Consider the following 68,255-nt stretch of genomic DNA (forward strand, 5'->3'; position numbering starts at 1 on the left):
TGATCTGTTTACTATGAATCGATTTAATTTGTGATTAATTAATTTTCTCTGCTGCTGCAGCCCTTCGAACATGTAGAAAAGAAGCTTTTGGAGACCAAACTGGATTAATTAGGGCTGCTGTCTGCAGAATGAATGTAAGAACTTCTGCTGCAATTGGGATCTAAAAAGGAGGTAATATCAAGATTTGTTATTTCCCAGCAAATTCTCAGAAGTCGAACTTTTCCATGACTGTTATTGTCTAATTTTATGTTTTTTAATAACATCTGGTAAAAAATTAATTACTTATGGGCACACCCTAAACACTTCAGACAATGTCCTCATCAATGGATAAATTTGAAGGGATTATTAAATTGTGACTGTAATTCTGAAATGAACAAAAGAGTAACATCAAATATATGCTTTAGTACTGAAAAGGTAGTTAACATTCAAAGAACTTCAGATCTGAGGAGATTGTGAGTTCTAACAGACGATAGGAAAATTGAAAAGAAAAATTGAAAATAAATAAAGGGTTTAATTAGATTTGCCTGTCTACTATCTGCCTACTTCAAGAGGAACACAATCTAATGTGCAAGTCATTTCATGTTTATTACAAAATTTATTTATTTAAATTTGTTTCAAATCAGCAGGTCATGAGATTTAATTTGGACATCTCCAGGGAAGTCTTTCAATTGGTTGTCTAGGTTAAGTTACTTATTGAAATTTAACTTTGTGCAGTTTTCTCTTAAAGCTTTAGACAGTACATTTATACATACATACATACATATACATACATATATACGCATATATAAATGTATGTATGTATGTATGTCTTTGTGTACACTTTTGGAAGATGCCTAGTTCATAAATAGATTGGCTAAGCCTTCGTTCGATCGAATGGGATGAATTTGAATATGAAAGTATATTTCAAATAAATATAGTTCGAAATAGTTTTAAAATCCATATTTGCATTTAGAATTTAGAATGATATAAAATAGAATTTGAAATATTAAAGAAATGCATGTGAAATATGTTGGGAATCTATACAATATATCATTGGTTTTAATTAATGACATATTTTTCTATGGACTTATATTTTAGATGAGATGATCGTTTAATATGATATCAAATTAAGCTTGAGGTCCGGTTGTTCAAAGAAATAAAACATTGTCCACATGCAAAGTTTGTATGAGATGAATTTCGCCTGCACATGAATGAAAGGTAGGTTGAAAAAATTGGATAAGATATAACTAATTATTATTATTATTATTATTATTATTTTTTCCTTAAATTTTTAAGTAAGATCCATTGTTAATTTTAAAGATTTGAAATTCATTGTATTATCAAATAAGATTAATGAATTTGATAAAATAGTTTGAAATATTTATTACTCCTATAATTTTATTTAAAAGAAAATATTAAGATCCCCCCCCCCCCCCCCCCCCCCCCCCAATTGTTTATATGATCATCTCATGTTATTACATACTTAGGATAAAATAATCCCTTGGAATAATCCTATCAATTTAAAGAATAGGGTTTCCTACATTACTATCAGTTATGATGATGATATACAATTTTATACTTACCTGGCTGACCTGTGGCTGAAGATCTAGAAATTAAAACTCCATGGATGGATCATCTGTCAAACAATGATAACAGATCAATTAAAAATATACAGATCAAATTAAATAAATCAAATCAATAACCAAATAGTTACGTACAGTAAATTTTCCATTGGCAAGAATCATGATGAGGAGACGATGCATATATCCACCTGCAGAACTTAAAATCTTCGACCCTTTTTATTACATCATGATGGCCTATTGAAGGGGAATTGAAATACACTAACACACTGAGTACTTACACACACACATATATATATATATATATATATATGATGAGTTGACGAATTCTTGATGAATGATGACTAAGGTACGATGATAATGTAATATAAAATGCTTGGAGCCTTGTGCCAAATTTTGACTGGATTATATATCTTGTGTAGATCTATGATCAGGCAATGGCTGGTGATATATATATATATATATATATAAGAAAATCCTGAGTTGGTGAACTTTGTCAGTATTTTTTTATTTATTTGAGTGTGGATCATACAGTTATTATTTAAATTATGTGTTTTGAAGTTATTAATAATTTATGGGAATTGCAAGTTGAATAATATAAGAAAATTATTAATTTTGTGTTTGTGTAAGTATGAATTAATTCGGACTGTGAAACTTTCGAACCACTAGTATTATATATAATTTATTTGATATATAGTTCTTGCCACTTGTATAGCTATAATAATTTAAGTGCTAATGAAATGAATTGTCTTTAAATATTTTTTAAATTTTCGACATTATTTATCTATTTTATTTTATTTTTATAAATAAACATCAAATATAATTTTTTTGTTAAAATATCACATTATATATCATAAATTATTATTATTAAAAAAAATGTATGTCTAAATACAATTTTTGAGCATTTCTTTTTAGTTTTTCTTTTTAATTTTTTATTATCATTTTTAATAAAAGATTTACATATAATTTCTCCTTTAAGGTTTAGACAGTAATTGAACCGTTATCTTTTATTTCTTTTAACTTTAAACCCTCAAATTCTATTATTTGGGTTCTTCAATTTTTAATATATATATTTTTTCATAAAACATCTCATCCTACATTATTTTAATACCAAACTTAAATAAAAAAATTTCAAATAAAAAAAGAAAAAAAAGAAGACCAATCTAGAGAATATTGAAACATTGGTTGAAGTACTACTCTTGCAACAAAATTGTGCTTCTCTGCTCCATTTTGAAATGACTCGTTTTATTTGGAATATGGTATTTAATGTAAAATATTTAATTAGTTAATAATAATGAATTATGATATTATTTTTTATATGCTTATATGAATAGTATTGTTGATAGTTTCAATATATATTATTAAAATAAATGCATAATATGTGCTTAAATAATTTAAAAAAAATATTATTTATTTATAATTAAGATAAACTAATTTTATTAAAAAAAATAAAAAATTTTAAATGCAAATAAAAATATTTATCTAATGAGAAGAATGACAATAAATAAAAGAATTTTGAATAGATTTTAGATAATGTATGAGGTTATATATTAAGTTAATTAAATTGACTTATATTTAGTAAGTATATTTTATATTTAGTAAATTTTACTAAATACTCCCTCCGTCCCATAACAAGTATTTTTTTCATTTTAGTCCATCCCACAACAAAGTATCTATTTTTTTTTAGTAACTGTAGTATCTACCTAACATTACAAATACCCTTACAACTTACAATATATTACACAAATATCATTACTTTTGTATCACACATACTAATAATATTATTTTAGTCATTTCTACTTTATTCCTACTATATTCCAATATAATACTAATATTTTTAAAACTACGTGTAAAAAATAAATGAATATTTAGTTCCCACACGAAAAAAGTATAAAATATACCAATTAAAATGTGAAAATTGAAATATGAGCGAGCGAGCACTAATAAGTGATGCATTTTTTAATAAAAAGTAAGGTAGCTCACCAAAATTATTGCAATATGCTTTGTTAACCTGTATTAAATTCAAATTTTTATACTTTTTTGATATATTAAATTTAGATTTTAAATTTTTTATAAATTTTTGATGTATTCAATCATCCATAAAATTTAAAAATTCATGAATTTTATTGGATTTTTTTAATAAAATTATTAATAAATTACATTGTATAGAATCTTTGATTATAAGTTGAGATTTCAATGGATTATCAAAATCTTAAAAAAATACATATTGTTTTTTTATATTATTAATAATTATTTATTATTTTATATATACTTAATATTTTATTATAATAATATCGGTAAAATAAAAAAAAAGTATAGATGTAAATATAAAAATTATAAAATATTTTAAAATTTTATATAATTGAAATAATACTAAAAATTATATATATTTAAAATAATAAAATAGACTTGCTCAAATTGTTCGAATTAAAATTATTAATTTTGATTTTTTGAAATGTCAAATCGAAATTAAACTTTCCGCGACTTTAATTTGTATTTTCTTATTTTGGTTTCAGTTCCGTAGGTTTCGGTTAAAAATCATCGAGTCTAGTTTACATTGTTAGTTTATATTTATTCCTTTTTAATACTTTTATTTTTTAATTTCAATCCAAAAATTGTAATTTTATTTTACTTAAAAATATATTTTTTAATAAAAAATTATATAAATAATAATAATAATAATAATAATAATAATAATAATAATAACAACAATTAGATAGATTATTATAAATTTAAAATTATTATTAGTATTATTGTTAAAATAAAAAATGAGAATAATAATAAATATATTTTTTTAGAACTAATGTATTTTTAATATGTTTGTTAAATATTTGAAGTTTATATATACATATATATATAAGTGTAGTCCATATATTTGAAATTATATAAATTAATAAAAAAATATTTAATTCACAAATTTATAAACTCTAATGAAATCCAGGTAAATAAATAAATAATTCAATTAAATCTTTTAAAATTTATATAAATTAATAAACAAAATCAATTAAACTCTATATAAATTATATATAATTTTTAAATCCAATAAAGTCCACAAATTTTTTAAAGTCCAAACAAATTCATTAAAATTCTAATTAAATACACACACTCAATGTAGAGTTTATTATATTTTATTGACTCTTAAAATCTTAGGTGTATTCAATCCAGATTTTAAAAAGTAAAATATAAAATTCAGATTTTTAAAATTTTTTTTAAAATTTAAATATATTTAATTCATATTTTAAAAATTTCTAAACTTTTGGTTTATTCAACAATCTATTACCTTAGGGCATCCACAACGGGAGACGCTTGTTGAGAAGCGCCTCCCACGTCATCATTTATTAAATAAAAAAAAAATTAAAACACCAATTAACATAAGGAACGGTACATTGCGAGTATACCGTTTCTTCCAATTTTTGTGGGCCATGGTCCACTTTTTTATTCAATAAATATTAAAAATAATATTTATAATATATACTTTTTTATTTATATTTATAATAATTTGTTTTATTAAAATATTAGATTTAAATTTTATTATATGAGTTTTATTTAATATTTATTTTTTTATTAAAATAATATTGTTAATAACTATAATTTTTAATATAATATTTTTATATTTTATGTAACTTTTTAATGCATATTTTTGTAAAATATTTAATTAAATATTATAAGAATAAAATATAATGAAAAAATATAAATTTATTTTATAAATAGATAAAATATTTAATGAGGTGGAAAAAGTAAAGATTTTAAAGGGTTCTTTGATGTGAATGTAAAATATAGTTGGAGTTCTTCGTGACGTGGCGGAGAGAGAAACTGACGTGGCACAGGAGAGAGAATGGGAAGAAACCCTGGATGGGTTTCTGTGCTGTGGATGGGTTTAAAAATAAAAACAAAAATAAAAATAAAAATATAGATGTAAAATTATTATTATTATTAAAATAAAAATAAAAATAAAAATAAAAATGAGAATAATAATAATAATAGAAGTAGTATATTTTTTGAGATCTAATGTATATTTAATATTTTTGTTAAATATATGATATTTTTTTATATGTATACGAGGTACTCCATATATTTGAAATTAGATAAATTACTAAAAAATATTTAGTCGACGAATTTATAAATTTTAATGAAATTCAAGTAAATTAATAAATAATCTAATTAAATCTATCAAAATCTATGTAAATCAATAAGAAAAATCAATTAAAAACGGTATAGATTTTATAAAATTTTTAAATCCATTAAAGTTTCCAAAATTTGAAAATCTAAACAAATTTATTAAAATCATAATCGAATATATGTCGTAAATTTTTTGGAAGAAAATAAAGCCTAATAAAAAATATAGGAAAACCCAATAATTTTATTATATCTAGGGTTTGGGCGTTTATATATAAGGCCCAAACCATTGAAGATATTCCCTCCAGGATTATTTTCTTCCATAGTTGCGTTGCATGTGGAAACGGGAGCTGTATGGAGTCACAGAGGATGGGGGAGGCATACGTGATCGTCTCTGAGATGCAGCCTTGGAGGGAGGAGCAATACTGTCTAATATCTCCTTCATCGTCTATTTCTCGTTTATTTTTTTTGTTTTTTCAAAAAATTTCTATGTTGCTTTAATTTGGAGAAGGGAATTTCTCAGTGGCGGCCATAGATTGGGATGGTTCTTCATATTCTCTGCAAGTTTTTCTAAAAATATATTCCAGTAATTTGGTTTGAACTTTGGATTTTCTACGTAATTTATCAATTCTGTATTTGGCCTATTGAAGGGTAGAGGCAATGGATTCAGGTTGGGAGTTGAGGTTGTGCGTGATTTTTTACCTGCTATATACTATTCAAGTATGCATATGAGACGAAAATGGTGATTGTTAGTTATTTAGATGCTGAAAAACTATTAGTTTTTCATGTTGCCAATTGAGGCGATTATTTTACTCTAGTTTGCTGATTCCAAATATAGGCATGCTAAAATTATCCGTCAAGATCCTAAGTAATATCCTTAGATTGATAATGACTGCTAGATCAAAATATATTTAGAATATATATATAGATATATTATATTTATAGTTGTTGTTTTATTTAAGAGATTGGTAGGATTTTTGCCTTATTTAGCCGACTTGCATATTTTTGCCTTATTGCGAAGGTTGAATAGTTGAAATGAAAAGAAGAAATTAGTTTGCTCTAGATTTTAGTAATTTATTTAAAAGTTTTGTTTGTCTATGCCTTAACGTATGAATCATCATTCTTGTTTCTGATTCATATAATAAAAGTTGTTTTCATTGTTTTGTCATCGTTATCATTTCGGCTTCAGATTCGAAGTTTAGTGGTGTTCTTATTTCGAACAATTATTTTCTCATTTGTAAAATCTTTTGGTCGATGACTTTATCGGCAATTATGGTTGTCATCGAGAGTAGTCCGTTGTCATCCTCGTTAGCATTGCATTTGTCTTTTCCTTTCATCAACTTCTGTTGATCGATTACACTCAATGTTCCTACTTAAACTATCACATAGTGTTTGAGTAGGAACATTGGATGGTGGAATTGATAAATAGTTGAAGTTGACAAGGAAAAAGGCAAATACAGTGGTAGAGGATGACTGGCTACTATCAACGACAATCGTAGCCACTAATGGAGTTATGGACCAAAAGATTTTACAAATGAAAAAAGAGTTGTTTGAAATAAGACCATTAGACTTTAAAACTGAAATGACAATGATGACAAAAAATTGCAAATAATTTTTGTTATATGAATTAAAAACAAGAATGATGATTCATGAGTTAAAATATAGACAGATAGCTCTTAAATAAATTACTAAAGTCCAAAGCAAACTAATTTGTTCTTTTTGTTTGAGCTATTCAACCTTCGCATAATGCGCCTACTCTCGCATACATCTTTCATTGTCATCTTTTATATAGTTCATTACTTATTCATTCTCAGTATATTTTGGACGTAATAATAATATATCGATAATATTGTTTTTTAAAAAATATATATCTTAACAAAGATCACAAGATGAAATTGATAGTGATTTTCTCTTTGGCACTTCCATACTTATTGAATGTAATTTGCATCTTTTGGTGCTTTAGCTTGGATTGAGGACTTTTACTTTTGGTTTACTGATGATCACTTTTAGAATGTCACTCAACTAGTATTACATACAACCTGATTGCTTTATAGCTGCAAATGAAATGTTTTTTTAAGTTAGATTCTGGCTATATTGCATTCTTTTCTCTTAATGAAGATTCTCAGTTGTTCTCTGCAGTCATCAAAGCCAATGCCGTGCTCTGTTTCAGATGCTACTTAAGGGTTCTGTTGTTCACTTATTTCCTTGATCTTACAGCTTGAAATGATGTATATGTGCAAACACTCTCTGCTTGAGATCTTTTGAAGTTGAAGAATCTACTTTGTTATCTTTGTCTTCAGATCGATGTTTCTGATAATTAGCAATTGTGCATATAACGTTGACAAGGAGTTCTTCACATGGATTTGTTGGCTCTTTTCTTTGCAGAAATCGATTTCCTAGTGAGCCCCACGCGTATCTTGAATCGTATATTTAGAGGCATTGGATGAAAATTTTGATTTCAAATCCTTTTCAAGTTGAGGAATCTACTTTGATATCTTTATCTTCAGAACAGTGTTTCTGATAATTAGCAATTGTGCATATGACCTTTTGAAAGGAGTTCTTCACATGGATTTGTTGGCTCTTTTCTTTGTAGAAATCGATTTCCTAGTGAGCCCCATGATCATATATTTAGAGGCGTTGGACGAAAATTTTGGTTTCAAAGCGCTAGTATCAACTGTCTGGTTTAGATGTCATGAAGGTGGATATCAGGGAACATAGGCGAAGTTATTGTGGAGGCTACTCCCACCACTTCCCTCTATTTCCATCTCATGTTTTCTTGAAGGGAAAATATGTAGTTCAATTAATCCATTGTAAAGCATGCCTTAAAGTTGAACTTCTACTTGAAACAAGAAAGCATGAGATGTTAAAAGGTGAGATGTTATATGGAAGGGAATTTTCTGTGCTTGGTTTTGTTGATAAATGTTTGTCCATTTATTCTTTTAATTCATTTACGCAATCCCCCTTCACATGTTGTTTGATTTGAGGTTTGGTTTATATTTTGAATTTCATACTTTCTTCCTCATCTTCTCTGATACCTTTCCCCCTTCTCAATTCGGATGTCTACTGCAGGTTCTGGGAGTTGGAGGGCGCAATATTTCAGAAAGTTGAATGCAACCTTATTCCTGTACAATGCATCTGTAATGAAAGTGTAAAGAAGACGAATATGTGTGCTGACACAGAGGGGGTTATATCTGCTGAAAATTAGTAGGAAAAGGACAAGAAATGAAAAGGTCCCGGAATCCCTTACCCGCAAAAAATTCACTCATGTCCCATTCGGCCCACTATCGCTTATGCAGCAGCAGTGAGCAGACACGCGGTGCTCCTGTCCTCCTCCTGACACCGTACGATGCCCACCATCTGTGGTCTCAACCGTAGATTCTCCTCCTCATCCCCCATCGCCCCCCAAAAGGCAGCCCGAGAATAAAGGGGCCGGCGAAACCCTACAAAACCCCAATCCCTCAATCCTCCTCCCCTCCGGTTATGGACCCTCGCCGCGTTCCCCGCACCGTCAGCGACCCAAAGGTCCGCCAAGTCGGATTCTTTACCCCACCGGATCGCTCTCAATCGGGACCGCCGGCGCCGACGTCCTCGTCGCCTCCTGTGTCGGACGTTTCCCCCTCCGGCAACTCGCTGTCCCCCGTCATGATCCCTCCGCCGCGCCACCTCTCTACGGATCTCTCCCGTCCGTTTACCCAGGCTCCGCCTCTTTCCCCTCTCCGCGTTGTTCGAGCTGCGGATTCTTCTGTCCCTATCGGCAGTTATAATCCATCTGAATTCCAGTCGACCTCTGTTGCTACAACGGAGGTCGCAGAGGAGCAGTTGTCCCCTAATTGGGGCCGTGGAGCTGTTTCTGGAAAGTTTGCTACTTCGCTGCCGGCTGGTGCGCTTGATTCGGCGTTGGTTAAGAAGAATAGTATTGGTAATTTGCCCCCTGGTAGGCTGTTCTCCCTGATTGTTCTTTCTATGCGATTGTAGTTTGTTGGGCCACATTTTAGGTTTGGTATTGACGAAATTGTGGAATAGATGGAAGGCAAAGGGAGGAGATGCAGGAGGAGCAAAGGGCAGTGGATGAAAAGCCATTAAAAGAGAAGACAACGAAAGCAGAGAGACGGGCAATTCAGGAGGCACAGAGAGCTGCAAAAGCTGCTGCTAAAGGTGCTACGTTTTCACTTTTGTTAATTTTTTTGGGATGTTTGTTTGTTTTCTGATCTTCATCTTATTTGAACTTTGTTGGGAACTTTATCTGCTGATTTGTGTTGAGATTGTTGATGAAGAGAATTGGGTAATATGTTGATTAGTGAATATGTTCGTTTTGCCAAAGGTTTCTTATGTTGTGTTAATCTTAGAGGGATGAACCAAGTTAGTTCTTGATTCAAAGAGTTAAAAGCTCCTTGGGATGATCCTCCTGACAGCTGTCATAATCGGAAATTTTAACTCATCCGGGCAATTAGCGAGTGCTTGTGAAAGTTCTTCTAGTTGTAATCTCCAGAAACTATTGCCATTCTTGACCAATCTTCGAAATAAGATAGTAGTTTAGTTTTGAGTGCTTGTTAATAAATGATGGGAGTTAACACACTCTACTTGTCATATCAAAATGGCTTTCTATAGTTGGAATATTTATACGCATGATAACAATGATAAAGCTGCATTTTGATCTATCTTCAGACGACAAAAGTGTAACTATCTCTGGTGTCACGTGTACATGCTTTGAGGTTCTTAGATCTTTCCTGATGAATTTTATTGAAACAAATCCGACGTAGCACCTGTTTCATTAATTGCTTCATTTGGCGTTTCTATAGAACATTTTTGTTGTTTTCTTGTTTTGATCTTATGCTTGCGATGGAATAATGTTCTGTCAGTAAATAGTTTAACACGTCATCTTTATGCGATCATACTGAGACTCGTGGCTTTATAGGTGAAGGAAATAAGACATCTGCTGCTACTGCCAATCGAGCACAGCCTAACACAGGTAAGTCAAAGGCCATTTCGCAAAAGAAAGACAGCTCATCAATCGCAGCCTCTGAAAAGAAAGGTAGTGATCGCCAACAAGATAAAGATAGGAAGAAAGACGTTCCTCATCCACGGATGCAATTTGATGATGCAAACAGAGTTGAGAAGGCAAAGAAGCGATCTGTAGTAAAACAAACTGAAGCTAGGAATCGAGTTGAACTCTTTAGGCACCTACCTCAGTATGAACATGGAACTCGACTTCCTGATTTGGAATCAAAGTTCTTCCAACCACATCCTGTTCACCCTGCTGTGTACAAGGTAAGTTTAAGTTCTCCGACATTTTTTTTGATCTATTTTCCTCTTTTGGTTCTTGAAATTTCTTAAATGAAATTGGCAATAGGGAAGTTGACTAAAAATATTTAATATGCTCACTTCAATTAATTGTCTTGGGAGCTAGAACATTGATGGATTATTTTGGCATATATTTTGCATAATTCTTTGGTTTATTTATTTATTTATTTCTTCTCTAGGCCTATACCCTTATATCATCATATATCTAAACACAACCATAGCATCTTGTCTTCACATTTTTTTGAATTTGTGTTTTGGCATTAAACAAACATAACTACACCCTCATTTGGTGTCCTGAACTCCTGATATAGTAACAATATTAGATTTTGATGCGGCTACAATTTCAGACAAGAAGAGTACATAGAAAAACTATATAGGCTACAGAATTCTGCCAAAAGAAAAAAACTGTACACGTGGATGTGTTTGATTGGTTTTCTTGTTTTTTGGTTTGGTTTTTTGTTTAAATAGGGTTTCAATGTGGTGATTTGTGAAAGGAAATAGTGTGTTTTTATAGAGAATCGTAAAAGTTTAGTAGAAATTTTGAAAATAATTGCAAAAAAGGCACATGCTTCTTTCTTAATATTATTTCCAACTGATGGAAAAGTGTTAAAGCAAACTTTCTTTTACATTACATATGTCAGGTTGGACTGAGATATCTAGCTGGCGATATTTCTGGTGGCAATGCCCGGTGCATTGCCATGCTTCAAGCTTTCCAAGAGTCGATAAAGGATTACTCAACGCCATCAGAGAAGACCTTAATAAGAAGGGACTTGACAACAAAGCTAAATGGTTACGTCTCTTTTCTGATTGAATGCAGGCCCCTTTCAATCAGCATGGGGAATGCAATTAGGTTTCTCAAAACCCGAATTGCCCAATTGCCTGAGAATCTGTCTGAGTCAGAGGCTAAAACCAATCTCATATCTGATATTGATCGTTTTATAAACGAGAGAATTATTCTAGCTGATAAGGTGATTGTGAAGCATGCCGTAACCAAGATTGTGAATGGTGATGTTCTTCTCACATATGGATCGTCCTCTGCTGTCGACATGATATTGTTGCATGCCCATGAGCTCGGTAAACAGTTCCAAGTGGTTGTAGTGGATTCGCGTCCGAAGCTTGAAGGCCAGAAATTACTTCGCAGGCTTTTGGGGAAGGGTATTAAATGCACATACACTCATATAAACGCCGTTTCTTATATCATGCATGAAGTCACTAAGGTACTCTTGGGTGCTTCGTCGGTGCTGTCTAACGGAATGGTATACTCAAGAGTCGGCACTGCGTGTGTTGCCATGGTAGCTCATCAGTTCCGCGTGCCAGTTTTGATATGCTGTGAGGCTTATAAGTTTCATGAAAGGGTTCAGCTCGATTCAATTTGCTCCAATGAACTCGGTATGGATTTTATTTAGTGAAGGAAGTTTATTACCCTAACAGATTGCTGCATTATTGCTACTGCGTATCATTGTAGGTGATCCCGACGTCATTTCAAAGGTTTCGGGTCGGAAGGAGATCGGCTATTTAAATGATTGGGCCAACATCGAAAATCTGCAGCTTTTAAATTTGTTGTAAGCATGATTTTAATTTCGTAATTTCCATCTCGTTAACGTTCTACAATCTTATCACTGCGCTCTTTCCATCTAACAGCTATGACGCAACACCTTCAGACTATATATCAATGATTGTTACCGACTATGGCATGGTAAGTTTTACAGATCTTATTAAACATTTGATACATGAACTGTTCGATTGTTCTACTTCCATTTGTTGCGTTGATATTCTGTGACGTTCTTTAGATCCCACCGACTAGCGTACCTGTTATAGTCCGAGAATATAATAGAGAGCACTTGATGATATAAAGATGAGCGGCGCTCGGGGATGATGTTACAGACAGCACACAAAATCTGATGTTCGACATTCTTCTTATTGTGTCCCTTTAGTCCGAATAATCTTTTTTTTTTGGCCTCAGCATGAGTTGATTTAACTTTCTGGCCTCTCGCCCGCCCTCCCGAGACTCTGTGAAGAGGCGAATGTTCCGCCTCTCCTGGCAATTTTTGACAGTTTTTGGTTGTTCTTCCATATCTGTGTCACTGGTGAGTGAGTGACTACTTTTTTTGTATGCATTTCTTGTGTTGTAGATTTTGAAAGATTCATCGATTTCATGTAATAATTTGACTTCTACAACAATTCATAAAATTGTATGTGCGTAGTTATTGTTTTGGGCTCTGATTGGATTGCGTATATATTTTGGAAGCTTTTGTACTATTTAAATTGGTTAAATTATACAAAATTTACGGGTGATTTTACGAAATTATGTTAAATTTTTCGTACTTGCGTCAAAATTTTTTTGTTTCATAAATTTTGTGTTTAATCCCAGCGGCCCATGATATTGAATTTAAATGCATGCAATTAGATTTTATGCAATTTAGTCATTAAATTTAAAGATTTTCTTTGTGAATGTGTTTAACTTTATTATGATCAACAAGCAGGAAAAGTGCTTCACTTAATTCTGCTGACAAATTTGAATTAATCAAAGTTGCAAGGATTACCAATTTCACTTTTGATTACCAATTTTCAATTATTTAGAAATAAAATACTACATGGGCTCTTTTATATACATATACTTTTTAGAAAATTTCAATGTCATCTATGTAGTGATACTATTTATTCTTTTTTTTTTTTTAAAAAAAAAATTACATTAAACGGACGAATGCAATTTTGTATTTATTGAATAAAAAACCCCAAAGTAAGAAAAGCATCTTTTTACCTGGCCTCAGTTGAAAGACAACGAATACAAGTAGCTTTTTCGACGTTGGATTTTACTATTAATTAGTTAATTATACATCACTAATGAATAAAAAAATTCAAAAGAATTTATCAGTTTCCCTTATCTTCAAATTTATGTCCTGGTGGCCAGCTACTCCATTCCCGATGCCTCTCAGTCGTTATACAACAACAATAATTATTGGGAGCTCCAAAAGTGCTCACACCAGGAAGAATCTCCACCGTCTACAGGAAGGAGCCTACTTCTTTAACGGTGTAGATCTGTTTGGTTTTAGTCCCGGGAGCTTCAACAAACAGACCTACACACGCCACATACAGCGTGGCATTACGATTCAGCGTATAATTTCCATTCCAACCCCTGAAATTACACAAACACCCCCCAAATCTCCGCCTTTTCAAATCCTGGTCTTCACCATCCAAAGAAGGGTAATTTCGTCCCAAGATTAGTCTTCGCTGCCAAGGCTCCCACGTTCGTCCCAGAAAGGCGGCCGAACAAAATACCAAAAATAGCCTCATCCAACGGATATAAACGAATGGCGTCTGTGGGCAGAAAGGTCATTTCAAGTTAGCCGAACTGCTGTCGGGACATAAGATTGGAAAAGAAACAGGAGAACGTGAGTGATCCGCGCACACCACGAAAGGCGACTCTGCGGAAAAGCTAAGCCAGAGAGAGAGAGAGACGATTTGGGGGAGAGAGAGAGCTGATCTCGTGACGTTTGCCGGATTTCGAGTCGTTCTATTCACCGGAGTTTGGGAACTCTGTTGGCGTCCGCAATCAGGGTTCCCTGAAAATTAGGGTTTCGATTTGGTACCTCCTTAGTCGAAATTAACTCCTCCATTCGCTGAATTCGTTTCATCCTTTATCTTCTTTGGTCGTTTCGATTGAGCTGGTGCTCCGATCTGCGAAGCGGCTGTAAGATGTTTACGCCGCAGAAGAAGTTTTGGCCGCTGACGCCGAGGACGGAGCCGAGCTCGAAGAAGTTAACTCTTTCGGGACTTGGTTCTGGCGCAAATCCTAATTCAGTAACTCCGAGCAATGGAGAAGCGTCGGCCCGAGGGAAAGCGGTTGGTTTTGTTGAAGGCGATGGGAATATGGAGGCAGAGTCTTTGACTGAGAGGGTTTCGAGGCTCGAGAATGAGGTTAGTGAGCTTGTTTTGTACGATAAATAATCCGCTTTCATCTGGTTATTACTGTACCTAATTCCTTATTTTTTTTCGATATTGGTTGCTTGTCTAACAATTTTGACTGATTTGTTCAAAGCGTAGTATAGTATCTTAGTATGTTTCAGATCAGTTCAGATTTAAGAAAAATTTACGGTGTTTTACTGGCGTTTGCGTAATTAGTAAGATGGTCGTGTAGTTTGTATCTTACCCACTTCAAAATTCATGAATGCGCTTTAATAAAGTAGCAAAGTTTGGTGAGATCATGTACTTTTTTTTTTGGTGATTTTATTACTATATTGGAGTATAATTCGACCACCAAGGCGATTTATGGTGAAATTGGCAGGCCCACTAGCAACTAGATCTATCAATAGACCAATCCCGTGATTCGATTTTTGGCCTTAGTGTTTCAGAGTGTGGATAAAAGAGGATATTGGAGAATATGGAATTGCCTTGTTTAGGAAATGTAGCTTCAATAATCAGGAAAAGTGATGAAATCACCTGCATTATACTTTGCCTTGTTCTTACTCAACTACCTTTGAACTTTCTTTGTCCATTCGGTAGGAGAGGGTTTCAAATGAAAAATCGGATGAATCCTTAATGTTGTGTTTGGATTACTACTACTGCAATTGGGATTTTGAAATCATCGTGGAATATGTATAATTTCTAGATCTGCAAAAAGTATAAAAGAAAAATTGCGGGTTCTTTACCAAAGGCCTAATTGTATACTATTTGGGGTTTCCATATTTAGATATAGTTCTCCAAATTGCAAACCACGTGCTACATTACTTTATCATGAAGGATTTGTTTCCCCTATGATATTGAGTGAACCAATCTTCAGTTCATATGAATCACATGGTTTTGGTGATTATAAAATTTTGCCTTGGACCCTATTTAGTATGTTCTTAGGAAACTTGTCACAAAAATATTGGGTATGCTTGTTTAGCTTTGAAAATTCATCTATATTTTTTAGTGTTGATGCAGATATAACATAATATGATGGTAATGCCTAAGATGAATAGATGCTCACTTCATTTGACAGATGTTTGATATAATTCTATTGCCCTTTTTTGTTCAAAACTTATTATGGTCATGATAATATCCTGCCATAATGAATTTACTGACGAGTTGATTTCTTTCAGCTCTTTGAGTATCAATACAACATGGGCCTTCTTTTGATTGAAAAGAAAGAGTGGACTTCAAAGTCCGAAGAATTAGCACAATCTTTAGCAGAAGCTACTGAGAGCCTAAAAAGAGAGCAAGCGGCTCATTTAAGTGCACTGTCTGAGGTGGAGAAGCGAGAAGATAGTTTAAAGAAAGCACTGGGTGTTGAAAAGCAGTGTGTGGTTGATGTAAGTTTTTTTCTTTGCATATTTTTTTAGCTTTAACATAAATTTTCAGAATGAGGGCCCAGATTTCGATGTGATTAACCATTATTAGGTATCCCTGTCGGAGGGGGTATCCATAGCGAAGTTCTAGTGCGTTGCATTTTGTACTTGTATGTGAAGACCTACAGCTCCTAAGGTTGTATGGCCTCTCATTTTTTGACATTGTACATGCTGCATATATTAGAAAAGAAATGCCGCAATAACTCTCTATGGCATTACATTATTAAGTGTGGTGTTTAAAAGGAACACCATATAATTTTACATGTTCTCCAGATGTATAATTTCTTAAAGTCGGTATATTTATGCTACATGATAGGATCTGACTTTGCATGTCTTGTTTGTCGCAGCTTGAGAAGGCAGTGCGTGAGATGCGATCAGAATATGCTGAAATTAAGTTTAATGCCGATTCAAAACTGGCTGAGGCTAATGCATTAGTTGCTAGTATTGAGGAGAAGTCATTGGAGGTTGAAGCCAAATTCCATGCGGCTGATGCCAAACTTGCTGAGGCAAGCAGGAAAAAGTCAGAAATTGAGAGGAAGTTGCGTGAGTTGGAGACTCAAGAAAATGCACTTCGAAGAGAACGGTCATTGTTCACTTCAGAGTATGCTTCAGGCTCTTAATATTATTTTCATCATGTTACTTTCACAGCATCCCTAACTTTTTTAGGTTTACATAGACGATGATATATGTGTGCGGCTCGTGTATATCCTGAAATGGAAGTTACATTTTCTCAGGCGTGAGACACGTGATGCTTCTATAGCTAAACAAAGGGAAGATTTGCGGGAGTGGGAAGATAAATTACAAGAAGCTGAGCAGAGGCTGGCTGACAGTAGAAGGTTGCTGAACCAAAGAGAGGAAATGGCTAATATGAGTGATAAAAGCTTGAAAGAAAAGCAGAATGAACTTGAAGAATTAAGGAAAAAAATTGAAGCTGCTAATTCAACACTGAAGAACAAAGAAGATGATATAAGCTCTAGACTAGCAAATGCATCTCGTAGGGAGAAGGCAAGTTTATATCTTAGATTGGATTTTCACCATGGATATTTTGATACTTCTTGTTGCATGTCTTACCTTTACTTTCAATTGATTTGTCGATGCAGGAAGCTGATGAGGTTAGGAGGAAATTGGAGGAGAAAGAAAAAGAATTGTCGGAGCTGGCAGAGAAGTTAAATGCTAGGGAAAAAGTGAGCCTCTATACACTTGATGATTAGCTTTGTAGACATGGTTAATATATCGAGAATTATACTTCTTGGTCCTTTTTATTATTTTTTTGTCTGCACTTAATCATTGCTAGATTACTTTGCTTGGAAAAACTTCATTTGTTACTATATCTTTGCTTTCTTTGTGTATCTCTGCATTACTTATCGACTTTTTATGATACATGCAGTTGGAGATTCAGAAGCTGTTGGATGAACACAAGCGTGTGCTGGCCGAGAAGGAGAAGGAGTTTGAATTGGAGATGGAGGAGAAGAGAAAATTGCATGATGAGCAGTTGAAAAACAAGGTGGTTGACTTGGAGAAGAAAGAAACTGAAATTGCACACATGGAAGAAAAAGTGAAGAAGCGAGAACAGGCCATTGAAAAGAAACAGGGGAAAGTGAGGGAGAAGGAAATGGATGTCGATTCAAAATTGAAATCTTTAAAAGAAAGGGAGAAGTCACTTAAAACTGAGGAGAAGGACTTTGAAAAAGAGAGAGAACAAATACTTGCAGAAAAGGAAGATTTGCTCAAAGTCAAAGGTGAGGTTGAGAATCTCAAGGCAGAGACCGAGCAACTGCAGCTGAAGGTAACCGAAGAGAGGGAAAAGCTGAAAGTAACCGAAGAAGAAAGAAGCGAGCTTTCACGACTACAATCAGAGTTGAAACAGGAAATAGAGAATTACAGATTCCAAAACGAGCAACTTACCAAGGAAGCAGAGGATTTGAGGCTGGAAAAGGAGAAATTCGAGAAAGAATGGGAGGAACTTGATGATAAAAGAGCTGAGATAAAGAAAGAACAAGAGGTAGTTCAGATGCAGAAAGAGCAGTTTGAAAAACTACAGCAATCCGAACAGGAAAGACTACAGAATGAGAAGCTCGAAACGCAGAAATATGTTCAGAGGGAATTGGAAGCTCTTAGATTGGCAAAAGATTCTTTTGCTGCTACCATGGAGCATGAAAAGTCAATATTGGCTGAAAAGACCGAAAGCGAAAAGTGCAAGCTGATCAATGATTTCGAATTGCATAAAGAAGAACTCGAGACGGAACTTCAGAGGAAGCAAGAAGATATGGAGAATCGCTTGCATGAGAGGGAAAAGTCATTTGAAAATGAGCGAGACTTGGAACTCAATAACATTAATAAGCTGAGGGAAACCGTCAGGAGAGAAATGGAAGATATGAAGTTGGAAAAACATCGGATCGAGAAAGACAATCTAGAACTTTCCGAGAATAAGAAGCATGTGGAGGCGCAACAGCATGAGATGCGAAAAGATATCGAGGAGCTTGCCGGCTTGATTCAGAAGTTGAAGAATCAAAGGGAACAATTCATCAAGGAACGAGAACGCTTCATATCATTTGTCGAGGAACAGAAAAACTGCACTACTTGTGGGGAAGCTATTCGTGATTTTGTGCTCTCCGATCTCCATCCTTTAAACGAACTCAAAGCTCTGGAGGCTCCTCCCCTATCAAGGGTTGCCGAAAGTTATTTGAAAGAGACGGTTGAAGTGACAGCGGAGAGGGTCGCCACTGGATCATCCCCTGTTCCTGTTAATTCTGGATCTCCTTCTGCTGTCGGAACCCTATCTTGGCTTCGGAAATGCACGACAAAGATATTTAAATTCTCACCTGGGAAGAAACTTGAACTCGACTATGCTCAGGATGTCGCGGGGACATCAGCAGTGGACGAGCAAGTTGTTGGTTCGGAAACAATACCAGCTGACGAAATGGAGCCGCAACCTTCATTACAAGTCGTAAATGATTCTTTTGATGTCCAGATAATAGAATCCGATAGCGCCATTAGGGGCGTTGAAACTACTCAAGCTCTGTCCGTCGATCATGATCCAGTTAACATCCCTGAAAATTCTCAGAATTCCGGTAGAAAGGCAATCCGCCGTGGACCTGGCAGAGGAGGTAGGCGTAAATCTGGTAGAACACAATCTGAAACAGCTGCGGCAGCTGGTTCTGAGACCAACGGAAATGCCGAAGATTCTGTTTACACTTATGATGAAAGTCAAGCAGAATCTGAACTTGTTAGATCGCCAAAAGGGGCAAGAAAGCGAGGCCGGGTTCGCGAATCCCAAGCAACTGTGAGCGAGACCCAAACTGAAGGTCATTCGGATAGCATTAAGGATGGTGATCGCCCAAAGAGGCGACAGAGAGTTGCAGCAGCAGGAGCAGGAGCTGAACAAAGTCTTCCTCCGAAACGTTACAATCTCAGACAGCAACCCAAGAAGTAAGTTATACTCCACTTTACAGCATCATGATTAATTAATTACCGATTTTCGATTAACCGACCTAATTCGAATTAAATTCGAAAATTTCTATTCGGTAATTTGGTAATTCGGACAATATTCGGATATGCCGAATTCGATATTTTAGAAATTAGTTCGAATTTGGTTTTACCATTTTTTAATTCGGATTTACCTATTTCGAATTCAAAATTGTATTTTATTTAATATTATATATACATATATATATTTTTTATTTTTCAAAAAAATAACTTTATATGACACCAATTCACCAAATATTTTATATTATATTATATTATTTTATTTATATTTAATTATATTAGTATAATATTTTTAAAATAAATTAATAAATTTAAATCATCATAATTCAAATTTATTATGTTTATATTGAATTCGATTAATTCAATAAATACCGAATTCAAATTAATTTCGAATCGAGAAATTGAAATTGTAAAATATAAATTTGAAATTGAATTTGGTCGGAATTTTTTTTTAAGAAATTTCCGAAACAATCGAATTCAAATATCCGAATTACCAGTTTCGTTTTCGATGTACACTGCTATGTTTTAGGTTTTTTGGAGGAATAGCTCGACTAATTTGTTTTCGGTTTTTAGATACTTATCATCATCATCATCATCTTATCTTCTCAGGTCGGTCGTTAACGGGCCCCTACCCCAAAAAAGGAAGGGTAGGGGTAAGGGAAAGGGTAAGGAAACTGAGCAGGTGAGCATGGAAGTTAATCTGTCGGAGAAAGCTGAAGCATTGAGGGAAGAAATGAATGAAACTGGAGCAGCGGCTTCGATTCCTAGAAGATCTTGCGACGGAGAAGGTGATGATGCCGCTGTTCAATGCACTGGGGTTGCCAGTGAGTTCTCTGCGGACAGTCCTGTGAGTATAACGTAACCATAAATACACGACACAATACTGGGTTTCAGTTTCCCATGTGTATATCATATCTATCATCTTTGTTGATGTCCATTTTCCGATACAGTTTAAGAATGGTGGGGAGCATGGTGGGATAGGAAACATGGATGAGGAGGTGAACGGAGGAGGGGCAGCTGAGGAAGCTCGAAACTACAGTAACGAAGAACTCAAGACGGAGAGCCATGGAGACAGTGGCGACAATGATGGGGACGGAGATGACGATGAGGTGAATCACCCTGGCGAAGTATCTATTGGGAAGAAGCTCTGGACATTCCTCACCACGTGAAGCATGAAGTATATATATATAACTTTGACGCTATCACGACCACAACCAAGTAAAGTATTTTTCAACTCTGACTTTCTATTATTACATTTGAGGTATATTTCATCTCGACTTAGTTGTTGTGTGTATGAATTGATGAAGGAATTAGTTTATCCGAAAACATAGAAATCGATTGAGGCACTGCTCTAGGGCGTCTTCCCTTTCCCACTAGGAAGTTGGGGTCGGTTTGCCATTTTAGAATTTGCAGATAGCAAGTAATGAATGTGTAGCATTCTTATTCTAGCTGTACTGTCTGTCCGTCTCCGTCGCACTCTTGAGATAATATTTGTTTGTATTGATTGCGAAACTGCTAATGGCTGGCTGGCTTGTGGGTTTTATTTGCTATGATATTTTCATGTGGTTAAATTTTCTGCTATGGTATAATTATTATTATTATTATTATTGAGAGGTCAGGTGCATTAGTTTTATTAGCATTTGTGTTTATATACACACTCGATCCTAAGATCAATGTTTAAGAATCGCCATAAATTACGAGTTGAATATACATTAATTATCAGCGCGATTGCCCGTACCAAAAATCATTCACAATCATATTGTAGCTCAAGCTTCTTTGTTGACTTAGTCCCGAGTATCCATAGTCATACGCGGGACTACGATCCCATGTAGGGGGGCTAAAATCACTATGTATTAGAGGGCTTACTCTACCAATGTCCGAGTAGGATCTTCCAAACCTAAACCTCCACAGTGAGGGGATAGGTATGGAGTCGCAGCCAGGAGGGGGAGGGGGAGGCACCTCATATGCCGAGCCCCTGTCCCAATTTCCTTCGGCATAGTGCCGATGGCTCCAATAATTTTCTGACGAGTGTTTATAATCCAGGCAGTGTGAAGTATCTCTATATTGACATGGCCTCAAAGGGGCTTGCAGGGGCAGAGGTAGTGATTCCCAGGCTCTCTCGTCGGCATTTTCTGGTATCGGAGCATTTATCCCTGGAAATTGTACGGTCATTTTCGGATATGGCTTAGCTTTACCTGCATCGATAACTTTCCCATCCTCGATTTCATTTTCATTTTCCGAATCACCAAAAATTGTAATCCCCGATGGCTGATCATCCACTTCTTCAACTGAAATATCATGAAAAATGGACCGTACCTCAAGTAAGAATGTAGTAGAACTCGAGAGCCCGGTTAACATCAAGGGATGAAAGTAGGGAGTTTAACGAACTTTTACCTAAGTAGCCTGGAGGGTATCCCATTTCGCGCATTCTGTTAAGCCATGGAGGTGGACTGAGCGCCTACATACACAATGTTTGTGCAAACATACATAAGATCTTTCAGTAAACTACTTATTCGTTAGAGTGACAAGCCACATATGCCTATCTATTCAATCCATTATTTGTTCAATGCAAGAGGTTTAAGTACCCCTCAAGCTAGTTAGGGTGTGCTTCTTTCTGGCCTCAATTGAGTTTGGAGGTTTGAATTTGTTTACTTAAATAAGATTTGATCTGATAATAAGTAGAGACTCAAAAGAAACACACCATATCTTCAAAAAGATAAAGATAGATTGGCTTACCCCAAGACCCCAAGACCCATGGCGCGGCGTGTATCGGCATCTAGACAACCCGGTGCCAAGCCATCATATTTCCCCCCTCGCGAACTTTGATAATATCGAATTGAATTACTAGAATTGGCATGTTGCTTCTTTTTGGCCTTGTGCTGTTCCCAGGCATCATGGATAGCCACATTATCGCGTGGCTTGGGGCATTCTTTCACGCCATGGTTGTACGATCCACAGTTGAAACAACGGGATGAATGCAACGTTTCAACACCTCTGCAAGATTAAAGAAGACATCGCATGTAGTTAGAATGTGATGTAGATATACTTGTATAATAGCATTTCGCCATATCTCCTCCAAACAATCTATAAAACCTCAAATGACGGATCAAAATAGAAAACTTCCTAATCATCTACAACCAATAATACCTGTCTATTTTACTAGAGCCATCAGCTGAAGTCAAAACTAAAGAACATCCACGGTCATACAGTGGCACGGATGAGAAATCGAGTGGCGTAACTTCTTTATCCAACTGTGTCTTTGTCTGGCCATCCACCCAAAAAAACTACATATATTTTCAAAACAAAGTAACCGCATATTGGAAGTATGATCTTGCAGGTAAATGTATTCACAGATTGTACCATCAAAGACACTGCAAAGCACATTACTTGAGACAACTATTTCATTTGCAGTAGTGTCGAAGCACAGTTAAACTAATAGTTAATCTTTCATTTGCATAATTTCTTCCGAGTTGCAGAATAAAAGCTAATACACATTTTTTTACATCCGAAAACAAGGTATTCGAATCAACTAAATCAATGCTGGATAAATACTTAACAGAAAGAGAACCATACAATGTCATAAGGCTCATCTGAGCAGACTCTAAGAGCCGGAAAGTAGGCAGATTCTCCAGATTCCACTGTAGCATTAAAATCCTGATTTCAGTTTGAGCAAACATACCGCAATTTGAATAATGAAACCCACAGGAAATACAGGTGAATTTTACATATGCTAGTGAAGAAGAGCCAAAAAATTTACATCTGAAGATGAGCAGTACTGCGAATGCCATCGAGACCACTGCAGCAACAGCTCTTCAAGCTTTTGTTTACTCTCTCTAAGGACGATAAAAAAATTCATCAAATTGTGTCACCATTCAAAGGAAAACCGCAGCCGAAAAAGAGTGCATACCTCGGCAAGAAATCGTAAATTATGTGCACGGAAGCTTGGCGGTGTTCATCAACAGCAATTCGTGGTCTCTTATGGCCAGAAATCACTGGAATTTTGAGTTACAGAAAGAATAAAACTATGAAATATGAAATTAGGTTTATCACCGGAAGAGAGGCGTTTCAAATCCTCGAATTATAGCAAGCAATACAAACATATATTGAAAAAGGATACACATACCACCCAACTCTCTTCTACTCGTAAGAGCCCCATCTTCCTCGCGGTTGCGAGGTCCGCTTTTACTCGGAGCAGCTAGAGAACCGTTTACGTGAAGAGAATGAACGATACTGCTGCCGTAGGGCTTTTTTTCATAGTCAGTGTCCGCCGAAGTATCCACATCCATACTTCCGATTACTCCATCCGCTATAGCTTCAGACGCGTCGTCTGTTAGCTGCGAGTTTGGAGGTTCGGAATCTGATTTCATGGCGTCGGAAGCAGATACCGAAGGATCATCAATCTCACTTCCATGCTCTGTACAACTCGAATTAAAAACTCCAAAAAAATCCTGAGTCACCATGGCACGCTAGATCTATTCGGAATTTCAACTGTAGAATTGCACTGCAAGGAAGAAACGCGTGAGTCGACCGACCACCTAAAAATCCCTCAACAAACACTAGCGGACCAAAAATCTCGTACTTCCGGCTTGGAATAAACTTGGCCAGATTAACGAACGAACGACCGAATGCTTGCAGATTATATTAAGCACTCTGCAACTCGATTTCGCGCGGAGAATCCGGGGGAGGCGAAGCAAATAATTTTCGGTACAGGAAGCGAGGACTAAGACCAATCAATAATTTGAACCCCAACGCCCCGGCGCTCAGAAAATGCCAATTATGGATATTCGACGACGGGGAAATAACGGCGGCCTTAAGAAATTTTAGGGTTTACAACTGGGTGTGTTGGTTTGGGAGTTTGATTTTGATTTGGGATTTGAATCGTAAAAATTTTGAATTTGAACTGTTGTGTTTGATGTGACATGACGTAAATAGGTATTAATGCGATGTTTTGAATATAAAATTAATTTTTAATATAATATAAAAAATAAAAAATAAATATTTAATTTGATTTTTTAAATAAAAAAATTTGTTGAATAATGTAAATCCAATCCCGAAACGTATTTAAAAAAGGAAAGTACACTGAATGATTTTCGAAAGGGTTTAGATTTTATAAACAAATAAATGTATAGTTTTATTTATTTATATTTATAAATATATATATATATTTTTTTTTTACAAAATAACACTTATTACAATATTTAAATAAATATTTAGAAAAATTTAATAATATATAAATTTATTAAATTTATTTTTAAATTATTAATATCATTTATTATATAAAATAATAAAAATAATATTATAATAATTATTATTAACTAAATAAATATTATTATCTTAAAATACTTGTCACAGGTGAAAAAAAATCAATTATTTTTAAAGAGCATATCCTTAAAATCCGTTAAAATTACATTATTATTATATTTTTATAATTGTTTGTTAAATTTATAAATAATAAAATATCTATTTATATTTTTATCATTGAAATTTAATAAATAATAGCTAATTTATTGATATTTTTATTAATTATTTAGTAATTTTTTATAATATTTTCATTTTCATTTTCATTTATTTAGATTTTATTTCAAAATTATTATTTTAAAATTTCTTCAAAACAAAAAATACTTAAGTTTTGGGAACGGGCAACGGGGTGAGTACCATATGTATTATTGTGTTATGTTACTCCGTTTAATTTTGTATTGTATCAAAAAATTGTTTACAATCTATTACACCAACTATTATCTAAAATACAAAGGTATTTTATCAGTACATTCAAACCTAGTACTAGTACTATGTTTGATCGCGTGAGGAGTGAATTTATGACGGTAAGAAAGGTCATGGGTTTTGCCAATATAATTCGTCTAGTAGCACACTTTCGGATATTTTGATAGCGATTGCGAATTTTCACGTTATAAAAAACAAAAATCAGGACTCCACTTAAACAAATAGAGTATTCTTTATTCCAAAAAAATATGTTAAATATTTGAAAAATATCCTTAAAAATAATTCAAGATAAAAATTTATACGCTGTCCAAATAGAATTTACATATTTCCAAAACTGACAGACAAAAAAAAAACGAACAAGAAGAGAATCAACCATCACCATAACAACAACAGACAGCCTCAGATCATTCCAAGATCCTCAGCTCAGCTGCCCCAGCTAGTATTCGAATTGTTGTATATGTCCGAGCCATAATCGTGGCTCCCGAACGCCATCCGCTGGAACATCCTGATCTGCGCCGAATGCTCCCTCGAGCTGAACACGCCGCTCTGCCCCGGCCTCGTCCCGTTGTTCAGATCCGCCATCTCCTCCATCGAATCTAATGCTCGAACTATCTGCAACACCGCGCCGAACAGAACCAATCAGTATAACGGGAAACGGGGTCGGGGCGCGACCGCGACGACGAATTACGCTTACCTGGCTCATCCGCGGTCGTTTAGACGCTGAATGTCGCACGCACGCCGCAGCAGCTTCGATCATCCGGAACATTTCACCTGCGACGAAGTTGTTTTCCAGCCGAGGATCTACTAGTTCACTGAAATCTTCGCGATCCAGCGCTTGAGTCAGCAACGGCCGCGCCTGCGTCGCAATAAAAATTTGGGTTCGATGAAAATTTTTTATCTAAATAATTTCCGATAGATGTTTGCGTAATTGCGTACCCATTCGACCAGGCTTTCGTCCCCGAGCGGTTGAGACGGGTCGACAGGCTTACGACCCGTGATGAGCTCCAGAAGCACGACGCCGAATGAAAATACATCGGATTTCTCAGTGAGTTTTCCCGTCGACGCATACTCCGGCGCCAAGTATCTGCGAACCATCCCGGCAGTACAATAAAACGTCGATACAAAAACCATTATGTATACATAAAACGGCGACTAACCCGAAGGTTCCCATCACGCGAGTCGACACATGGGTGTGTAAATCCAATTCTAGCGCCAGTTTCGCAAGCCCAAAATCGGCGACCTGTCGACAGGCAACGAAGACGTTAGTTTAAGATGCGTCGTTGCTTTAAGACATACGATAGATAGAACGTAGTCCGTACCCGAGCTTCATAGTTGTTATCCAAGAGGATATTGGTCGACTTAATATCGCGGTGAATGATCCGAGGTTGGCCTGATAAATGCAATCGAATCATTACCAACATTTAACGATGTCGTAGGAAATATTCGAACAGAGAATAAAGAGTTCAAGCAATTACAGTCTTCATGAAGATACGCTAACCCGCGCGCTGCCCCGGCAGCAACCTTAACACGACTAGTCCAATCCATTACCGGCTTGCCTTCAGCTGCACGGGCAATATCTCAGATGACGAACTACAATCAGTCGAAATAAAACGAGAACACAATTTTCGGATGCGGTCTTACCGTGAAGATGGTGGTGCAGAGTGTTGTTCGGCACATAATCATAGACGAGCAGCCGTTGGTTTTCAGCAATGCAGTAACCAACGAGCGACACCAAATGCCTATGGTGTATTCGGCTGATGATCTCGACTTCTGCCCTGAATTCTCGCTCGCCTTGTCCTCCGCCGGCTTTTAACTGCTTGACGGCAACTTCTCTACCGTCTACCAGCACTCCTTTATAAACACATCCGAATCCGCCTTCGCCGAGAAGCTTTTCCGCCGCAAACCTGTTTGTAGCCTCGGATAGTTCTTGATAGGAGAACCACGACCTCGACGCGCCTATGCCAGCATCCGGCGAGTGGATGTACTTGTTTGCTGATGCCGACTGTGACCTTAGAAACGACGAATCTGGGAATAACAGAGAATTAGCCAATGTCGTGGAACATTTGATTGCAGAGATTTGTAGTAAGTAGTGTACCTGAATTTTGGGATGATGCGAAAGGCGATGGCGCAGGGTAGTTGGAGCTAAGTTTGTCCTTCCGTTTCTTTCGCTTATGCAAGCGCCAAACAGCGAGAATGACGAGGGTGAGCGCCAGAAATCCGACGATACTGCTTATTGCTGCGACTCCTCCGGATTTCACACCACTAGAAGGAGTAGAAGTCGAATCTGCGGTTGCTTGAGTTGATCCGGCAGTGGGCTTTTCCGTCGGTAAGGATGGAAATGGTGAAGCTGGAGAGCTTCCAGACGACGTATTTGTTGACGGGGAAGGAGGAGATGCAGGCAGAGATACTGTAGGAGGAGAAGGAGATAGGGAAGGTGATGATGAAGGGATTGGAGGAGGGGAGACAGCCGGCAATGGAGGACTTGTAGTTGGTGTAATGGGCGGCGAGGTTCTCTGAACTGGCGGAGGTGGAGGAGAATGTGGAGGAGAATGCTTCGGCGGATGTGCAACGGGTGGAGGTGGAGATGGAGGAGAAGGTGTGGGTGGTGAAGGATCTATTTCCGGTGGTGGTGGTGGTGGTGGTGGAGAGGTTGGATCGGATTGGGGCGGAGGAGTGGCCGAAGGGGGAGGAGCAGGGGATCTTCTAGGTGGAGGAGCAGTTTCAGGCGGCGGGGGAGGTGGAATAATTGGTGGAGGAGGTGAATCGGAGGAGGTAGGGGGAGGGGTAGCAGGGGGAGATGGCGGCGGTAATGTAGGTTCTGGTGGTGGTGGTGGAGGTGAGGATGATGGTTCCGGCGGAGGGGATCGTGGTGGTGGCGGCAATGTAGGTGTTGGTGGTGGAGCAGGCGGAGGATTGGGTGGGAGTCTGGGTGAGGGAGAGGTTTCAGGCGGTGGGGCGGCGGCGATAGGCGCCGGAGGGGAGGCTGGGAGAGGCGGTGGAGTATCACTGGTCTGATCTGGATTAGAGGAAGATGGAGGGTTTGAATCTGACGGAGTAGCTGGGGAAGGAGCGTTAGGAGAAGAATTCGGCGATGGCGAAATGGACGCCATTGTTAATCTACGGAAAGCTTCGTTTCAACGAGCAATCGTGCCCAATCTCGAGGTGGTCAATGGCGGCATTCCGCCATTGAAGCACACCAGATTACTGATATCAATCGAAAACAACAATGAACTTCGTTCAGAAACGCGTATTCCAAAAATCCCCAAATTCAACTACGAAACCCTAGAAATTGCAGAAATTCTTCCGATGCGGATGAACATGGAAATGAAAAACGCTAGCGGAATCTAGATCAGGCAAGCAACATCCAAAAATCCACAAAACAAATCTCAAAAAACAAATGCAGTTCGACTAACCTCTCAACGCCAGTCCGGAATCTCGAAATTGAAGAATCGCGAGAAATTACTTCTCCTAACTGCAAAAATAGAGAGAGAGTTACCATAAATTCTCTGCCATTAATGCTCAGAGCATGAGCACCAAGAACACAGCTGTTATTGTCAATGTTTTCTCTCTTTTTCCAATTTCACCCTCCAAAAACTTTGGCATTTGCTAGAGAATTATGCAAACAACAATTAAGACGTGAAAAATCTATGTGAGTGTGAACGTGGTGGTGCGATTAATGTAAGGAAGAGCAAACGTTGTCAAGTTGCAAGTCAAAACGAACATCATGACTGCCATGTTCACTGGAGCTTCTACTCTTAGGAGCTCCAGGGCCTTCAAAACCAATTCAATCATCGCCATCCATGATGCAATATTGTCAACGGTGTAGATTATTTCTTGTAAAAACTTTTCAGGGCAAAATTACCAATGCAAAGCAACAATCCTAAATGGTCTTATCTAACTCACATTCTTGTTAAGGCAGAATGATCACTTCACCCATGTTTGGCAAACTAAATCAAGAAACTCCAAAAAGAAGCAAAATTTTTAAATTTTAGAACAAACATATATATAATCCATAATCAAATAAAAACGACATAACTCGTGGAATAGCAGATACGAATTCCAACATTATAATAATCATAAAAAAAAAACATAACAAGCTCAATGGCAATAATGTCGAAACCAGCAAAGCTTCCCGCCGTGGTGTTCTTCATCAGAACAATCCCTGCTATGTAACCACCACAGCAGATTCGTCAACGTGTTCCCGTCGTCGTGCCCGGTTAATCGCCGGATGTTATCGAGGGCGCCTTCTTTATCGTAAACTCCTTGAAGCGCATACACGAATCCTTTCCACCCTTCTCCGACTCCTTCCCTCCGCAGCGCCGGGAGCGTCCAATCCACCAGCTGTCGAACATAATCGACGTCGGAGAACAAAGCTTCGCTAATGGGAAGAATCGGGAGCAGCTGAATTCCGAGCCTCGTCTCCTTCCAATCAGCCGGCGCGAACCAGAGCCCGCTGTCGCGTTTATTCGCCCACAGCACTCCGACCACTCTGTTCTCTCGCGTAAAGTCTTTCGGATACAAAACATCGGTCTCTCTCACGTGCCACCACGTCTGCGCCGACTGAATCTCCAACGCCGCGATCGTCGACCCAATCGAGACTAGATGGCTGTCGCCGTACGCCAGCCCCATTAGCGCCGCCGAGTAGTAAGCATTCACAGCCTCGCTCGTGCTCTCCTGATTACGACCGTCGGCAAACTCCGTCAGCCCTCCCGCCCAAGAATGCAGCTTCCACAAGTCGAAGCATCTGAGGCGAGTGTAATTGGAGCTAGATCCCCTGCTCAATGTCATGAAATCAGCCATTAATGAATACGCCGGCGCTCTGTACTTCCTCCCCCAGGCAGGATCGATCTTCGCGAGCACAGCAATGCCGTAAACAAAGTATCCGAGGTGGTAATGATGATCGTTGTAGATTCCAAACCCGAAATCCGCACCTGAATCCGATGATCCTTGCTTCGTTACGAGGCCACCCCATTTCGAATCGTAGAGGAATCCATTCCCTCCGAAAGTCCCCTCGATCCACGGCTCGATCGCCTCTTTCAAGAACTTTCGAACAGCCGGTAGGACATCGGTGTAACACACTTCTTCGGCTATCAATGCCAGCCTCGCCCCGCGAGCGATCAGTTTTCCATAGAAGTACGAAGATGTCGTCGCGATCGAACCAGCATCGAGAGTGCCGACATCCTTAACAAGTGCATCGATTATGTCCGAATACGAATCCTCATCGACGCCTTGAATCGAATGCCAAGTTACAGAGACAGGATCACTTTTCAACACCCAAGAATCTCCAACTACACCTACTAGTTCTCCATCAATGCTGTTGTACCTAAAATCATCAATTACAGATATGGAAGGATCTGAATTAGAGAGAAGACGAAGATGGAGAGGATGTGCAAGCATCAGCAAATCCCCCCAACCTTTCTTCTCCCATTTATACTCCAAACAAAAAGGCCTGGTGAAATCTGCATCGCCACTCACAGGATAACATGAACTGAATCGATCTAATACAGCTTCGAATTTGGGGCTTTTTGTGTCTGGCAATGCAGCAATTCTAATTACACCGGAAAACACACCTGAAGTAATCCGATTGATATCGTGGCTGAGGTTAATCGCCGACGAGGCGTAAATTAGCCATGTCTGGTTGTTGTTCAGCTTAACGGTGTACTTGGTGCAAGAGATGTTCGGATTCAATTCGAGAATGGCGTGAATTGTTGAAATCGAAAGCGGAGTTGGAGACCTCACGTTGCAGGTTAGAAAAGGACTTCCTCTAACGAGGAAGAATCGGAGATTGTTGGAAGGATATTCTAAAGTGACGCTTAGGTCACTGAATGAAGAGATAACGTGCGCCGCATCAGGATTAGGGTTTCCGAGCGTAGAAATGGTAAGATCGGAAATGAAATTCTGGTAAATAAAAGCAGGACTATCGAACAGCGTGGGGTAACAGAGGGTTAGGGAAGACTGGTACGATTTGATCAAATAGGGATGGATGTACTCCGCCTGATCGCCGCTCTTGAGAACGAAGTTCTGGAAAAAGGAATTTGTGGGGAGAGGGGCAGAGAGGAGATGAGAGGCGAAGAAACGGGATGGATCAGGGAGGACGGCGGATTGAGCTTGAGGAAATACATATGGAAGGGAGCGGCGGCGTCCCTCGACGGCCGGCGGCGGAGGCGACATTGGCGGAGATGATGGGGACGCCGGAGAAGACGAAGCGGGGCTCTGCGTCGGGGTCGGCGGCGGCTTTCGAGACGGCTTCTTAAAAGGCTTGGTAATTATGGTTTTGACTCGGCGGCTTAGCTTCTTCAACATGGCTAAAATCAAGAGGGTATTTAAGGAACAAATTATCGATTTCGCTAGCTAAGCTTTGGGAAGCCGCCGCCGCGGCTTAATCACGTCACGTGAACGTGCACGTGACACCTGTCAAGAGCGGAATGAATGGCACACGCGATATCAAATTAATTCAATCAATCTCATACTTCTTCAAATCAAAAAATTATGTATATATTGAAATATCTAATCAAATTTGATAATAAATATAAAATAAATTTTGTGTGAAACTTACGGATAATCGTTGAATTGGAAATTTGTATCTTACATTGGGCAACAAGAAGAGAATAGGATAGAAATTTGATTGAACCGAGGCAACGGCGTTTGGATTTGAAGTGAAGGCACGATCACCATTCTTCTGGCCTGATTGATTGGTTGTATAACTTAGGTAAGAAGAAATGCTTCTTGGAAGGTCCAGGATTTCGAACACCAGCTAATCCACGACTACTACGCGTCTGGTTTGGAGTGGATGAATCTGGTGTTTAGGGTGCCGGGAGCTTCTAAGAATCAGTTTTGAACGTGGCAAATGGGTAAGGAATCTTCGAGACTTGCAGCTTGGGACATTTGCTTGGAACCTTAACAAAATTTTGGCTTTGTTACGGTATATCATATAATTGGACCCACATTTTTGTAAAATTATGTTATGTGTAATTTCAGAATTTTGAGATTTTTTTTATTTTTCAGTTACCGTTTTTTAATTTTTATTTTTAGATTTAAAGTTTATTGTTTGTGAACGATAGTTTTGAAATATTGGGATTGTGATGGTGGTTTCAATGTTAGAGGAGAAAAACTGATTTTCTTTTTTTTTTCTATATATACAGAAGGGAAGGGTAATACGACTGAATGGTGAGAATAAAAATATTGAAATTTATTATCATTAATGCATTTACAATGAATTGTTGTTTTTTTGATAATTTTTTTTATTGATAAATATTGAGTTGTTTTGTTATTCTTCTTTATTAATAATTTTTTTATATATATATTTTTATAATTTTTAAATTTTTTTTTGTTTTTTCTAAATTGTTTATTTTGTTGTGTTTTTTTTCTGCGCAGTCATAAAGTTGGAATCTCAAATACTTTTTTGAAATTTTTTTTTTATTGATAATATTGAGTTGTTTTGCTATTCTTCTTTATTGATAATATTTTTTTATATATATATTTTTATAATTTTTAGATTTTTTTGGTTTTTTCTAAATTGTTTATTTTGTTGTATTTTTTTTTGCGCAGCCATAAAGTTTGAATCTCAAATACTATTTTGAAAAAATTTTTTATTGATAATATTGAGTTGTTTTGCTATTCTTCTTTATTGTTGTATTTTTTCTGACGCAGCCATAAAATTGGAATCTCAAATACTTTTTTGATAATTTTTTTTATTGATAATATTTTATCTATATATATATATATTTATAATTTTTAGATTTTTTGGTTTTTTTCTAAATTTGTTTATATCGAAAGTTGTTAGCGATAAGTTTGGTGATTTTTTAATTTGTTATATATAAAAATTATTTTATTATACATTTAAGTGTAATTTAAATTCTTATTAGCAATTAATCATAATTTATATTAAGTTATATGTTTTTTTTTTTTTTTAATAAATACTGTAATTAAGTTATCTGAGGAATTGATTTTATTTTTTAAGTTGAAAAAAACAAAAATTGTAATATGTATATGAATAATAATTTTATTTTCATAATCAATCAAGTTATAAACACATCCAGATATATGTATAGTTTTTATAAATTTTTTAATTGATTTAGTTCATCATATATATATATATATATAAAACTGCTCAAAAGGTGGACTTGTATTTTGTTCATCATATATATTTTAATTTTGGATTTTTTTTTAATCACAGATTTAGAGTTTATTGTTTTTTTTTTATTATCAAAGTGCGTAAATGACAGTTTTGAAATAGTGGGATGGTGGTTTTATATATATATATAAACATGTGAGGGAAGGGTAATACGACTAAATGGTGAAAATTTATTATCATTGATACACTTACAATAAATTGTTGTTTTTTTATAAAATGTATTATCACCATTTAGTCGTATTACCCTTCCCCCACATGTCTATATATATATATATATATAAAAAATCAGTTTTTCTCCACTAACATTGAAACCACCGTCCCAATCCCACTATTTCAAAACTGTCATTCACATCCTCTATCACTTATCTTGATAATTAATTTTACAAAAATATGGGTCCAGTTTTGAGCTCTTTTATATATATATATATATAAATGATTATATAAACACATATATATGTTTAAAAAAAAGCATAGACTTATGTTTTAAATTTATTCTAAATAATTTTTATTTGTAATTAATAAAGAAGATATAAAAATATATATATTAAAATTTTAAAATGTAATTTATTTTGCATTCAAAATTATTTTAAATAATACAATTGTATCTTATATTTAATTAAGAAATAAAAGTAAAATGCTACAAAATTTAATATTTACGGAGATAGTATAATTCATTGATTTTATTTTATTTTTTTATATTAATTAAATATATATATATATAAGATATAAAGAAACTACTATTAAAAAAATATATAATTATAATTTTTTCGTTGATTTCATCGTGCGTAGCACGGGTATTCCGTTAGTAATAAATTAAATCGTTATTTTAACATTAAATTATTTTAGTTATATTGCATATTTTATTCCAAATTTAATATTAAATTATTTTAGTTATATTGTATATTTTATTCCAAATATATAATGTAAATAATAATTTATATTACATATTTCTTTCCGAAAAAGTTTCTGCAGTCGACTCTATTTGGTGCATGTGTTTGGCCGAGAATTAGTGGATGATGGTAGATGATAATGATGTTTTTAGTTCGAGCTTACAGAAAATCCGGCGGCAGCTGTTATAGTAGAATGAGAAATTTATTTCGGATTATATATTTTTATTTCTTAATTTATTGTATAATATTTAATGGAAAGATGAAGTTGTGTAGATTTTGGATATATTTTTTATTAATTAATTTTTAATATATTTGTATTTAAAAATGATAAAATAAATTTAAAATAAATGAATAGTACTATCCAAAGTTAAATGTATATATTTTACTAATTTTTAAAATAATTATATAAACACATATATATGTTTAACAAAAAAAACATAGACTTATGTTTTAAATTTATTCTAAAATTACAATGTATATTGAGATAAGTAATTTTTTATTTGTAATTACGGTTATAAAGAAGATGTAAAAAAAATATATTAAATTTTTAAAATGTAATTTATTTTACATTCAAAATTATTTTAAATAATACTATTATATCTTATATTCAATTAAGAAATAAAAGTGATGAAGTTGTGCAGATTCTGGATATATTTTTTATTAATTAATTTTTAATATATTTGTATTTAAAAATGATAAAAATAAATTTAAAATAAATGAATAGTACTATCCAAAATTAAATGTATATATTTTACTAATTTTTAAAATAATTATATAAACACATATATATGTTTAACAAAAAAAAAAAAATAGACTTATGTTTTAAATTTATTATAGAACTACAACGTATATATTGATAAATAATTTTTATTTGTAATTACGGTTATAAAGAAGATGTAAAAACAATATATTAAAATTTTAAAATGTAATTTATTTTACATTCAAACTTATTTTAAATAATACTATTATATCTTATATTCAATTAAGAAATAAAAGTAAAATGCTACAAAATTTAATATTTACGCAGATAGTATAATTCATTGATATTATTTTATTTTTTATATTAATTAAAAATATATATAATATATAAAGAAATTATATTAAACAAAAAAATATAATTATTATTATTTTATTTTTTTATATTGATTAAAAATATATATAATATATAAAAAAATTATATTAAACAAAAAAAATATAATTATAATTTTTTCGTTGATTTAACCGTGTAGCTAGGTATTCTGCTAGTATATATAAAAATTTAAATATAATTTATTTTTTTTTTTGTTTAGTGTTGATACAAATTTTTATATTTTACATAAAAATATTTTAAAATAAAACAATAGACAAACAAATTTTTTATAATCAAGGGAATTTATGGCCAATGTCTTTTTCGTGTCTAGAATTTTTATTTTTTTTACAATTTTTATTTTTTATAATAAGAAATAATATATGGAAAAGTATTATTTTTATTTTTTTATTTAAATAATATTTTAGTTTTAGTTGTTTGCGCTACTTTAAAATAATAGTCTTATTTTATCATTGTTGTCCATTTCAAAATAGTAGTTACGTTTTCATTTTTAGTAACTAATTATCTTTATTTTTTTTACAATAATTATATAAAGTGGAGATATTTAAATTTTTTAAAAACAATTTTACACTCTATCTATATAATATTAATATTTCTTAATTTTGATGCTGATTCAAATGTTTCTACTGTTTTAAAAGTGAAATAATATATGATTAGTGTTATTCTACATATATATATATATATAAATTAAATATTTGAATAACAATAAATTAGATTTCATATGTTTTTTTAAGTAAAATAATTTAAAGATATTTTTTTTATGCGAAATATAAAAAACAGTGTAAGTAATATAAAATTAATAAATATATATATAATATATTATTCTTTTAAAAAAATATATTTGTGAGGAATTGTGTTTTTTATAAAAAGAATATTATCTCTATTTCTATATATATATACAATTCCTAACTAGAATAAATAAGAGAAATACATAATTCTTTTGTCTCAATTCAAAGTTTTTTATTTATTATTTTTATTTATCTTATAAAAAATATCATTTTTTAAAATATTTATATTAATTAATAAAATATTATTATTTTTAATAACTACAAAATTCCATAAATATTTTCATTTATACTGTTACTTGTACCTGACAGGGTTCTTTGTCTTGGGGAGGTTTCATTTTGATACTAGGCTATTAGGCCCTAATTGAGTAGTTGAAGGGCGTAAATTGAATAAGCCCAAAATTATGGGGCCAACAACACAGTTGCATTATCTTATTAATTTTGTATTTTTAACAAAATGAGATTAAATTATTGTTTTATTAATCAATTTATTAATTAAATTTATCCAACTGCTTAATTTACATGAAAAATAAAATTGGGGAATATCTCTGGTGGTTCGGTCGGCAGAACTCCGATGTGGTGAGTGGAAGCAACCGCTCCAGTGATCAGTGATGGCAGGGCTACTAGCTTGGGCGGCGGATGTGGTGGGCGGCGGCGGCGAGAGAGGTGGTGCGGAAGATGATCCGGATTCAATTCCTCTAATCTTCACTCCGGAGCAACAGGCGTATGTTCATGACCTTGACCGTAAAGCTACTACACTTAACCGTTCGATCCAGGATCTGAGGCTGAGATTGCCTCCGCCGGACATCTCGCAGCGCCTTCCTCACCTCCACGCTGATTCTCTCGCTTCCAACAATGCTCTTGCTCTCCAACTCAACGCTCACTCGGCTACCAAGCAACAGGTGTTTCCATTGTTGTTATGTCTTGTGACATTGGTGTTTTTATTAATGAGTGATGTTTTGATTTTGTGCATTGTTTGCTTTTGTCAGTGAAACTTCTTGTCTATTGTTTGATCTCGAGGATGAAAAAGAATGTTACTCTAGAAATTTCAGGAAAAAATGTGATTGGCCATATCAAGATTCATTAATCAAGAATAGAGTTCAACTGAAGTAAATTAACTGAATGCGTGAATCCAAACAAGATTAGTTATTCTCGTTTTTCGTCATGTTTTCCATCATCTGATGACATCTGAATCACGGTAGTTTTTTATTTTTTTTTCATCATTTTCCTTTTTCTGTTGCCCTTGCGATTGGCTTGTTGGGTTACTAGTATTTCTGCTTGGATTTCGAAACATGGAATTGAAGTACGTGATTGTAAAATCTGACAGTTGCTCATAATCATTCCAGGCACAGCTAAGAGAAGTTAGCCTGCAAGAAGAAAATTCAGAGTATCAGAAAGCTATATCTGATTGTGAAATGAAAATACAGGAAAAGTTGCAGGAAGCAGATGCACTACGAAGTAAGTTGCAGGTCAGACTTTTGTTTCCTAAACTCAGAGCTCTTCTCTCGATAAACTAGGTGATTTTGTTTGTGTTTTCAGTTTTGCAGCCATATGTATTGTTTGCAATATTAGATTTTTGGGCCGATTAGCATGAAGAGTGTACCTTGAATATCACAATGATTTTTTTCAGGAATTAGACTTGATGGAGCAGAACCTGGAAGCTGAGCTTCAAAGAGCAAATGATTCTGCAAATCACTCTAAAGAAACCGATGAAGTGCTTAATGATTCTAAATCAATGTTTGAAGCACAAGTAGAGACCGAAGCTGCAAAAGCTGCCTTAATAGCGAAGATAGAGGACAAGAAAAAGGAATTGGTTTGTGCATGCTTGCTTATAAATATGTTGTTTTCATATATTCTATTGCTTATTTGAATTGATTAAACTATTTCTGAATAATAATATTATAGAATTTCCATTCTTCACAGGCTTCGATGGAACGAATTTTTCAAGCATTGGAGATAAAATGGCAGCAGGTTCAAGATAACGCATTGAAGCAACCAACCCCAGGTATATTTTTAAATTGTAGTCAATGACCAAATTCTAGTCCTTAGCATTCGTTGATGGAGTATCTTGTAATGATATAAATATTGGGTATGTTTACGTATAAATTTGCTTATGTGTGCACTGGTCAAAGAAGACCAAAGAAAGTAAAACAAACCTCTAGGAGGAAGATGAAAATTTTGAATCACACCATTTATTTGTTAGTTATTTAGTTGTAAATCCACTGTTGAGATAGTTAAGTTGGTTTCAGTTGTTAGGAGGAAGGTGAAAATTTTGAATCACACCATTTATTTGTTAGTTAATTAGTTGTATATCCACTGTTGAGATAGTTAAGTTTATTTCAGTTTTTAGGACTTAAAAGAATGACCTACGCTCAACAAAACATAATCTTTCAGAAATATCATGGTGAGAGTAGAAAATCTGCCGGGTTTGTTGTCAAATGGAGAAGTTTTTGTTTGAAAAACTGAAGCGATTCATTGTGACAATAATTGTCAGTAGTTTACATCGTTGTATTTGTATTAACTACTTCAATTACAGCTCAGCGAGAGAAAACATTGGATAAACAGCTCCACAGCTTAATTGAGCAACTTGCTGCAAAACAGGTAGATTTCTTATACTTCCTATTATCCAATGCTGCTGTAATGAATCTGCTCTGTGCAGCCTTTTTTTTTGTAGTAGTAAATGATCTTACTTGTTCTTTCAGGCCCAGGCAGAAGGTCTCGTTGGTGAAATCCGCGTGAAGGAGATGGAGCTTGAAAAGTTAAATGGACTGTGGAGAAGAATGGAAAGCAGCGCTTTGGATGGAAATGCAGCAAGAAATAGGTTTGGAAGAAGCAGCTCCTACGAGGACACTGCCTCTTCTTTTCATTTTGGAACTCCTCAACAAAAGCTTCCTCTTCATATGGCCAATCGGAGTGAGAGTTTGCAGAGGCTGATGCTACTGAGATCGACCTTTGTGCTCTACATATTAGTTTTGCACATTCTGGTATTCATAAAGATTTCATTCTAGACTCTTCTTAGCATGGTTGTTTCTAGGAAGTAATCATATTCTTAGTCATACGTCTCCTTGATTGTAAATTTGATGACTGTTAAATGTTTACTATTGCCGGAATACCTTTGGTCATTATATCTGTTAGTGATTCTTGTGAAACACAGCAGTGGGAAACCTAGAGCTTTAGACTTTTACATTTATTTGTCGTATATGCTGGCAATATTATGGTATATAACTACAATATATGTATGAGTATAGCCCAGGTAAATCGTCAAATCCACGGTAATGTTTCTCTCTTGTTTTATTCATTTCCTTTTATATATTATATCATCTGTGTTGAATTTTCTCTTTGTTCTATATTATGGATGCTCAAATATTGCAGATTCCTTTTGTCCCAGTGGTATCCCACCAGTGCACGTTTCCGGGGCAGAAAGAAAACATGTAAATCTTGTCTCGAGAAAGCGGGGCATCTTTATGGGACTGGGAAAAAGCCTCAGATTGTGGAGAATTCAACTTTAAAACTTTTTGACATACAGAGAGGAAAGAACAGCAATCGAGAATTTGACATCCTCAAAAGCATCCAATGCCCTCTTCCCCTTGGTAATAATTCTTGAAGTTTTCACTGTGTGCCTTTACTGTTGTGCATATCTGCATTGTCCATAGCCTGAAACCATATTGAGAAACATTAGATTAGGTTTCATATGATGAATTATAAGCTATAACTTTGATAATGGTGATGAACGAACTTACTTGGATCGGTGAAGGTAACTAAGGCCGTCCCTTTGAAGTCACAATTCCAGTAGTTCCTTCCGTGCATCTGATAGTAGGCATTCATGGCATACGAAGCATGTGCATGTATCTTATCTGGTGCATAACAGTTTCCTTTCTTGTTGATTTCCCTGCAGTCGACTCCTCCAGGTCCGCAGCAGAAGTCCACCACCGCCTGGATCACCTTCTCATCGGCGTGTGGTTTCGCTACGCACCACACGGATGGACCCCTGTTGATTCCTGCCCCGGGTGGCTTTTCACCGAATCCGAGTTTCTCCCCATTTTCCGAACAGAACTGGCAGGTCAAATCCACTTCATACACTTTAGAACCGTCGGCAGAAAATATGCCGAAGTTCCTCTCGCTGCTTCCGCCCTGCTTTTTGTTCTCGTTGAACAAGGAGAACACGAATATCTCTATGCTCTCGTTGGGCTTCATCGGAGTCCCTTTATTTGTTTGCGCGCGTTGCACTAATCTTGTGTTGTAAGTCCTTGCATTGTCAGGTGTTGCTGCGGTTTCTCCGGGGTCGCCCTTCGATGGCCACCCAGATTCTGACACGACTATCTTGATCGAACGGTTTCCGAATCCGAGGGAGGCGATGGCGGATCGAACAGCGTCAATCTGCGCATCCAACATGTTGTGGTACGTGTACCCCTTCGGATCACCAACCCCTGTCCCATTCCCCAGCAATGCGTACTCTAAATCGATCGTCTTCGGATTGTCGCGGTAGGCGAAGTAGGGGTACGCATTCACCATGAACGGCGCACTGGTGTCGGCCAAGAACCCGACGATGGCCGTCATTGCGGGGAGGAGCATAGCAGCAAAAGTGGAAGCTGACGGCGGGAATGACGACGCAAGGACCGCCATGCTGTGCGGCGTGGTGACCTTGATCTTCCGGTCGAGGCCACGTGCCACCAATGCTCCATGCACGTGCTGCATGGCCTGGAATAATGCGTCGTTGGGATCGCCGGCATCTCCGGCTGCTGCAGTTGTGAAGTACTCGTTGCCGACTGCAATGGCGACTATGGATGTCGCCGGAATGAAAGGAGCGACATGAGAAGTGAACCACCGGTCGGCGGCGGCGGGGCTGGAGCTTAGATTGGCGACTTCGGAGTTCTGTACGGATACTATTATGTCGATTCCGGTGTTGGAGAAGGCTTCGAGGATTTCGGGGTTGGTGTCGTAGATCTTGACCTTGCTGATGATGGTGGATTGGAGGAGCTGCGCCACCTGTTTGGGCGGCGGGAGGTTGTTTGCTACGGTGCCGTAGTTTATTCCGATGGAGGAAACATTGTGGACGAAAAAGAAGACGACGACGGCGACGGGAAGGTAAGCCTTGAGAAATTTGGTAATGGCCATTGTAGGCTGTGGGGGGTTTATTTTTGTTGTGTGTATAGAAATAGAGGGATATATGTATGTAGCTGAAATTGAGCCATATTTTGATGGATACTTTTGAGCTGGATTGCAATTGCAGGTTTGATTTATGGGGTCTGGTCTGATCACTTTTTGACTAACATTTTGTTTGCCCTGTGCAGGTTTGAAATTTTTGTGTGAAAATTAAATGGTGCGAATATCGAGGGGTTTGGTGGGCCGGGCTTTTATAATGGGTCCGAAATGGGCCCGTCTATAAGGGTTTGTGATGGGCCAGCCCAAACCCTTATTAAATATGCCCGAGTGATGGGCCGACACAGATAGAATTAGGATTTTTTCAATAATGTCCTAAATCAAACAAAATTATAAATCAACATTGTTGGGGGCCTATATAATGGTTCCCAATGGGTAGATTATACCATTAAATTATGACAAAATTGTTTATAACTCATTATTCTCCGACAAGTTTGTATTATATGATTTAAAATTATGCGAGATTTTCTTATATTTTAAAAATATTATAATATTTTAAAAAAAATTAAATGAACTTTCCTTTTTTTTTTGTATTTATAAAAAATATTATATAAAATCTCATAGAAAAGAATTTTTATTTCAATATTATGAAAATAGTATAAGAAAATTTAATGTAATTTTAAAATTATAAGAAAAAATGAGAAAATTTTCTCAAATTATAATATTTTTGTCAATTTTAACAGTAACAATAATTATAGAGTAGATGAAAAATTTTACTTTTACTATTCTGAGTATATTTTATAGGTAGGATTAACGATAGTACTTGTGTAAGGCTATCTCCAATCCTACACTCTATTTTTTCCAGTTGCTACAGTAAAACTGCAATTATTTGCAGTAATTTTATTCTAATTATAAATTTCAATTTTTATTCTAAAAAGTATATTCACTATATATTCCTCTTTTATATTATTTTATATAACTTTTCATATTTATAAATTACACATCAACTTTAATTTATTTTTACATTAGATCCATATACATATAATTTATATTTTATTTAAAAATTACATATATAAAAATTAATATTTATAATTAATAACTATTACAAATAAAATAATTTTAAATAAATAATTGTTGGGATATAAAGCCTGATTATATCCTAAAATCTAGGGATATGATTTGGATATTATATTTTAGATTTTAGAGATATGATTTGGATATTATTGTCAAAGCTTAGGCTATAAATATCCATGTATTCTCACTTTAACATGTGCCTGCGTACTTTATAGTAAAATTCCTGGCTTGGCAGCGCCCCCAGACGTAGATCATCGTGATCGAACTGGGTTACCAAATTCTTGTGTTCTTTTGTCTTTATTATCTCATCTTGATTTCTTGGAATTTCCGTAACAAGTGGTATCAGAGTCTGGTTCGTTGGTAAGGTGGACTGGGAGGCATCGGATATTGATTGTGGCTGTGGAAATCCTTGTGACCTGCGGAGGTGCCTTGTGTCGAAAGTCTCCTGGCGGTGTTGGGTCGGTCCCGACTGATAGGTCAGGCAGCGAGTCCCTTTGTGATAGGCGGTGCAAGGTTGGCAGGGAAGGATAAGGGTTTCGGCAAACGCAACGGAGGAGATATCCGATGTGCTCTCATATCAAGTGAACCTTGGTTTGTTTGTGGGAGTCAAAATGGGTGATCGTCGTGTTGTCAAGGTATTCGATGGTATGAACTTCGATTTTTGAAATATGCAGATAGAAGATTACATGTATGGTAAAGATCTAGATGCGGTATTGAAGGAGAAATTCGAAGACATGGATGAAGCCGAATACAAGAAGATCGACAGGAAGACGATGGGTGCGATTCGACTAACCCTTTGGAAGAATGTCTCGACTGAATTTAGATTTGAGGCAAAAGGAAAGCGTGAAGATCAAGAATGGTCAAAGTTGAAGCCGAAGAATAAGGACAAGGAAGATGCAAGTCAGGTGGTATATTGGAACTGCAAGGGGCACTTGAAACGACAGTGCAAGGCGCCGGAGAAGGATCAGGGTTCAGCAAACGCAACGGAGGAGATATCCGATGCGCTGATTCTGAGCGTCAGCAGTCCAATGGAGTCGTGGATTTTGGTCGAGCATCATTCCACTCATGCAGTGATTCGAGAATCATGGAATCCTATACCACAAGTAATTTTGGTGTTGTCTATCTTGGAGATGATGAGACACTGAAAATTGTAGGTAAATGAATGATTCGAATCAGAACACCGAATGGTGAAGAGTGGAGATTGGATGAGGTATGTTGAAGTGGAAGATGAAATCAGTCTTCAAGTGGGAGATTGTTGGGATATGAAGCCTGATTATATCCTAAAATCTAGGGATATGATTTGGATATTATATTTTAGATTTTAGAGATATGATTTGGATATTATTGTCAAAGGCTTAGGCTATAAATATCCATGTATTCTCACTTTAACATGTGCCTGTGTACTTTATAGTAAAATTTCTGGCTTGGCAGCGCCCCCAGACGTAGATCATCGTGATCGAACTGGGTTACCAAATTCTTGTGTTCTTTTGTCTTTATTATCTCATCTTGATTTCTTGGAATTTCCGTAACAATAATTAAATGCTATCAAGACAAATATGATATAATAATTAAACATAGATAACGTAATATTATTATTTCATAACAATTTATCACAAAAACATACATTACAATTATTTTTAAAAAAATAAAAATTATATCACTTTTTTCAAAAAGTAAAATTATATATCAATTTAAAAAATAAAATTATACATTATTTTTTTAAAAAATAAAATTATATATTACTTCCAAAAACTAAAATTATATCACTTAAAAAAAATAAAATTATACATTTTTTTCAAAAAAAATGAAATTATATACAACTTTTTAAAATATAAAATTATATATCATCTACTAAAAAATAAAAATTATACAATACATCCCAAAAATACCAAAATTATAAAAAAAATACCACAAAAACTCCATTCCAAATATATATAATATAGAATATAGATCATAAAAATTATATCATCTCACTACTCATTTTCTTTTAACCGCATCACCCCTCTACCACTTTTATCGTAACTGTATTTTTTGTTCTATTAAATTAACTTATAAATATATTTTACTTTTCATTAATATAACCATACAAATATGAATACAAATACAATTATTAATAAAAAAATGAATTAAATTAAAAAGTAAATTAAATAAACAAAATTGAAAACACCGATATATATATATATAAAATTAATCTAAAATTCATTAGATTTTTTAAAATTTTAAACTGTTATAAAATTATTTAAAAAATAGATATAGAATATCGTATGTTTGTTCTAAAATTTTATTTATTTATTTATGAATTGTAATATAATAAACAAATAAAGTAATTAAAATGAAAATTATATATAATAAAAATAGTTAATTAAAATATTAATAAGAGAAAATAATGAAATAGTAAACTATAATTTTAAAAAATTATATAAAAATCAAAATAATAATAACAATAAAAAATTTCAAAATTCTAAAATTGCAGGATTTCAAAACTATAAAAGAAAATGAGTTCACACCCTTGCTATAATTAGATATATAGGATATGTATTTACCGTTAGAGTTAGGGGTATCCAACTGCCTATATTTATCTTTTGATCCAACGGCCTATATTTAATTAATCTCTTGATCGGCGGTCCAGATTAGAGAACTAACTAATTAATCAAACGGCACATATCGTGTATATATATATATATATATCCATCGTTAGATCGACATAGATTTTTCTACGTTTTTCTATTTTTTTTCTTTTAAAAAAATTAAAAACTTGTGTGGGACCCACCCCATGCGTTGATGTGTGCCTCGCCACATCTGGTGCTCCTTCAATTTTTCTTCGTCCTCTTTTCCGTTCATGATTTTCTTTGTACTCAAAATTTCTCATCGGACTCCTAAGCACAACCAATAATATTTTTCTCAACCTTCAGTAGGATCATGAAGGAGAAAAAGAAAAAAAAAAAAAAAAAAAAAAGAAAGACGAGAATTGAGGGAGGTAAGAAGACAGAGAAGAAAGTGGATGTTGTTGTTGTTTTCTTTTTTTATCTAAAAATAATATTTCTATAGGATTGTATAATCTTAAAAATAATAATAGTCCCATTGTCCCGTAATCAAGTATCTATCAAATATTAATTATTGTATCAAAACGTATTACAAATTAAAGAAATTTATTAGTGTCTTATACAAATATAATGATATTTTCAGAGTTAAGTAAACGAAGCGGATAAGTTGTTATGGGATGGAAGAAGTATTTGTACAATATATTGTAAATTGTAAAAATATTTATAATATTATATATATAATACAATTAAAAAAAATAGTTTATCTTGATACGGATTAAGTGTTGCCATCTATTCGGAGCTGTTGTTGCTGCCGGAGGAATCGCCGACCACCGGAGTCGCCGCTGCCCAGCTGTGCTATTACCGAGGACAGGCACCGCGGCTAGAAGTCGCAAGGCTGGAAACTAAAGACCACATCGATCGGTTTAAGGAAGGCGTCCTCCAATTTCAGAGAAGAACACGAATAGGGAAGATTTTTGTTTTGTTTCTAAGGCAAAATAAATTAATTAGAAATTTCTTATTTTAATTTCACAATATGATAAAATTGATCTAAACTAATATTTACGAAATTGAATACAAAATTATATAAATTCAATTTGAATTTTTTATGCATTAACAACTCATTGTTCATCACTGACACATATAGTGAATACAAATTTACATATTAAAGATATCAAAACCCTCCAAAATCTCCAATAAAAGACAATAATGATTTTACTTCACCTTAACCAAAAATATTTGATCCTTTATAGCTCATCGAATATTACTAATATATTTATACTTAGAATGTCATTATTAAAAAAAACAAAAACAAAAAAGAAAAAAAATTAAAAAAAAAAAAAAGAAAAAAGAAAAACTCGTAATACCAATAATACACCGAAAAAAAAAGAAAAAAGATTGTATTCAATTATTAGTAAAAAAATGGGAGAATTTTTACCTCAACTGTGTAGGTACATACGATGTCGTATTTAACTCTTCTCTCTTGAGCAATTCCATCAAAAATTCGTTCCACGTGTCAATGGCGCCCGGCAAGCACCAATGCACGCAGTCATAGCCAAATGTCGGATTTGCCCCTGGCCGTTGCCAATATTTACTGGGATGTCCGTCCGGCCTCATTTGCATAGCCTTCGTCACGTCCATCGCTCTCAGCTTCACCTCACCGCCATGGCGATTCCCCGCGGTTCTCTCTGCAATTCTGAGCTCCTCCAGCTGTATACCGTACAAATCCGCCGTATAATCCGCCATGGCGCTCTCGTTCCTGCCGAACGGCAGCGTCCGAGGGCAACTGCCGCCTTTATTCCACCGTCCGCCCTCGAAATGCGACGGAGAGAATGTTCGCAGGAAAACCACGCCGTTAAATCCTTCCGCCTCGATAATCGCGCGGAAGGCCGTCCGGAAGGCTCTCCGGTAGCTGAATCCGGCGGATCTCTGGCGGATTGTGGACTCCGTGCAGTAGAGGCAGCCGACGAGGAGGCGGTCAACGTAGAAGTACGTCGGTCGGAAAAACCAGTGGCCGGCGGAGATGATTACGTAATCGAAACGCGCGATTTCGTTCGGCCAGAGAGGATCGAACTCGTCGAGATACAGATTGAACGGTCGCCTCTGGTCGTCCGTTAATCCGCCGGTTTTCACCAAATACGGCGACCAGAACAGAGAGACGTTGAAGTTGTATTCTCTGTATTCGTAGCGTCGGTTTTGGTCCAGTGGATCGGACAAATCTCGAGGATACGTAACCTGATCGGAAAAGTAACCGCCATCAAATCCAAAGGCAAATCCAGAACAGAACAGATCAAACACCACAAATTAATCAATCAATTGATTCTAACCTTGGAGAGGATGCAAACGAGAGATTGCAACTGATTCCTAGCAACGGAGTCTCCGACGAACGCCATGGCCTTACCGCGAACAAGTTGGAGAAACTCGCTCGGATCAACGGCGGGGAGTTCGCATCCGTCAGGCTTCCATTTCCACTTCAAGTAATCGGTATCAGGTCGCTCAAATTTGAGGCAGTTTTGGTGCTCCTGGATTGCGTGACAAGTCGCGTTCGTGTAGTACGGTTCTCCTTCGTGATTCCTCACCCACTGGCCGGTGAACAGGTTGCAGTTCTTATCAGTTATACTCATAACCGTTTCTTCACTCTTTCTCCTATCATCTCCGGCGGCGATCGGAGCAGGATTCCTATTATTAATATCTCGATTAGGAGGATTCTTCAGATTAACAATTGAGTGGTTCCCGGCGACCGGCGCAGAATTATTGGAGCGATTTAGGGATCGATATTGGAATGCATTATCGACGGTGGGGAATTTCTTGGGATAAAAGTGAGCAAGGGCGATACAGTAGACAAAAACGGTGATGAAGAGAAGGGGAAAGGCGATGAATGGAGCGATTCTGGCGAGATTTCTTGCGGGGGTAAGAGGTGTTTTCCCTGAGGAAGGGAGTTCGGAGGCCTGAATCTTCTTCATTGTAGGGTTCATTTCTGCTTCTTCTTCTTGGTGGAGAGGATGGATGGAATTGCAGGGAGGGAGGAAGAAGATGATTTTCAGAAGAATGGAAATAAAATCCACGACGAAGGTCAGAAATTCTTTAGATATTAATATCAGTCTTGTGCTCTTATATATATATATATATATAGTTAGTTTTTACTTATTTTGAATGACATTAATATTTTTAAAATTTTGCTTTTATTTTTATTTTGATTTTTTTTAATTTGAATAGTATTTTAGATATAAGATTTTAAAAATACATATACTCCTATTTTATAAAAATAATAATAATAATAATTACATTGCATTGAAAAAACTGCTTTTTCTTATAAAAATATGCATTTTTAATTATATTAACTATGGTAGGTTAAATATATATATATATATATAAACTTATATATTTACTAACAATCTGCTAATTTTTTTCGGTTAATATGTTGAATTTATCTTAAAATATTATTTAAAAATATAAGTTTATTTAATTTTAATTTTTTATTTCAATTTTAAATTAATTAATATTTTAATTGATATTTTGTAGAATTAAGTATATATATATTATATTAGAAACCGATTCTTGTAAAATTAATTTTAAATCATAATCCAAGACACCCTATCCGTTAGTGTGTTTTCATATATATATATATATATATATTGTCCACAAAAAAGTACTTTGTAGTATTTTCTATTTATTTTTTAAAAAAAAATAACTTTTTATTTTTTAATTTTTAATTTTTTAATTTTTATTTTACATTTATTTCCCTAAAAAAATCATATTTTATTTTACAATTAATCAATACAATAATATATTTATTAAAACATTTTGTCTAAATAAATATATTTTTCATGAACAAAGAGAGTAAATATTTTATTTACAAAATAATAAAAATACATACAATATAATTTTCTTTAATATTTTTATATTTCACAATAAAAAATTAAAATTATAAATACTAAATATATACACTCTTTATTTCGATAAGAATCTGTATAAATCTAAAATGTCATATAATTAAATTGATGCTTATTTATAAATTGTAGTTATATACAATAATGATCATGACGTAAATTTGTCAAGCTTTATTTAATTATATTTATTGTTTGTATAATTAAATATACTTTATAGATATTCGAGTACAGGGGAGGATTGGGTGCTGATTAGTATAAAAATTAAGTATGTTAACTTATTTTATAAATTATATAATTGTGTGTAATTATATTACACTAATCAGCATGGTGTTTATTGTAAAATATCAGCACCTAATCCTTTCCCTTGAGTATATTGTTTTTATACTATTTAGATATCCATTTATTTATATATTGACATGCTTAAGGATATGTGTGTATATAATTCTAATTTAAGTTAATTTTTAAAAAGCGGGAGATTTTGCTTTTTCAAAATTTACCATTTTTTTTTTTTTTTTCTCATTTCATTTAGTAAAAAATTAATATTTTTGTTCTTATTTACTTCCTAGTGTATCACCATAGATCATTTTCTTTTCTAATGGTAACCGTATTTAATACTGCACGTTCACATTGAATGAGTACTCAAATTAGTTAAATCATTATAGTTACCTGCAATAAAATAAAATGCCATAGAAAGTAATTAAAGCGGTTTGACCTAGTTAAGTGAGTTTGTATTACTTTTAAACTTTTAAGATCTTTTTTCTTAATTTAAAAGTTGGCCGTCAAGTATACTTACAGTAATTCGTTATAGGTGGCAATGAGGAATAAGTTGGTGTGCCCATTTTGATTTGGCAAAACTATCGGGCCTAGACGGCCCAAAGAATGCATTGGCAACACCTAAATTGTAGGGCTAGGAGTCGAGGTTTGTGTAAAATGGATTTGAAGGTGCTTGTATTTTATATGTTTCCCTTACTAACAAAAAGTGATAGCTCCGGTCCCATAATGTATGAATGGTCGTGTGGTGTGACAATGAATTCGATGGGTTCAAATCTCGATATTTCTAAATCTTGTCTTCCACGTATTCTCATTTGCCCGGGGCTAATAATGATTGTGAATTCTCGTATTATCAAAAAGAAAAAATCGAAAGGTTAGTTGAGATAATAGATTGGGCACATCATAAGAAAAAGTGGAGGCATCTGCCAACCACAAACCCTAAACCCTAACATTTTGGTAAGATCTACGTAATCTAGCAGATGATCGTACAAAGGGATTTGAAAAATACAATATGAACCAAAAAAAAAAAAGATTTATCTGTCACACATAGTCATCTAATGTGACTAGTTTTGTCGAATAAATTTGCATGCTATTAAATTCGATTTGAAATTTATTTAGATTGCACTAAAAATATAGCATATTCTCGCGTTATTAAAAAAATAGTGGGAGGGGGGGACTTGAAGGCACTATATTCGATTTGGATTTTCCAATGAATTTTGCACTAGTTTGCAAGAGACCCAAATTGGCCAAAAAAATATGTCCCCAACTAGTAATATTTACTTGAAGCTAGGTGTATGTCCATATCTAAATGAGTGAACGAAATGCGCTTGGATGAAAGACATAATATATATATATATATATATCGGTTCATCCAAAAATTTAGTCATCTTCAATCATATGTAACCACCATTTCGTTTTCTGCATTTTACTTTTCATTGTCAGTAGTGTAACAACTTTGGGAGTTTACCAAATCAAGTTTGCACTTCAACCGAATTTTACTATTAACAGAAGTAATACTTTCACAATCCTTTGTACTTCACAACGAAAACAGCCAAAATTATAAACACTAAACAAACACTCTTTAAGGTTTGTTTGTGGGATTAGATTTTAAATCCAATATTCATCCTATTTTTTCCCCCAAAAACATCAAATCAAACGCTTATTTTTTTATTTTTTATATTATACTAAAAATCAATTTTACATTCAAAACATCACATCAAACCCTATTTATATCACATCATACAACTATTCAAATTCAAAATTTTAACTATTCAAATCCCAACTCAAAATCCAAACCCCCCAAACAAACACACCCATATATACAAAAGGAATTGTATAAAACAAAATGGAAGAATTAGAGTAAAAACAGGAGACAAATTGATAAGCCTATAAATGCACTTTATCAAAAACAGTAAAAAAAAAAAAAAGTCCATATGGATTATATTAAAAAACATATATGATGCAGGAAAAGAAGAGGATCGAAAAGGCTATGTATAATATGTAATGAACCAACTAGCGGTTATGGAAGTAAAGCATTTGGAGATCCTTACAGTGAATGCATGTCCATGGCAGCAATGGAGGATCAAGGCAGTAGGAATGAACACATCTAACCTGGCAGAAATGACATCTGATCAAGAGATCCTCAGGTTCCCTGCTGAAGCATCCACAGCATACCATTTCCGATTGCTACACAAACACCAGACATCCGAAAAAACGAAAGTCAAAGTTAGATATAGATAGATATATATATATGTGGGTATATGTATATCATGTGTGTGTGTTGAACTGCTGATGAGAGAAGAGAATCTCTCACATTGCTAGGAGGAACATGGTTTTCATCAGGGAGAATATACAGATCCATTTGGGAGCTAAGTGAGGGGATTGTTTGCGAATATATTTTCTGATCCGACGAGACAGCTTCTTCCACTCTAGTGATGCATATGAAGCTTGCCTTGCAGAGAGGGCATGTTGAGGGCCTTTTTAATAAAGCCTGGACAGATAAATAGATAGATACACATCACAGTTAGAAAAATAGATCGATACTATCAAAATATGAATCGAACATGTAAAGTAAGAAAGCGCGCAAGAACAATCGAACCACCATTATAACTAAACTGCAGTTGGCATAACAGAGAATTAAGTACATACCATGTGATCTGCCCAGCTCTGGATGCATGAGAAACAGAATCGATGACCACACGGTAGCACTCCCCTGGTGGAACTGAAATCTGTCCAACATATTACACATGATAATTCATTCGATGCAGGGAGTCTAGCAGGGTGAATGCCAGCAAGATCCTCGGGGGAAGCTTTTTTTATGTCCTCTGGAGTTGGGGGAAGGGGAGATATTGCAGAAGCACTAGCATTCGGGTTTTCACTGTTTTCATTCCCAATCTCTGTGACATCTTCTGGAGCATCGATGTTCTCTTGTCCACTAGAACTGCACCTTGTATCAGATGTGTTCCTCATGGATGAACTGAGGTGTGTCTCGACAACTTCATTATCAGAAAGAATTCCACCGCTATTTCGGTCAGGTAAACCATCTACGGACAAACCATCCTCACTTGAATGTTTTTTAACCAGCCTACGAACCCTGGAGTGGTGTGCCGGAGAAGTAGGTTTTACTTTCTTTTGTCTGGAGGAGCGTCTGGTCTGGACAGGGCTCGCTTCATCGATCTATTAGCATTAGCAAAATCTCGACATCAAATGATATTGCTAATCTTTTTATTGAAAACAAAGCTATGTAAGAAAGGGTATATTAAGGGAGTTTCTAGATAAGGTTAAACAACCTTCTGCTCTATGTTCACCTAACGATGCTACAAACAATTAACAAATCACGACAATTACAGTTAATTATGTTTCTGATTGAGTAGTCAAGTAAGCTTTGATACTTCTTTAGACATTTATAGAAAGAAGTATCAACCTAAATCCACAAAATAACTTAGTGGCTTGCAATTTTTAAAATTCCCAATTATGAATGCATGGAATGGAAAAAAGTTTTGATTAATAAAGTTACAATACCTCCACAAATGTTGGCTTCGGCGGAATCTCCAGGCAGAATATACTGCTACTGGGACAATCCATGCTGGAGTACTTTCTAATTGATTTCTTCCTTGGCCGAGAATACAGATCCTGAAGGCAATAACAAATCACAATTTTGTCATAAATAAATTAGCAGCCAAGGAAAAACCAAAATAAAAAACAATATTGCAACGAAACCAAGCAACGTTAGCAGCAAAAATAAAAAATCATCAAATACTGGTGATGTGCTTGTTCAAATTTACAAAAAGAGACGATACAGAATGGGGACGACATCTAGAGGACTATAGAATCTTGAACTCATAGAACCACAGATATCTTCTATGGATTGTAATCCTTTTGATAAACACCGCATAGGCAGGGAAATTCATGGAATTCAGATCACATCACTAACACAAACACATGTAATTCATCAACACTATAAAATTAAAATCATAGATTCAGAGAGCAACCTCATCCAAAACAGTTGGATCCGTCCAAGGGTCATCATTTGTGTCATCACAATCAATATTAACCACAGTTTTCTTCTTTCTTGATGCTTGAAATTGAACCTTTGCAGAGTTGGTACTTGACGGGACGTCCAAAGTCAGGGGTCCGATTTCTTCGCCACTGCAAGAAAAATAACACAGGGCAATATCAGTTAGCCCTTAGCAGTACACTCTTTGTGTATATTTTCTACCCCTACAGAAAATACCTATGAAAACGGTACGGATCCTCTGAGACACGCCTTCCTTGCTTTACACATTCTTCAATCCACCGATGATTAACTATTGCTATCTTTAACTTCTTTGCAAGCTCGTGCTTTCTTCCTTCAAATTTCCAGCACACCTAGAGAACGTAAGCAATAGAACTGTCAACAACAACAACACAGATACTGAAATTCAACAAAACAGTAAAAGAGAATAATCGACCAAGTAAAAGATTAACTAGAATTCTTACCAAATGCGTAGTAGACTGGTTCATATTTCCGACGTAACTAGCACCCGCTCGAGCAATCAATTTGATGAGATTGAATCTCTCGGAGCCGTGATATCCGCTCACTGTAGCTACCACCGCTTCCATTCCTTCGACAGGTAAATTCGCAGGCTCTGCAGAACATAAAACACAACTAAGTATCGCCACGGACGAAACTAAATACACCCAATCCCAAACCCTAATTGCATTCCAGATCCCGAATGGTAAGAAATCCGGTTAAAATAAAGCACAGGATAAACCCTAACGCCAATCCAACAAATTTGCATCGAACAAGTCTAATTGGAGACGAAACCTGCAGGTAAGTGGCGATCGACCGCAGCGAGGTGTGGACGACGGATTGAATTGCTTGCCATGCTCGGCATCTCTGCGTGCGAATGCGATGACGCCGCGAAAGTGAAATCCTTTTGATTTTTGAATTTGGGATTTTTGTGTGGAGTATTCAGTATCACGTTTCCCTCCCAGAATCCCACCCTTTCCAAAAACACGGGTACGGGTCTCGTGGCGGGTCGGATAAATAAATTAAAATAATTATATGATAGAATATAAATAGAGATTAATGTAATATTTTTAATATAAAATTGATTTTTATTATAATATAAATAAAAAATAAATATTTAATTTGATAAATTTTTTTTAAAAAAAATAATGAATAATAAATTTTAAAAGAAATAGCCAAACAAACACACCCTAAAGTATTAGTTGTCATTTGCATATTATTTACTCGTTTTAGTTATAGGAGTGTTTCTTTAACACAAATGTTCAAAAATTTACTATTTAAACTATCACTGAGAAAAAAAATAAAAATCACAAAATATTCTATTAAATATTATTTTAATAATAAATTCAAACCAAATCTATTAAAAAAACAAATACACAATTTCCCAATCACAGTAAAAAAATTTCAAAATGTACGATTCTATATAAAAATACATAATTCATTTTATTTACGATCGATCTCTAGTGAATTTCAGGCAGTAAAATTTGATACAAAAAATGATAGATATGAAGTGTCGAACCGATTATCTCGAAGCAATGCACGGCCCGAGTGATGCGGTCGAAAACGATGTCCTCAAGCATAGTTTTTCCGCATACATTTTTGCAGGTGCAACATAAGCGTCTCCACGACAAGCCAAGTGATGTCGAAACAGATTCCAGACATGCCGACGAAGATCAGTACTCGAAAGCAATGAAACGTACAATCTTAAGACATCGATGGCTCACAAAACCGGGAAGAACAGGCCATGTCGTCATTCTTCGATCCTCTAACAACCAGTGGTCGGGCAAATCGAAACAGCTACTTCCTTCAAACCCAAACTTTATTCCTCAGCGTCGACAACGAATCCGAGAATTACACCTTCATCGAATAAGCTGTTCGCAATCATATCTCGAAGCGCTATGTTACCAAAAGGAAACGAGAAAGAGATAGTAGTAATCCGTAACCTAAAACCTACGTCGATCAAACGCCTTGTAAACCATACAATTAGACGAACACAAATCGATGCTTCATAACGCATTCATTAAGCGTGTTTATAGACGCGACTATTTTCATCCAAATCCATCGTACTGCTCATTGATCGGTCAATTACCTGATGGAAACATCATAAAACCTTGTGAAGAAACAAAAGAGGAATCTGAACAAGTGTCGATCGGTCGTACCCCTATAGTATGCAGTTAAATGGCCGGGATCTTCAGCTTTTACATATGAACACGGTTTTTCAACCTCAGGGTACGGGTTGATATCCGGTTCCAGCTCCAGTTCCTGGCATCGACACATAAGCTGAGTTCTTCGTAGAAACATGACCTTCAGGTCCTGGAGCGGCTGAAGCATTAAAATTGGCGCCATCGTGCACGTGCGCCGCACTCCTTTGAGCTTCTTCTCCCGAACCTCTTTGCGTATCATAAGGAGGAGCGCTCTGTCCATCATACCCAGGTCCTTTACGAGAATCATATCCAGGTCCCATCTGGAAATTATGTACCGATGTAGTAGATCCCGCCTGAGGGTCATATCCAGGTCCGGAATGGGAAATATAAGCAGGAGCAGCTGATCCGATATGTCCATCAGGGACAGCGCCGATTGGTCCCCTTTGAGGTTCGTACGTAGATCCAACCTGCCCTGCTCCAGAAAGCCCGTAGCCAGGTCCGTTAGATGCGCTGTAACCAGGAACTCTGGAAGCATCGTGAACAGTCCCGAAACCATATGGAGCAGATTGTGGTGGAATGTATGCTGAATTAACCCCGGCGACGGGTACGCCACCAGGTCTGCCAATGCCCTGCTGCAATGAATTAAAATCGATGTTGATTGTGAAGACATAAGGACTGCATAAATGGGAAAGTTTTAAATGAATCAAAACATTTCTTGTATCGATACTGATACCTCTAAGAAAAGCATGTATTTCATTACGAAAAACTATTCGAGTAAAATGAAGATCATCTGCACATAAAAAGGAGCACGCTTTGGAGGATATTTTCAATTTATTCAACAAGTCCCAGATTTCCATTTTGTATTTGGTTAACATGAACGACATTACAAAATTATAATTTAATTACTAAGATGCATTTACCTGGCCAACACCATATGAATTTTGAACAGAAGCATAATTGCCCAAAGGATAATGATCGTTATATCCAGCAGAACCACCGTACGGTGCTCCTACATTTGCATTGCAATACACGTGCCATTATAGTTAAAGAAAGTGAAAAGCAAGCATACTGAAGACAATCGTAATAGTGACCTATACCTGTCCGTGGACCAAAGTTAGTCAATTCCGCCCGAAGCTTCTCCACTTCTTTGGACATTGCCATATAGTTCTTTTCCATCACCTGAAGTGATTCGAGATGGTCACTGTATAACTTCTTTTCATACTCATAAGTAGCCCTGTGGTATTTAAGTCGAATAAACATCAGAAGTTCAAAACAACTTTCTCGTAGAAGTTTAAATTTAGTTACTAAAATTGAAGAAGAGACAAAAATGATGTATGTTAGATTGATCATTAGTGACACAGAAGATACAACTGAAAATGCAATTTCTTAACATGGATTCCATAATTTAGATTGTGTTTGTTTGGAGATTTTTTGAGAATTTTAATATCTATTAAATTTGTTCTCAATAAAAACATCAAATCAGATACCTAATTTTTTATTTATTTATTATACTAAAAATCAATTTTATATTTAGAACATAACATAACATTCAAATTTAAAATTTTACTATTCACAACTCAAACCACCAAACAAACACATTATGTTTTCACACGGCATATGCATATATTAATACCTGCAATGCTGATACTCTTGTCGCAGCCGATCAAGTTCGGCCATTAAAGGAGGGAGTTGCTTTGCATCCGTGTGAGCCATATGAAGGTCACGACTCAATTGCTGCGCCTTTGACATTAGTTCCTCCCTTGAAACAGCCAACTTCTGTGCTTCAGCTCGTGCTTGCTGCAACTCCACTCTTACGGCATCCAAACCTTTCAGTTCAGACTCCATCATTGCCATTCTATCCGCAAGACCCCTCATCTGTTGCTCCTTTTCAGCCGCTGTATCAGCAATACGAGCATGTATCATCTGCAGCTCATGGTTGGATGTAGCAAGATCTTGTCTTAGAGTTCCATGGGTAGCAGCAAGCCTTTGATTCTCTGTTGCAAGTTTTTCTATCTCAGCATGTTGCGCAGAGAGCTTTTGTTCCATTATTTCATGAGGACCCAACATCTCAAAAGGTGGGTGGAAACCGCCATGAGGTGGAGGAATCCCCGAAATATATGGATCAGGATGCCCGACCCCAGGGCCAGGAAGAGGACGGAGGTGGTGAGGATGAGGAGGAGGACCCCAACCTTTGTTTGCCATAATTATCTACAACACATTCAGCAAAAACAACGATCACTTATCATGAATCTAAAGGAATACAAAGAAATAGAGATAATGCGCAATTAACAATATCAAAACTTCATACACTGAAATAAGAACAGATTCATAACCATTTTGTCAGTTAAAATTAAGCCTACAACAGCAAGCGCGCCCGCACTTAAGCTACATCAGTCCAATATGCTTCTCCAAATGGATTTTAATTTGATAAATATTATAAACACCATGAAGAAACCACATTGCACTTATAGTACCGAACCAAACACAATAATCAACACATATACAATTTCTTCCATTTCTCTAAGGAAAACTACCACAAGCTCACTGTGATTCACTAAATTTATACACTCAAACATCATAGATTCCATACTTATTGCACAACACCAACCAACTCCAAAACAATGCACTCATAACAAACATAAAAATGCATAAGTTGAATATTCAATGAGCATAATCATCTTAATAAAGAGCTGTAAAACAAGCCACTTAAGGTAATTTCACTGCCCAAAATGTGTATCTAATACCCCCATGATCTGCCCACGCCTCCCTTCGCATGATTTCTTCAAATTCATTAACCACTACGGCAATATCCACATAATTTCATCGCAGACCGTTTTTTACCTCCTATTCCACAATTTACAGTGAAAAAACGACAAGAGGGAAAATTCATCCCAGAATTATTCGCACAATAGAAAGCGAACTAAATTTATTGAATGAAATTAACCAGCCGAGTTCATTTCCAGCTAACAGACTCTCACAATATCGACATAAGTGGAACGATCCTATAAAATAGAGACTTCCTCCGACTTACAACCGAAGAGACCAACCTTATCCTTCTCCGGCGCAGTCGAATACGGCCACGGCAATGAGCTCCGGTGAATTTTTTCGCGTGGTGCGTCGGGTCAGGGTTTTGTTTTAGATTGCAGACATTGGGAAATTCTCGTATAATTTACTTGAAGAAGAGAAAACTGATTGGGCCGAAATAAATTGAGCTTATTACAGTTAAATTTTAAAACGGCCCAATAATTTTCTTATAATTGGACCAAGGCCCTAACTTGAAAGTTTATTAATTTAAATAGGAACTTTATATTATTTTAAAAATAATAATACTCTCTTTCATATGTTCCATTTTCTTCCATCCTTTTTTAGAAAATCATTTTATAATCATATTTTAAATTTTATCAGTTTAATTTTTTATTTCTATTATATTAATTAATTATTTTAAATTTAATGTATAATTATCTTAATTATTTACTAATATTCATAATTTTCCTAAATTCTCTTGTCTATCGACTGTAACACTTAACACCTATTTTGGGGGTGGAGAGAATAAAATTTTAGCATATGAAGATATTAATTTTCAATAAGATAATTACAAATTTTAGCAATTCAAATGGTCAAATAAAAATTGTGAACAAGTTGTCCAGATTGAGATTGCAATTTTATGAATAGTCAATATCGCTCGACGCGTTCAAATTTGAAACATCTGTATATTTACACATACTACTATTTATTGACCAAGAAATGGATTTTTTCTATACTTCCAACAGATTTTATGGTAAAGAGTACAAAGAAAAAGAAAAGATGATAATGGTTCGTAGAGTCCGGGACCAGAAATCTACGTCAATCTGATCCTCGTATGGACGGTGGACCAGGAGTCAGGAGTTGCGATCCATGGATCGCGTATGAGCTTCCAGCATCCATGGAAATTAGGCATTATAATAGAATGTGTGGTGTATTTTATGTTAGATCACTAGTTTTTATTTTTTATTAGAGAATTTAATTTTTAATAAATATTTTACATAAATAATAATAATAATAATAATAATATATGCGCCTAATCAAATATAATACTCCCTCCATCCTATATATTTTGGATGTGTTACTGTAGCTACGAGAATTTAAGTAAAGTATAATTAGTAGGTAATTAAGAAGTGTATTAGTAGAAATAATTGTTATTTAGTAAAAATAATTATAAATTAAGATTAAGATAAATAAATAGTTTAATTAAGATTTAAAAAATTATAAAACTTAAAACATAAATTTTGATTAAAGTGGATAATCATATTTCCAGAAAAAAGGAAATGACAAGTTACGTGGGGCGGACGAAAATATAAAATAGGAACAAATTATGTGGGATGGAAGGAGTAGTAGTAATATAATTCTTAAAAGTTTAAACGTTTTAAATTTAATATTAAATAAAATATTGTTAATTTGTTTGATTTTTTGTTTGAATTTAGATTCTTTTTCAAATTCTAATTTAAATAATATTGAATATATTTTTACAAAAAAATTAATGTAATTTTATTAACAACAATGTTTTATTTGAAATAAAAAACAAACACTCTTGTTTTATAAAGATATAATAAAAAAATCTTTAAGAGAGATACTATGCTGAAAATTCTAATTCAGCATGGCTGAATTTAATCATGGCCCTTAATTATTAGGTTATTTATTTAATTAAAAAGATTAAATTTAAGATTAGAGGTGGGGATTAATTTCAGTATGATCTCATCCCAAAAATCTTTCATCTCACCTATATTGTGTGTCTTACAATTACTACATAGGATTGTCATAATTCAAAAATGGACAAATTTATTATAATTCACTTTTAGTTTGAAAGTTTATATTAGTTCTTTTTTATAATTAAAAAAAAAAATTACAAGAAATCCTCTTGTATTTTTTGAAATATTGCAAAGAATTCTATAAAAAGAGTACAAAATTTCTTCATATTCTATAACATAAGTATTTCACAAAAACTATTAAAAATGATTTTGTACTAATTGCATGTAATTTTTAAATGACGAAGGATAATGATACAAAAATTTCAAACAAGGCATGTGTTTTGGGTTATTTTTCTTAAATAATCTCCATTCAATTTATTATTTTTTTTATTACATATTTAAATTTTTTGTTACATTTTAATTAACATATACATTTTTTTATCTCATAACAATTGACATTTTCTGTTTTTATAAAATTTATTTTATCAAAACATAAGTAAAATATATAAATATAATCTACTCAAAACTCCTTTAACTTTATGTTTCTCTTAAAAACAACAAATATAATTTTTATAATATTTAAGTATATATTTTATTTTTTATCATATATATTAAATTTATTTTAAATCTATCAATATTATTAATTATATAAAATAAATATTAAAATAATAGTAATATAATTTATTATTTTTAACTAATTAAATATTCCTAAATATAATCATTAATGAAATGATTCAATTTTATTGCGACTTTAGAAGTATTACTAAATCTACCACAGAAGCACGTGCAAGGGAAGGGATGATATATTTTAATAAACAAAAAATTACTCTTTCTAGTATGTAATAAATTAATTTTTCTACTGTAAAGCGTGTGTATGTTTGAATTTTGTATTGAAATTTGAATTATAAATAAATATTGATGTAACGTTATAAATATAAAATAATATAGAAAATAAAAAATAAATGTTTGATATAATGTTTTCAAGAGAAAAAATTTGGATAAATAATGAATTTTTGGCAAAATCACTCAAACGAACAATATTTTTCCAAAAATCTATTATTCATAAAAAAAAAAAAAAAAAATCTAAAAATATAAAATCAAACATCAATTTTTTACTTTTTATATTCAAAGTATTATATCTACACACATTTATATCACATTATACAACTATTTCAATTAAAAAATTTTACAAACTTTAGTATTCATTCATTTTTTTCCCAAAAATATCAAATCAAATACCTATTTTTTATTTTTTATATTATACTAAACATTAATTTTACATTCAAAACATTACATCAACATCTATTTATTTTATATTATACTCCCTCCGTCCCCAATCTATCTATCCATTTTGTTTATGCACGGGATTTTAGAAATATTAGTATTATATTGGAATAAAGTAGAAATAAAGGTAAAAAAAACTAAATTAACCCTATTAGTATTGTATGATATAAAGGTAATGACATTTGTGTAATATATTGTAAATTAGAAGGGTATTTGTAATGTTATGTAGATAGTACAATTAGAAACGAATACTTTGTTATGGGACGAACCAAAATGAAAAAATAGATACATTGTTAGGCGACGGAGGAAGTACTTTTATTATTTAAATCTGAATCCAAAATCCAAAACCCCATCCAAACACACGTGGAAACAATTTGTATTGATAAGACAGCCCAATCTCCAATTTCTGAGGAGACCTCGGATTTGAGGACCAGATGAGCTGGATCCACGTTATTTCCAGCTACGCCCCGCGTCAATATCGCGGTCCAGCTTCAATGGTTCTGGAGCCCCGGATCTCGCACCAATAAAACACATCACTGTACTAAATATAACTATAACTATTTTTAATTTGTTATATCGCCTTCAAGGACATAGAAAAAGCACCGTTGTGGAAGGAATTCCCCCAAATTATTTAAAATCGATATTTATAGGAATTATATATATTAAAGTATTTGATTTTCTTTTTTAGAAAAATTAGTTACCCAATTAATGACTATAGTTAGGTCTAAATAATAAATAAGGATAAAATAAGTGACTTTGAAAATAATTATCTATAGTTGATACGAAAGAAGTACTTTTATTACTCACCCGTGACTGTCGGATGCATCAGCGCTGACTGTGCGCCGTTATCTGTTTATGACGTCCGTTTTAAATAAGCACATGAATCTGACTATGGCCAAATTTTTATTTGACCTTACTAAAATTAAAAAAAAGATATATATATATATACAGTAAAAGATGTGTTTGTTTGTATATATTAATTTATAATAAAAAATATATATTATTGATACTTAATGCAAAATATTTTTTTTATTTTTTTATTTTTTTATTTAAGAGTTCACTTAAAATTTATATCACACTATAAAGACAATATTATATATGAACATACTAGCTCGTAATCTGTGTAATACATAAATTATTTTTATGCTAAAATATACATTAATTTAATACTTTTTATTAATAATACTTATTTAACAGTCGAATCAAATCAAATACTGACACTACAAGAAACTAACTCAAAATAAATCTCTTTTAGAGACAAACTCCAAATATTTGGTTCGGTAGTGGCAAATGAGAGCCACTAAAATTTTAATTGAAAACATCAATTTAATTTAAGTTTTTGATAAATTAATTTCTTAAAAAAAAAAAAAAAAACTTATTATACCTTAAAAGTTAATTTCTAAAAAATTCTATATCCCAATATTTAATTTTTTAAAATATTTTTGTCCTATTTGCCCTTAAACACTAACACTAATTCTTTCATTATCATATATATTAATATAAAATTTTCATATTATTTATTTATATATATATTTTTTTAGTGAGGACATAATTATTCATATTTTTTTATTTTTTTCTTATAGAATATCTAAAAAATATCAAAAATAAATATTTAAATGATACTTATATAATTCTCTTTAACTAACAACATTTCTAAAAAGTCATACATAATAAAACAACACAACTAAATTTTTTTAAAATAAAATATTAAATAACTTTAATTGCCGTCTTATGTATAAACTATTAATATCGTCGATCTATTATTTTATAAAACACTCTTGCACAAATAAGTGAAGTAATATATTTAGCTAATCAAATCAGTTAAATCTAAAAGTCGCCCCACACTCCTTTAATATAATTGTATACGGTATTATAGCTCATATTTTATTTTTTATTAGGGTAAACTGGTTTTTTAGTTCCGTAATTGGACCCCTTTATCATTTTAGTCTCGTAAGTAGAGCATGTTGCAAACTAGTCCCATAAGTGAAAATTTTTCGCTGTTTTAGTCATCCGGCGCCGGAGACGCCCGCGTGGCTCGCTGGAGGTGACGCGTCCTGCCAGGTCAGCGACATCTGATAGACACGTGGATTTTTATTTTTTTTTCATTTTTTAAAATTTTGTTTTTAAATTGGACCAAATAAAAAAATAAATAAAATTTAAAATAAGTTTTAAAAAAATAAAAAAATTCCACGTGTCTGCCAGGTCAGCGACACGTCACCTCCAGCTAGCCACGCGGGCTCCAACGCCGGAGGACTAAAACACCAAAAAATTTTCAGTTATGGGACTAGTTTGCGACAGCTTCACCTACCGGACTAAAATAATAAGGGGGTCTGAGACTGAAAAAACAGTTTTACGTTTTTTATTATTATTAATAATTTTTTTTGCATACTTATCATTGTATTGTAAAAATAGCATATTAAAATCTTTATATATATATATATATATAGTGAAAGAAATGCTATATATGAGTTATGCATTTATCTAAATATACAGCTACTATATATAGTTTTGTAAAACACTATCTATATATAAGAACATGCTAAATATATATATATATATGTATATGTCAAGTTCTAAATATGATAAATATATCCAAAATACTAGGAAAAACAAAAAGGTGTCTTGTATTTTGCATTTAAATAATAGTTTAATTTGATATTTTGAATTTACATTCACTTTATAAAATTATTTTTTATTTACAAAATAATATCTACATTTGTTATTATTAAAAATTATTATCATTTATTTTATTAGAATCATAAATCGAATATCAATTTAATAAATTTCATTTAAATTATTTTTCAACCAACAACCAAATGCTATATATTCTCATGCTATTAAATATTCAGTTAGACAATTAGTTAGTAGATATTCATAAGTGGTTAACGGGTACTGTTACTTGTCATAAATCAGTTTGTTTGGTATCTCTAATGAAAAATTTTCATTATTAAAATTTTACTTACAAATAATTGCATTAAACTTAATTTTTTATTGTAAAAATAAACTTATTTTTATTTAATTTGAATAGATCTAAATTGTCATATAATTTTATTTCTATGCCTATAACTTTTAATTTTGAAAAAGAAAGGGTAGAAATAAACGACACCAATCGTTTGTTGGGATGCCCCAAATTTCTTGGAATAGGAATTTTCAATTTCCTAAAAGATGAAAACAGTATAAGAAAGTTGAATATTATAAACATAAATTTTTATGCAAAAGTACGTTACTAACTGCACTTCACCTGCCACACATGGTTTATTTACTGTAACATTTTTGGGCTTGATTTGCAGGATATTAGGTTCCGCCGGAGGTTTACTCAGTGCGTACTTTCGAATAGCGGCGGCGGATTTTCGCGTTATTAAAAAAAATAAAAATACAATTTTATTTTTTATTTTTTAAAAAAGGAAAAATGTAACAAACACATAGGGCTGACAAAAATTAACCCGACATGATAACCCGACTCGAACCTAACCTGAAATAGTTGGGTTTGGGTTGAGATTTTCGACCCAATTAATAATTAGGTCAAACCCGTTTAACCCATTTAATTAAATGGCTCAGGTTAAAGTCTATATTTTTGACCTGAAAATAACCCGTATAACCTGTTTAATTAATATTATTTTAAATTTAAATAATTTTAAATTTTATCAATACAATTCAATATTTATGGCAAATTTTATAAAAATAAACAATAAAAAATAAAGGATTGTGTTATGTGCTATTATGTAGTATTTGTTAATTCAATTCTTGAATATCGGTTTTATGATACGAATAAATAATTTTTTGCTTTAATATGTATATATATTATGCATTAAAAAAAAATTTTAGTATAAATTGTAATTTTAAATTAAAATTTCAAAATTTTAGATTTAAACGAGTTATATGAATCATATTCAGGTTGACCCTATTAATAAAATATAAGGTTAAAATTGTAAATATCAACCCATTAAATTAAATATGTCAGGTTCAGATCAAAAATTTTATAACCCGTTTAAACTGACCCGAACCTGAACCCTACCCAACCTCATCTGTTTGCTAGCCTGCAAACACATCACCTGGACTTCAAATAAAAATGATTACTTAAAATTACTATCTAATTTTAATTTTAGTTGAATGTGGGGACCACACAAGTTGCCTTGTAATCATCGAAGGAGCGATCCAATTGATGAATGTCGGCGTACAGATAAAAAATAATAATAATAATAAATAATTTACTAAATATGTGGTCATAATAATAAATAAACGGCAGCCAATTTTTTGCAATATTTTTTAAATTTAATAAATAAAATTACACCAAAATAGAACGATAAGCATTTTTGTAAACGTTTGCCGTAACGCCGTACACAACTGGAAACTGCAAGCTGTAGGCTGTATGGCTGTATGTAGTCAAGACCTTACAGAATGTCACGAGGTCCCGGGACCTCCGATCCCGAGAACCATCTCCTTCTCTTATATATACCCGCCATCGACGAGAACAGAGCATCTCTGTAACTTCTTAAAAACAAAAAGCTTAAAATTCTCCAAAAGTTTAGCGGTAATTAGATAATGGTCAGTGGGAATATTCCTCCGAAGATTCTCCGAACCGTCCGCCGCCTCAATTCGGCCGTCACCGCCGCGCCGCTGGCCGGAAAGCCAGTGACAGTACCGGAAATTGTCAAAACTCCCAGCGCCGCCGCCGATTCCGCGGCCGGAATAAATCTCTCCGATGCGAAGGAGCTCTTCTCCTCCGTCTCGACTTTCAACCTGCTGAGGTCATCGCTGACGCTGCAGATGGCGGCGGTGGCGCCGATGGTTGATTTCGGAATATGGGTGATGAATTCGCGGCTTATGGAAAATCCTATTTTCCGGCGGGCGGCGCTCGCCGTGACGGAGCGTACGTTCTACGCGCACTTCTGCGCCGGCAAGGATCTGGAGAGAACCGCCGGCACCGTCCAGAAGCTTCGCGACTCCGGTCTCAGCGCTATGCTCGATTACGGCCTCGAACACGCCGGCGACAACGAATCCTGCGACCGGAACCTTCGAGAATTCGTACGGACAATCGATTGGACCAAATCGCTGGAAGATCGCAGCGTAAGCTCCTCCCTCCATCCTCACCGTCCATTTCGCGATGGACGGTCAAGGTCGCGTCCCTAAAAAACATTCCCGGCATTAAATCTCCATGCAGCTGTAACAAATCCCTAAATTAGATCTGTAACAAAAGCTTAGCAAAACCCTAACAATGGAGTTTTATTGCAACAGGTGAGCTTCGTGGTGGTGAAAATCACGGCAATCTGTCCGTCCAATTTGCTGAAAAGAGTAAGCGATCTGCTGCGGTGGGAGCACAAGGACCGTTCATTACATCTTCCATGGAAGCTCAAAGCTCTCCCGATTTTCACCGATTCAACTCCTCTCTACCACACTCCGACACGGCCAAATCCTCTTACCGCCGACGAGGAATCCGATCTCCAATCAGCGCAGAACCGCCTCGACACGATCTGTCAGAACAGCCTCGAATCCGGCGTGCCGTTGCTCGTCGACGCCGAGGACACGTCAGTCCAGCCGGCGATCGATTACCTGACGTATTCCGCCGCCGTCAAACATTCCGGCGGAGTCGACAGCCCGCTGCTGTACAACACGATCCAGGCCTACTTAAAGGACGCCGAGGAGCGTCTGGTCGCGGCGAAGAAGGCGGCGGACGGTTTAGGAATCCCTGTCGGATTCAAGCTTGTAAGAGGAGCTTACATGTCGAGCGAAAACGAGCTCGCCCGTTCATTGGGGGTGAAATCTCCGATCCACGAAACGATCGAGAAAACTCACGAATGCTACAATCACTGCGCAGAGTTTCTTATGGAAGAAATCGCCATGAAAACCGGCGCCGCCGTCCTCGCAACTCACAACATCGAATCATGTAAGTAAGAACACATAATACCATCGAAACAATCTAAGAATAGTCGAATATAATCCGATAATGTAACAATTTGTTGTTTTTTTTTTAGGTAAATTTGCTGCCGGTAGAGCCGCCGATTTGGGGATTGACAAGGACAACCGGAACCTGCAATTCGCGCAGCTGCACGGCATGGCGGAGGCGCTGTCGTACGGCCTGAGAAACGCCGGATTTAGAGTGAGCAAGTATTTGCCGTTCGGACCAGTCGATCAGGTAATACCTTATCTTCTCCGAAGAGCCGAAGAAAACAGAGGATTGCTGTCATCTTCATCTCTCGACAGACAATTAATGAGGTAATTAAAGAATTAATTAATCAAAATAAAAGGTTGAAAATGGCAATGATGAAATCTTGAACTAATCTAAGAAATTCTTGATTCAACTTGCAGGAAGGAACTGGTAAGAAGATTCACATCTCCTCTGTCTGGATCCATCTCAGGGTAGATTATATTTGGCCCATCTCTCTCTCTCTCTAGAGTCTCCCTAGTTCCTCTCTCTATAAATATATGTGTGTATAACTGTGATTGGGCTTGGGAGAGATTTAGGGTTTTAGTGGAATAAACGGACGCAGATGATGATGGTTCTTGTCTGGATGAATAATGTGATCATAGTGAAGACAAGACATCATTAAAATGTTATGTAAGAATTTGTTTATTGGTTTTATGCAATGATAGAGTTTTCTTGATGTTGTTCTTTGGTGAAACCAACTGTTTGCAAGTAAGCAAGGTTGAAGCTTTTATTAATGGTGGACCTGGTACAGTTCAGTATGTCTGCAAAAGACAAGATGGATGGGCAGTGGCAGCGGCGCCGGTGGGGAAGAAAGTGAGCTGTCAATGTCTGCAGGGAGACATTTAAATTTGGGTCTCCAAAAATTTAATACTCATTCTCTCCTTC

General features: G+C 34.6%; 11 protein-coding genes across 18 annotated transcripts; 4 read left to right on the forward strand and 7 right to left on the reverse strand.

The window, feature by feature from the left end:
* The first annotated feature begins 8,799 nt into the window (after positions 1-8,799).
* On the forward strand, positions 8,800-12,902 carry LOC127258231 (probable translation initiation factor eIF-2B subunit delta). 2 transcript variants are annotated; one of them, XM_051285007.1, is made up of 7 exons: positions 8,800-9,594; positions 9,699-9,830; positions 10,591-10,943; positions 11,618-12,365; positions 12,442-12,538; positions 12,618-12,672; positions 12,767-12,902. In XM_051285007.1, the coding sequence occupies exons 1-7, from the start codon at positions 9,156-9,158 to the stop codon at positions 12,827-12,829; spliced, it is 1,887 nt and encodes a 628-aa protein (XP_051140964.1). In that variant the 5' UTR covers positions 8,800-9,155; the 3' UTR covers positions 12,830-12,902. The 2 variants fall into 2 exon arrangements, with proteins under 2 accessions (XP_051140964.1, XP_051140963.1); XM_051285006.1 differs by having other exon boundaries at positions 8,809-9,609.
* Positions 12,903-14,325: 1,423 nt separating this feature from the next.
* On the forward strand, positions 14,326-21,365 carry LOC127257841 (nuclear matrix constituent protein 1). The gene is made up of 8 exons (XM_051284332.1): positions 14,326-14,894; positions 16,058-16,267; positions 16,651-16,904; positions 17,038-17,312; positions 17,408-17,487; positions 17,691-19,732; positions 20,399-20,636; positions 20,740-21,365. The coding sequence occupies exons 1-8, from the start codon at positions 14,673-14,675 to the stop codon at positions 20,956-20,958; spliced, it is 3,540 nt and encodes a 1,179-aa protein (XP_051140289.1). The 5' UTR covers positions 14,326-14,672; the 3' UTR covers positions 20,959-21,365.
* A 132-nt stretch (positions 21,366-21,497) lies between these two features.
* LOC127257842 (uncharacterized) lies at positions 21,498-24,627 on the reverse strand. 4 transcript variants are annotated; one of them, XM_051284334.1, is made up of 9 exons: positions 24,369-24,627; positions 23,907-24,290; positions 23,697-23,781; positions 23,547-23,622; positions 23,363-23,443; positions 22,937-23,073; positions 22,534-22,783; positions 22,184-22,247; positions 21,498-22,077 (listed from the first exon to the last, which is right to left on the reverse strand). In XM_051284334.1, exons 2-9 carry the CDS (start codon positions 24,247-24,249, stop codon positions 21,509-21,511), a joined length of 1,605 nt encoding a protein of 534 aa, XP_051140291.1. In that variant the 5' UTR covers positions 24,250-24,290; positions 24,369-24,627; the 3' UTR covers positions 21,498-21,508. The 4 variants fall into 4 exon arrangements, with proteins under 4 accessions (XP_051140291.1, XP_051140293.1, XP_051140290.1 ...); XM_051284336.1 differs by having other exon boundaries at positions 21,498-22,089; positions 22,196-22,247; positions 23,907-24,627; XM_051284333.1 differs by having other exon boundaries at positions 23,907-24,626.
* Positions 24,628-25,761: 1,134 nt separating this feature from the next.
* LOC127258007 (proline-rich receptor-like protein kinase PERK8) lies at positions 25,762-29,402 on the reverse strand. The gene is made up of 9 exons (XM_051284630.1): positions 28,924-29,402; positions 27,606-28,714; positions 27,152-27,535; positions 26,986-27,072; positions 26,830-26,900; positions 26,668-26,750; positions 26,447-26,594; positions 26,205-26,366; positions 25,762-26,122 (listed from the first exon to the last, which is right to left on the reverse strand). Exons 2-9 carry the CDS (start codon positions 28,618-28,620, stop codon positions 25,934-25,936), a joined length of 2,139 nt encoding a protein of 712 aa, XP_051140587.1. The 5' UTR covers positions 28,621-28,714; positions 28,924-29,402; the 3' UTR covers positions 25,762-25,933.
* An 86-nt stretch (positions 29,403-29,488) lies between these two features.
* LOC127258006 (probable endo-1,3(4)-beta-glucanase ARB_01444) lies at positions 29,489-31,937 on the reverse strand. Its single transcript, XM_051284629.1, has one exon. It carries the CDS (start codon positions 31,811-31,813, stop codon positions 29,609-29,611), a length of 2,205 nt encoding a protein of 734 aa, XP_051140586.1. The 5' UTR covers positions 31,814-31,937; the 3' UTR covers positions 29,489-29,608.
* A 4,987-nt stretch (positions 31,938-36,924) lies between these two features.
* On the forward strand, positions 36,925-39,531 carry LOC127258322 (uncharacterized). The gene is made up of 6 exons (XM_051285120.1): positions 36,925-37,308; positions 37,753-37,875; positions 38,037-38,219; positions 38,330-38,411; positions 38,943-39,007; positions 39,109-39,531. The coding sequence occupies exons 1-6, from the start codon at positions 37,018-37,020 to the stop codon at positions 39,412-39,414; spliced, it is 1,050 nt and encodes a 349-aa protein (XP_051141077.1). The 5' UTR covers positions 36,925-37,017; the 3' UTR covers positions 39,415-39,531.
* Positions 39,532-39,921: 390 nt separating this feature from the next.
* Positions 39,922-41,521, reverse strand: LOC127258321 (glucan endo-1,3-beta-glucosidase 12-like). The gene is made up of 2 exons (XM_051285119.1): positions 40,147-41,521; positions 39,922-40,060 (listed from the first exon to the last, which is right to left on the reverse strand). The coding sequence occupies exons 1-2, from the start codon at positions 41,519-41,521 to the stop codon at positions 40,029-40,031; spliced, it is 1,407 nt and encodes a 468-aa protein (XP_051141076.1). The 3' UTR covers positions 39,922-40,028.
* A 4,399-nt stretch (positions 41,522-45,920) lies between these two features.
* LOC127257849 (protein trichome birefringence-like 19) lies at positions 45,921-48,191 on the reverse strand. Its single transcript, XM_051284341.1, has 3 exons — positions 47,448-48,191; positions 46,559-47,355; positions 45,921-46,108 (listed from the first exon to the last, which is right to left on the reverse strand). Exons 1-3 carry the CDS (start codon positions 48,093-48,095, stop codon positions 46,069-46,071), a joined length of 1,485 nt encoding a protein of 494 aa, XP_051140298.1. The 5' UTR covers positions 48,096-48,191; the 3' UTR covers positions 45,921-46,068.
* A 2,921-nt stretch (positions 48,192-51,112) lies between these two features.
* On the reverse strand, positions 51,113-54,234 carry LOC127257848 (uncharacterized). The gene is made up of 8 exons (XM_051284340.1): positions 54,088-54,234; positions 53,760-53,908; positions 53,515-53,648; positions 53,273-53,429; positions 52,803-52,913; positions 51,930-52,457; positions 51,595-51,771; positions 51,113-51,467 (listed from the first exon to the last, which is right to left on the reverse strand). The coding sequence occupies exons 1-8, from the start codon at positions 54,155-54,157 to the stop codon at positions 51,294-51,296; spliced, it is 1,500 nt and encodes a 499-aa protein (XP_051140297.1). The 5' UTR covers positions 54,158-54,234; the 3' UTR covers positions 51,113-51,293.
* Positions 54,235-54,694: 460 nt separating this feature from the next.
* Positions 54,695-58,598, reverse strand: LOC127258507 (protein FLX-like 2). 4 transcript variants are annotated; one of them, XM_051285368.1, is made up of 6 exons: positions 58,484-58,598; positions 57,070-57,644; positions 56,534-56,670; positions 56,357-56,445; positions 55,452-56,068; positions 54,695-55,149 (listed from the first exon to the last, which is right to left on the reverse strand). In XM_051285368.1, exons 2-5 carry the CDS (start codon positions 57,636-57,638, stop codon positions 55,517-55,519), a joined length of 1,347 nt encoding a protein of 448 aa, XP_051141325.1. In that variant the 5' UTR covers positions 57,639-57,644; positions 58,484-58,598; the 3' UTR covers positions 54,695-55,149; positions 55,452-55,516. The 4 variants fall into 4 exon arrangements, with proteins under 4 accessions (XP_051141325.1, XP_051141323.1, XP_051141324.1 ...); XM_051285366.1 differs by having other exon boundaries at positions 55,247-56,068; XM_051285367.1 differs by lacking the exon at positions 54,695-55,149 and adding an exon at positions 55,283-55,381.
* Positions 58,599-65,911: 7,313 nt separating this feature from the next.
* On the forward strand, positions 65,912-68,046 carry LOC127258161 (proline dehydrogenase 1, mitochondrial-like). Its single transcript, XM_051284881.1, has 4 exons — positions 65,912-66,511; positions 66,680-67,328; positions 67,417-67,657; positions 67,751-68,046. Exons 1-4 carry the CDS (start codon positions 65,987-65,989, stop codon positions 67,803-67,805), a joined length of 1,470 nt encoding a protein of 489 aa, XP_051140838.1. The 5' UTR covers positions 65,912-65,986; the 3' UTR covers positions 67,806-68,046.
* The last annotated feature ends 209 nt before the right edge of the window (positions 68,047-68,255 follow it).

The sequence above is a fragment of the Andrographis paniculata genome, unplaced genomic scaffold, assembly GCF_009805555.1.
Source record: "Andrographis paniculata isolate CXL003 unplaced genomic scaffold, ASM980555v1 Contig59END, whole genome shotgun sequence".
NCBI classification, from domain to species: Eukaryota; Viridiplantae; Streptophyta; class Magnoliopsida; order Lamiales; family Acanthaceae; genus Andrographis; species Andrographis paniculata.

What these genes read in the sequence shown, in the direction of transcription:
- LOC127257848 (XM_051284340.1), bottom strand. Translation starts at nt 54,157, where the DNA reads ATGCCGAGCATGGCAAGCAATTCAATCCGTCGTCCACACCTCGCTGCG. An exon ending in ACCAGTCTACTACGCATTTG is followed by an intron (nt 53,649 to 53,759) that starts GTAAGAATTCTA and finishes TACGTTCTCTAG; the next exon opens with GTGTGCTGGAAATTTGAAGG. An exon ending in ACCATGTTCCTCCTAGCAAT is followed by an intron (nt 51,468 to 51,594) that starts GTGAGAGATTCT and finishes GTGTTTGTGTAG; the next exon opens with CAATCGGAAATGGTATGCTG.
- LOC127257849 (XM_051284341.1), bottom strand. Translation starts at nt 48,095, where the DNA reads ATGAACCCTACAATGAAGAAGATTCAGGCCTCCGAACTCCCTTCCTCA. An exon ending in TCGTTTGCATCCTCTCCAAG is followed by an intron (nt 47,356 to 47,447) that starts GTTAGAATCAAT and finishes TTTTCCGATCAG; the next exon opens with GTTACGTATCCTCGAGATTT. An exon ending in TATGTACCTACACAGTTGAG is followed by an intron (nt 46,109 to 46,558) that starts GTAAAAATTCTC and finishes ATTTTGCCTTAG; the next exon opens with AAACAAAACAAAAATCTTCC.
- LOC127258006 (XM_051284629.1), bottom strand. Translation starts at nt 31,813, where the DNA reads ATGTTGAAGAAGCTAAGCCGCCGAGTCAAAACCATAATTACCAAGCCT.
- LOC127258007 (XM_051284630.1), bottom strand. Translation starts at nt 28,620, where the DNA reads ATGGCGTCCATTTCGCCATCGCCGAATTCTTCTCCTAACGCTCCTTCC. An exon ending in AGCGTATCTTCATGAAGACT is followed by an intron (nt 26,901 to 26,985) that starts GTAATTGCTTGA and finishes TGCATTTATCAG; the next exon opens with GCCAACCTCGGATCATTCAC. An exon ending in ATAACAACTATGAAGCTCGG is followed by an intron (nt 26,751 to 26,829) that starts GTACGGACTACG and finishes GCCTGTCGACAG; the next exon opens with GTCGCCGATTTTGGGCTTGC.
- LOC127258322 (XM_051285120.1), top strand. Translation starts at nt 37,018, where the DNA reads ATGGCAGGGCTACTAGCTTGGGCGGCGGATGTGGTGGGCGGCGGCGGC. An exon ending in AGGACAAGAAAAAGGAATTG is followed by an intron (nt 38,220 to 38,329) that starts GTTTGTGCATGC and finishes CATTCTTCACAG; the next exon opens with GCTTCGATGGAACGAATTTT. An exon ending in AGCAACTTGCTGCAAAACAG is followed by an intron (nt 39,008 to 39,108) that starts GTAGATTTCTTA and finishes TTGTTCTTTCAG; the next exon opens with GCCCAGGCAGAAGGTCTCGT.
- LOC127258161 (XM_051284881.1), top strand. Translation starts at nt 65,987, where the DNA reads ATGGTCAGTGGGAATATTCCTCCGAAGATTCTCCGAACCGTCCGCCGC. An exon ending in AATCGCTGGAAGATCGCAGC is followed by an intron (nt 66,512 to 66,679) that starts GTAAGCTCCTCC and finishes TTATTGCAACAG; the next exon opens with GTGAGCTTCGTGGTGGTGAA. An exon ending in CTCGACAGACAATTAATGAG is followed by an intron (nt 67,658 to 67,750) that starts GTAATTAAAGAA and finishes TTCAACTTGCAG; the next exon opens with GAAGGAACTGGTAAGAAGAT.
- LOC127257841 (XM_051284332.1), top strand. Translation starts at nt 14,673, where the DNA reads ATGTTTACGCCGCAGAAGAAGTTTTGGCCGCTGACGCCGAGGACGGAG. An exon ending in AGTTAAATGCTAGGGAAAAA is followed by an intron (nt 17,488 to 17,690) that starts GTGAGCCTCTAT and finishes TGATACATGCAG; the next exon opens with TTGGAGATTCAGAAGCTGTT. An exon ending in AGTTCTCTGCGGACAGTCCT is followed by an intron (nt 20,637 to 20,739) that starts GTGAGTATAACG and finishes TTTCCGATACAG; the next exon opens with TTTAAGAATGGTGGGGAGCA.
- LOC127258231 (XM_051285006.1), top strand. Translation starts at nt 9,156, where the DNA reads ATGGACCCTCGCCGCGTTCCCCGCACCGTCAGCGACCCAAAGGTCCGC. An exon ending in TATTGGTAATTTGCCCCCTG is followed by an intron (nt 9,610 to 9,698) that starts GTAGGCTGTTCT and finishes ATTGTGGAATAG; the next exon opens with ATGGAAGGCAAAGGGAGGAG. An exon ending in CTGCAGCTTTTAAATTTGTT is followed by an intron (nt 12,539 to 12,617) that starts GTAAGCATGATT and finishes TCCATCTAACAG; the next exon opens with CTATGACGCAACACCTTCAG.
- LOC127258321 (XM_051285119.1), bottom strand. Translation starts at nt 41,521, where the DNA reads ATGGCCATTACCAAATTTCTCAAGGCTTACCTTCCCGTCGCCGTCGTC. An exon ending in AGTTACCTTCACCGATCCAA is followed by an intron (nt 40,061 to 40,146) that starts GTAAGTTCGTTC and finishes ATATGGTTTCAG; the next exon opens with GCTATGGACAATGCAGATAT.
- LOC127258507 (XM_051285368.1), bottom strand. Translation starts at nt 57,638, where the DNA reads ATGGCAAACAAAGGTTGGGGTCCTCCTCCTCATCCTCACCACCTCCGT. An exon ending in CAAGAGTATCAGCATTGCAG is followed by an intron (nt 56,671 to 57,069) that starts GTATTAATATAT and finishes TAAATACCACAG; the next exon opens with GGCTACTTATGAGTATGAAA. An exon ending in ATTCATATGGTGTTGGCCAG is followed by an intron (nt 56,069 to 56,356) that starts GTAAATGCATCT and finishes AATTCATTGCAG; the next exon opens with CAGGGCATTGGCAGACCTGG.
- LOC127257842 (XM_051284334.1), bottom strand. Translation starts at nt 24,249, where the DNA reads ATGGTGACTCAGGATTTTTTTGGAGTTTTTAATTCGAGTTGTACAGAG. An exon ending in CAGATGAGCCTTATGACATT is followed by an intron (nt 23,074 to 23,362) that starts GTATGGTTCTCT and finishes AAATATATGTAG; the next exon opens with TTTTTTTGGGTGGATGGCCA. An exon ending in GGCTCTAGTAAAATAGACAG is followed by an intron (nt 22,784 to 22,936) that starts GTATTATTGGTT and finishes TTAATCTTGCAG; the next exon opens with AGGTGTTGAAACGTTGCATT.